Source organism: Lagopus muta, chromosome 1, assembly GCF_023343835.1.
Source record: "Lagopus muta isolate bLagMut1 chromosome 1, bLagMut1 primary, whole genome shotgun sequence".
Classification (NCBI taxonomy): domain Eukaryota; kingdom Metazoa; phylum Chordata; class Aves; order Galliformes; family Phasianidae; genus Lagopus; species Lagopus muta.
The window spans coordinates 15746601-15807548 of record NC_064433.1 but is presented as its reverse complement, the minus strand read 5'-3'; the positions used below and the strand labels follow the sequence as shown (position 1 = coordinate 15807548).

Here is a 60948-nt window from a genome sequence, read left to right as displayed (position 1 = left end):
AACTACTAAAACTGACAGGAAAAAAAAGGCAGGGAAGGGAAAATGGAGAAGGGAAGAGAGAAAAAGGAAACCATCATTGTGCTGACTCCAAGTTAACTGTTACATTCTAAGGGCATAAGCAAACACTGATGTTCACGGGACTGTCAGAGGATGTCAGCACACAGCAAACAGCACTGTTACAAGTTCCAGCACCACAAACCCTGTGGTACTGCAAGGGAGCTTGAATCACTGTTAGGCTAAAATGGTGTGCAAGCAAGAAGTGAAGGATTCCTTATATAAACAGGAATTTTGAATGTAGAATGCTTTAGTATTTTCCTAGTGTTCTGTATTTAAAGCGTACAGGTTTTAGCCTTAGCTAAGACAAAAAGTGTTGTCAGGTTAATAAGAATGAAAAGAAATAATCATAGGGAAGAGATGTAAAAACAATGAACCTTTTACCTCTTCAGCTAGGATGGATCACAGCTTAAGAATATTGATTAATGTGACTGTGGACTATAAAAGATTAGATCTAATCTGCTCATTGTTAAAATGACACTAAGTACCCCAACATAATATTTTTGATACTGCAGCTGTCAGCACCTAGAGCGTGTCTGAAGAGGTCAGCACTGAAAGAGGTTCTGTTGCATTTCATCTGCGTTAGACTGTGGTTTCCACGTCACTGTTGTGGCTTGCAGAAATAATAATATTGTTATACACAATGGAGGTGAAACATGCTAAGTATGAAACTATTCAGAATAAAAGGATCCTTCTCCGACCTGGAGTATTAGAGTTCTAGAGGAGGAGAGGTAGTAACAGTAGATATAGATGGTTACAGATGATGTAGACAGTAACAGATGATGTAGCTGGCACAATGTGAAGGACCAGCAGGACGTTAATGGTTGCAAAGCAGTGCATTTGGCTGAGTAATGCTCAGAACAGACTTTCAGGACAAATGAGCTTTACTTCAAGCCTCAGTATGAAGAATTTTACAGGTGTTTGGGTGTCCGTGGGAAGGACGGATTCCAAAGTGTAAAGAGTAATACAGTTGAGTAATACAGGATAGGTTCCTTGGAACTGTGGCAGCATGAGATACCGAGGCATATGACAAAAAAAAGATGACAACATCATGGTTTTCAAGGCAAGAGGAAAGTGTGTTGCAAGCAACAACAAACAAGATGACAAGAATACTTGTTGAAGACCATCCCAAACACATAGCTCAAGTGAAAATTACAAGGTCATTTGTTTTCAGAACACGCTCTGAGTACATTGAGTGGTTCAGAGCAGAACTCAAGTGCTCTTGTGCAAACTCAAGCATTTAGACCTGTGCTGGCTCTGAGCAAAGCAAGCCAGAGGGCTCTGTGCCATCCTCTGTGAAGCAGGGATTTTTGCCCAGGCACAGGGCTGGAAACAAATAAGAACAGATTAGCATTTTTTTCTTCTAAACTGTAGAAAATATTCAGAATCATGTCTCCAGAAAGGTCAGAGGCAAAGGAATTGCCTCGCTCTGGCCTATATTTTAAGTAGGCTTCTGGTGCTTACAGAGATGAGTGGATCTAAACCAAAAGAGGGGAGGTTTAAGTCAGATGTTAGAAGGGAATTCTTTACTCAGAGAGCAGTGAGGCCCTGGCACAGCTGCCCAGAGAATCTGTAGGTGCCCCATCCCTAGAGGTACTCAGAGCCGGGTGGGATCTAATGGGGAATCTGATCTAATGGTTGGCAATCCTGCGCATGGCAGGGGTGCTGGAACTTGATGATGTTAGAGGAACCTTCCAACCAGAGCCATCCCACGATTCTGTGATTTACAGCAATGCCATGGAGGACCTGAAGGGCAGCAAAGACTCCAGAGTTTAATCACATAGAATTATTGCCAAGTACAAGACAATTACTTCTGGTCTGGAAGGCATATCCTGATCCTGTGGGAAGTGGGAAATACACTCCATGTGTCAGGCCTGGAGGGAAGGAGAGTGAGGGCTGCCCTGCCCTGAGCTTCCTGCAGAGGGGCACTGGGGAGAGAGGTGTGGTCCCTTCCCACTGATACCCAACAGCAGATAGGAAGGATGGCTGAGAGCTGTGTCGGAGAGGTTTGGGTTGGACATCAGGAAGAACCTCTTTTCTGAGAGGGTGTTTAGACACTGGGATAGCCTTCCTGGAAACGTGGTTGGTGCCCCATGCCTGCAGTGTTCCAGAGGCATCTGGGTGATGATCTTCATGACAGGTTTATCTGAGGTTCAGCCCTGAGGTGGTCAGGCAGTTGGACTGGGTGATCTCTGTAGGTGTATTCCAACTGAACCATTCTATTTGATTCAGTGCTAAAGGAAAACACATGTGCTTACAGAGGAGAAGGCAGGGTTACACTGAGAGGTCTGTGGATTTACTCAGGCAGACGCATCACCCTTTCATTGCTTCACTGTCGCTTTGAGAGGTGTTTGATCCTCCCACAGGAAGCACAACAGCAGTAAGAGCTCGGCAGCACCTGAACCCACTTCCCAGCGTCGAGGCCTCGCAGCTTCGCGCGGGCCGAGCAGAGCGGGACCGAACCGGAATCGGGCGGCGCCGAGCCGAGCCGACCCCGCGGCCCACAGGCCCCGCCCCGCGCGGCGGAGGCCGACCCGGCGGCGCTGGCGTAGGCGCTGACGCCGCGTCCCGCCTCGGGGCCAGGCCGGGTAGCGGCGGGCGAGGGGCGCCGTTAGCTGCCGGGTCGCCCCGTGGCGGTGGCCCGCCGCAGGCCATGCGGTAGCGGAACGCGCCGCGCCCGGGCTCTCGGTGGCCATGGAGCGGCTCCCGGGCGGCCGGCGGCTCCGGCTCGCGTCCTCGCTGGGGCTGGGGCAGCGCTGCTGGGAGGTGACCTTAGACGAGGAGCGGGGGCTGCTGGCCTGGCGCGACCCGCGTCCGCCGCGCCGCGGCGCAGGTGAGTGGAGCTGCGGGAGCGGAACGCTCCTGGGCCGCGGAGGGGAGGGGGCGGCGCGGAGCACCTGCCGGGCCGGGCCGCCCGCGTCGGGGCCGGCCCGAACTCGCAGGGGTCGGCAGAGCAGCGGCTTCGGGGCGGCTCGGGACGGCGTGACCCTGAGCGCGGCCGGGTCCCGCGGCTTCCTGCCCGCGGGGGCGCTTTGTCGAGCCGAGCGATTCCTGCACGTGTCGGGGGCTTTCCCCTGTCAGGGACCAGCCGGTGTAACCCGCAGCGTCTGGGGTTCAGAGTCCAGCCGCTGAAGGCAGATGGCGGTTTAAGGAAACGCGGCCCTTCGGAGCGTGGCAGGCAGCGGAGCCTCAGGGCCGCGCCGGGCCGCCCGGGGGCAGAGCAGCTCCGGGGCTGTCGGCTGTCGCGATGCGGAGCCTAGAGCTGTCCCAGGAGCCCGGCACGTGATGCGAGCGCTGCGAGCTGTTAAGCATCTGGGAATGAGGCTCTGATAACAAAGGGAGGAACCCGACCTGCAGCTGGATGAGAAAACCTCCGGCTTGTTTAATTTCGCCCTATTGTTTCTTGTTCATACGTGGCAGCCTGCAGCTTTTGATGTTACGTTTACGTTAATCACAGTAGGACGTGACGCACTCAGGGAACTTTAAAAGTGGCTTTATTTCATCGATGTGACTTTGATACTGCTAAAAAAAACCACTTCCATGCTGGGGCTGTTTTGTTTTTTCTCAAGTAGTTATACTTGAAGCAGTTTGCTTTCTGAAAGCCTCTATGGAACAAAAGGTTTAACCTGTGTGCATTCCAGTCCTGGGAATATTTAATACAGACTATAATAGTCTATAATGTGCTAATAGAGTTGTTTGTAGATTCCCATTTGTGCGGTTTCAGTAGGACTGACTTTAAAAACTGCAGATGGGAGAGTTTATTGCCAAAACGATGTGACAGAATTGTAGGATGACTTCTGAAAATACCTGAGTACCAACGGCCTCAAGTTTTTTCCTATTTTTTAGGTGGCATTTTATCACGTTGTTTGACCTCTTGGTTTTTATAGAATTGTTACTCCCATTATTCTTATGTCCCTATTAGCATGGGGACATCAGGAAATGTTTCATGTACTCCTTCTTTTCACAGCAGCTGCTGTTGTGTGGATAACTGCTGTCATCTTCACTTTAGGGATGGAGGAACTGAGGCAGAGAAAGAGAGGAACTAAATGAGTGATAGAAGGGTTGACTAGAAGGTTGTTGGGGAAAGGTGAGGTGTAGATATCTCCAGTCCCACGCAAGTTCCCAAACTTGACTACTAAAATAGTTCTTCCCTTACCACATACTTTATTTTAATATTTCCCTGTTGTTTTCTTTTTAAATCAGAATTTATTAATTATTTGTGATGTTCAAAGAAAGAAGAGGAAAAGAGAAAGGACTGTATGAATTAGTTGTTGCAGTTTACATGACTGCAACTTGGCCATGGTTTGAATACGTTTTTTGAATACGTACTCTTCATAATGATAACATCAAACCCATACTTTGTTGTTGTCCTTTTGCTATTGGGCATATGCAGTTTGACTTAGTCTAGGTTTTTATCAGCAATATAGCTGGGAAGTGTAGTTTGATACTTTAGGTGTGCAACTAAATGAACTTAAAACTGCAAAGACAAATTAAATCTGCTGAGTTAAATGATATAAAAGGAGGTAAGAGGAACTTAGCTGAAATACGGAGTTTCAAAGCCTTTTGGGGACAATCGCTCCCACTAGGTGAAGTGGCCCCTCCTTTGTAGAAAATTTTGTTGAATTCTGTGAAGTCCTTTTAAAAATCCTTTTCTGAACTTCTTGGTTGACTGATAAGCTACAGCAAGTTCAATGGCAGCTCCTTTCTACTTTACGAAACTTGCTTTAGACTATACATGCCCAACCTACCATTTGATGGTATTGTTTCTTTTGTTAATGTTTTAATAAAAAATAAAAAGTTTCGTTACGAACATTAATTATATTACATATTTTATATGCAGCAAGAGATAATTGTTCTTTACCCAATGTGGCCCAAGCAAGCCAAAATATTGGACACCCATGCTTTACACCATGAAAGAATGCCGTGGAGCTTTAAAGCTCTATTATTACACCTCTGAAGTTTACAGGTGCTTACAAGCAAGTTTTCTTGTTTATTTGCTGAGCCAAGCTAAATATGAGCCTGTCCTGAAGCCATTTTGAGGGCGCATGTCAGAATCCTGGAAGTGGTAGAGGCAGAGTGGGACATAATAAATAAGGCCCTTTTTGGGGTGGTTTCTGAAGTGGTACTCAGCTGGAGATTATTTGGGTGGCAAGCCTGGTTACTGAGTGTGGCTGCTCTCCTGTTCTTACAGGATTTTGAGATATGTAGAATCAGAGGAGGAAAGAGAAAGTGGGAGAAGAAATAGAAATGCTTAAGTGTTCTGGAAGGACAGCTGTAATGGGTGTAGAGAAAATACAATAAATGATGTAACTTCTCTGCTTAAAGCCCTGATTAATTTGTGTGTTTTCTGAGCTTGTGCTTCAGATAGCAGTTTTATATTACTGCCATCTTTCTGTTTTTCAGCTTTAAGACCTGGGATGGCTCATTGTGTTCCCTGCAATTATATTGGAAACATGAGCATCGTGCATGATGGTATAAATAAGTTTTGTAACATGGAAGGTGGTTAGTTAGAAGCATATAATTTCAGAGGTGTAGCTTGACCAAGATTGGTATCTTTCCTCCATTTAGCGTTTAACTACGTGACTACTGTACAGAATGCCTAAATAGAGACTTAATTATATAGTAGAAGCATTCTGTATTTTTGTTGTTGAGTAGGTAGTCATTGCAGTGAAACAATCTTTAAAAATATCAAATCAGAGCTGCCTGTATTCTGTTTATTGGCTTGCACTTAGTTGTGCAAATTAAAGTGGTTTGGTACATATTTTCTCAAAGTCTTCAGACTTTTACAGGTAAGGAACGAGTGCTATTAGTTAGAAGTACTGTGGAAGTACTGAAATAAACATCTCTTCCTTACTACATCCAAATTCAGGATCATATAGGAAGCAACAGAGACTGTTGTGTTTAGGGAAAGTGTAGTTCTGTAAAATATGGGAACATCCACTGGTTTTGCATGTTTGCACAACGAAAATATTAAAAAAAAAAAAAAAAACCACTGTTAAAATGCCACTTGTGAAGGAATAAATATGAATTCAGCAATATTACTTCTAATTCTGTCACTGAGAAGGTGATAATGAAGACGTAACTTGCTTATTCAGGCTGTGGTATGTTTTTATATCCTTAACTCTTTGGTACTGTTTACCTTCCCTCGTCCTACTGGACCTTGTTTAGCAGTATCGTATTTTCAAGAGCTCTCTTCAGTGCTGAGGTTCCCATTTCCTGTTCTCTGGTTGGATTTGTATGAACTCAGAGTGAAAACCTTTATCTGAATTTCTTCAAATGCTTCTCATTCACTTCTAGCTATAAACCTTTTTTCCTAGGCATCTCTTCAAGTACACTGGAGAACGTTCTTTTTCAACCTTGAAACACTTGTACATGAGATTGAGTTGTAAATCATAAGTAGCTTATGCAAAGCTGCATTGATCAGTTGTTCTCTATTGTTCTGTTATTTCCTTGTGTTGATGGCACGTTCTGTTTTTCAAGTAATGTGATAAAACTTTATGTGCAAAATTCTGTAGGTTATGTATTGTGTGTACTTAATGGACTTTGTAAGTCTTGGCTAAGACAGGACCGTGCCTGGTTCTAAGGCATTATAAACACAGAATGAGATTGTTCTGTCACTTTCCTGTTCTGGTGGTGGTTGTTGTTATTGTAAAGTACAGGCAAGAGGGCTATAATCAAACTAGGCACTGGACTGTGTACTTTTGCTTGTTGTGTGCTCTTAACCTTCTTTTTTCGTTCTTCAAAATTCTATTCGCTCAGCCTGTTTTTTTCCTGCTTTCTCCTTAAAACAACCCCTTGAGGAAGCCTCAGGGCAAGCGTTAACAAGACCAGCGCCATTCTGGCGGTGTGGATTGTAGAGAACACTCAGTTTAATAAACACAGTACAGAGACGAAGGAGGTGGGCTTGCTTGGCACCAAGGTCTGTTCAGCATCTGCAGTGTGCTGATGCATCCCTCATCAAGGCGGCCTTCCTTCGGTTGTTTGCAGGTGGCATAGGGCTGGTAAGGGAATCTGATCCATACTTATGTCTTGGTGGTTCCACTGGCTGTGTTGAGCTGGTAGGATATGAGGAGTAACAACCCAGGCAGTTGCTTCTTCCCGTGGAACATGCATTATTCAAATATAGATGAATGGTTAATTAACCAGTACATGTTTTTCTACATGTACCTGGTTGCTTTGCTGTTGTTTTGATTGTCTGCTTATTGTATTTTCTTTAAGTTTTTCCTTAGGGGGAAAACATGCAACTTGTTAAGTAGCTTCTTGTTTTAGCAGTGAAATATGCTAGTCACAAATTTCTTGTTTTGTTTTGTTTTTTTTACTTCTGGTAATTATGCTTTGTACCCTTATGTAGAATTTTCACTTATCCTGGTCTTTATTAGATACTACTTTTTGTAGTATGTAATCAATATAATTTAACATGCCTTATGGAGAGCTTTCTTACTATTTTCTAGCCTCCAGCTGAAGGGAAGTTTAAACTTAGGACCTTAAAAAAAAAAAACCCAACCCTTAGTGTTTGTGCTGTCTGTAACAGGAAGCTGGTTTTCAGAGTGACTGAAAAAACGTCTTTTGTTTTTAATCCTTAATATTTTTTAAGTCAGGGAAGTAGTCATACTGGTAAAACTGAATGCCAGTGTACTTATGGGGTTGAGCTGATTATTTAACAGAAAACTAAATGTTGTAATCACGGTTGGTTTTTATCTTTTGGCACGCTGAGCTAGTGCATTTCATAGAGAATTTGGCCCGTGGAACACATGGTTGGCAGTGATAAATGAACAAATCTTGACTTGGGTTCTGAGCAGGTTTGCTTGCAAAGTGTTCTTTGGGGGTTGCAAACAGAGATGATATACTAAAAACCCATTCCTACAGAGAAAATGCGCTTAGCGGCCTTTAATTCCTTTATTCAGAAGGCAATCTCAGTTAGTGTTCACCTTATGGTGTGCTTTTTCTTCTTTCTTAATGTGGGGAAAAGTAGTAGGCATTTAACACTGGTGTCATTTTGGTGATACCTCAGTTTGCACTGACTCAGAATGAGCAATGAGTGGCACAGCCATCGTGCTGGGAAGATTGTTGATTGGATTATCTTTTTTCTTTGTTATTTGCCATGTCTCTACATTCAGCTGCTCTGGCTCTATTGTGTTTTGTATGCTAGAGATTGAACAAGGTGAGACATGAAAACATGAACGTCTGAGGTTGTTTGAGTTTAAGCTTAAGAAATTTGACCTGTACTTCAGCATTTTTGCACTTGAGATTCAGTCTCTTGAATCGAGATGAAAGGTTGAAAGAAGCGTATTATTTCACATGGAATTTTGCTTAGGTAGATAGTGAGGAGGACAAGGGGAAATGATTTCAAAGTAGAAGAGGAGAGATGTAGATTAGATGTTGGAGAGCATTTTCTCTGACGGGGCAGTGAGGCCCTGGCACAGCTGCCCAGAGAAGCTGTGGGTGCCCCATCCTTGGAGCAGCTCAAGGCAGGGTCGGATGGGGCCTGGTGCAGCCTGAGCTGGTGGGGAGCAGCCCTGTCTGTGGAAGAGGAGTTGGAACTGCATGGTCTTTAAGGTTCCTTCCAAATGAAGCTATTCTATGATTTTGTAACACTAAGTTATATAGTGATAGAGTTATATGTCTTCTTTTTGGCACAAAAGGACATAGGAGTCCTGGTAGGTGCCAAGTTGAACACAAGGCTGCAGTGTGCCCTTGCTGCTGAGGAGGCTAATGGTGTTCTTGGCTGCGTTAGGCAAAGTACAGTAGCAGATTGAGGAGGTCATCCTTTCTCTGTGCTCAGAATTGGTGAGGCCACGCTTGGTGTGCTGTGCCTAGTACATGGATGTACTGGAAAGTCCAACACAGGGCCGCCAAGGTGACGTGGGACCCGGAGAGCCTGTCCTTTGAGGGGAGAGGCTGAGAAAGCTGGGCTTGGCCAGCGTGGAGAAAAGGAGTCTCACAGGGAATTCATCAATGTCTATAAATACCTGAGGAGAAGGTACAAAGAAAATAGAGCCAGGCTTTTTTTAGAGGCCTGGTGCCAGGACAAGAGGTCATGGGCTGGAACATAGGAGGTGCTGTCTAAACATGAGGCAGCACTTCAGCGCTGTGTGGGTGGCTGAGCACTGGCACAGCTGCCCAGGGGCTGTGAAGTCTCCTCCTTGGAGATCTCCAGAAGCTGCCCGGCTGTGGCCTTTGGCACTCTGCTCTGGGGGTCCCTGCTGGGGTGGGTTTGGGCAGAGGAACGCAGAGGGCACTGCCAGCCTCAGCCATGCTGTGATTTGTACTGATACAAATTCTTGAGCTCTATTCAAACACAAAAGCTTAGTTTTCGTAAGTAGGGAATTTCTGAATAACTTGTTTGTATGTGAGAGAGCTTTGCGTCTTTCTGGCCCTCTACAACTGCTGTATTAAGGAGTGTGTGCTTTTGACTATACTGTAGATTGGTGAATTCTGTCAGAGCAGTGGAGCTACTGAAGGGCATTATTGACATAGCTGGTGTTTATAGAAGTTTCTGAAAGATTCTCTCTGATCCCACAGATTCACAGAGGGGAGGTGAGATCAGGCTGGTTTGTTGTTGTTGTTTGTTCTGGGGTTTTTTTGTTTGTTTTTCTCCCTCATGTTTTTGTTCAGTAATGTGTTTTTCAGGGATACGTAATTCTTCTGCACATATTAAACTGAAGTACTAATTCTAAGTGGGTTTTTCTCTTGCCACACCTGTGAAGAGATTTGCTAGAAAAGCAGGACTTCCACAGTCGTTCTCAGGAGAATATATCTGAAGATCAAGGAGAGCTTAGTAGAGCTGATTTCAGGGTCCAAAGTTGTTAATATAAGTTAGGTATTTTGTGCATTTTAGCACAAAAAGCATGCTCCAAATAAATGCTTCCTGTCATACTGATTTGGAAGTGGTTTTCATAGGACCATGGAATCTTGGAATTGCTCAGGTTGGAAAAGATCATCAAGTCCAACCTCAACCTACCCATGCTATCCTAACTCCCCACTAATAAATCATGTCCCTGAGTGCCACATCCAAACTGTTTTTAAATGCATCCAGGGATGGTGACTCAAACAGTTCCCCAAGGAGCCTATTTCCGTGCTTAACAACCCTTTCTGTAAACTTTTTCCTGATATCCAACCTAAACCTTCCCTGGCACAACTTAAGGCCATTTCCCCTCATCTTGTCACCAGTGAGAAGAGACCAACACCACTCTCGCTGCCATCACCTTTCAGGTATTTGAAGAGAGCAGTAAGGTCTTCCTTCAGCTTCCTTTTCCCCAGACTAAACAACCTCATTCCTTCAGTCGCTCCTTGCAGGGTGTATTCTCCTAGCTCTTCAGAAGAACATCTCTTGATCTGTTTGCTATTTGTGTGTTTGACAAGCTTTCACTTTTTCCTCTTTTTTTTTTTTAATACAGAAAATGCCTAATAGAACAATAACTTCTGTTGCTACTCCTATCATAGAAGCTAAACAGTATCCAATATATCATGCTTGCGTAATTTCTGGCTGTCAATAGAGTATGACAGCATACAACAATTGAGAAGAGCTGCTGGCAGAAGGAGGGAAAAAAAAGCGACTCAATTAGTAGCAAATGAGCTGTTGTCACCACTGTGAAGAGGTCATGAAAAATCTTTCATTTTACATTCCTTACTATCAACATGGCACTTCTTCAAATTAGCAAGAATTATAGGAAATGTAGAGTACAGTAACAAAACTATTGCTCCTTTTTGTCTAATATCTCTTACTTTCTCATATAGCAATATATAGATATGTAGTTGTAAGAGAATTATAATATTATTTATGAGTTGCAGATGACACCAAGCTGGCAGGAAATGTCAATGTGCTTGAGGGTAGGGAGGGTCTGCAGTGATCTGGAAAGGCTGGATTGAGGCCAGTGAGATGAGGTTCAACAAGATCAAGTGCCAGGTTCTGCGCTTTGGCCACAACAACCCCAAACAACACCACAGGCTTGGGACAGGGTGGCTGGAAGACTGTGTGGAAGAAATGGACCTGAAGGTGTGGTTGATGCTTGTCTGAACATGAGCCAGCAGTGTGCCTAGGTGACTAAGAAGGCCAAAGGCATCCTGGCTTGTATCAGAAATAGTGTTGCCAGCAGGAGCAGGGAAGTGATCATCCCTCTGTACTCAGCTCTAGTGAGGTTGCAGCTTGAATACTGTGTTCAGTTTTGGGCCCCTCACTACAGGAAAGACACCAAGGCTCTGGAGTGTGTCCAGAGAAGGGCAGTTGAGCTGTGAGGAGTCTGGAACACAAGCCTTAAGAACAGCTGGGGTAATTGGGATTATTTAGTCTGGAGAAGAAGACGCTCAGGGTGACTTTATAGCTCTCTCCAACTACCTGAAGGGAGGCTATGGTGATGTGGGGGTCAGCGTCTTCTCCCATGTAACTTGCAGTAGGCCTCAAGTTGCAACAGGGGTGATTCAGGTTGGATGTTTTCTTAACATCTCGAAAAAAGTGGTCAGATGCTGGTACAGGCAGCTGGGGAGGTGATGGTGTCACTGTCCCTGGAACTGCTCAAGAAACATTTAGATGTGGCACTAAGGAACATGGTTTAGTGTGGAATATTAGTGATAAGTGAGCAGTTTGACTGGATGATCTTGGTGGTCTTTTCCAACCTTAGTGATTTTATGCTTCTGTATACATTTGTACGCGTGCTGCTTGCTTGTACATAAATACACAGAATTTTCGGTTCCATTTCAGTTTTTTTTTTTTTTTTTAAGTCAAGATAAAGGCTGGGAAGTTTGAAAGTGCTAATGAAAATGAGACTAACTTCTCTGTTTGACAGGACTCATGAAGACTGAGAATGTGTTGAGAGCGTCAGAGAGGGGGGGAAATGTTGTGGGTGGAGAAAATTATTTCATAATGTAAGAAAAAGAGGTCTTTAGAAGCACTGTCTTTCAGAATTAATGTTGATGAAAGGGAAATACATTCAGCAGTACATAAACATAACATTTAGAATTTGCTTCTTAGGAGATCTGAAAGTTTTAAAGTCTATTGGGATTTAAAAATGTAAGAATTCATATGAATGCCCTTCTTTTGTAAGCCGTCTACTTACTGGAGAGTGGCAAATAGCCTTTATAGTCTTTGCCACTAGATTTAGTTGCATGTCCTTTGAAATAACCTGTGCTGTTCATTGACACATATCTGGGTTAGGGGTCATTGAAGGGGCAATTTCTTTGCTCTGAAAGCAGCATTACTGGATTTTGGCTTCATGTGAAAAACGTTTTTATGCTCAGAATATCTACCTTTCACAGAAATTGTAGTCATTTTAAATATTAATGAAGGTAATGCATAGGTGATTATGGATGGTGTGCTTGGAGTAAATGCAAGAGAAAATTGGAAATATTCAGCAGGTTTCTACTTACATTCTTGACTGTGTTTAAGAATGAGTTGCTTTAAATGTATTACTGTATCGTGTATAGAAATAATCATTCTGGTGCTGTTTTAAGGTGTACATGTGTAAAACCTTGTGTTCATACAGATAACTGTTTTGTACCAACCTCTGAGATCATTGCTGTAGAAGAAACTGAACTGAACAAGAAACAGCGTAGTACTGGCAAATGGCAAAAAATGGCAAAGCCCCATGCTTTCACAGGTAAGGCACGTAGAGGCTCGGGAGGCACACAGTGATTATTTTGTTGGAGATATCATAGGGCAGACAGGAAAGGAATCTTCAGAATGAATATTATTTTTAACAGAAAAGATGTATATAAGATATCTTTCAGCATGCATTTGTATTTTCTTTGAAAAATTAAACCCTTCTTTTAGGAGCTCATGTCATTTGAGTTACGTCGTGAAGTGCTAGCTAATGTTGTATTTCTGCTGCTGGATGGATCTGCAGTAGAACAGTCGCTTTATACTGCTTCACCAGGAAGTCAGAAGGCTGAAAAAAATGACCCCTACATGTTTGGGTTGTTTTGTTTGTTTGTTTTCTTTTTAATTATCCCTAATTGTCAGAATGTGTGCGTATAAATGTTGTTTGTGCTACTGACTGTGATTTTGAAGTGCCAAGAAAATGTTCAGACTGTTTTGGGGAAACAGTGCTGCAAAGCAGGGACAAATGGGATTGCTCACATAACAAAGGTTGATCTTATAGAGTGCTTTCTTCACATTCAGTCCTTCAGTATTACTGTTTGGTGGTACTGTAGATGGAAAAGTAAGAACACTTATGTTCTCATCAACCTAGTTCAAAATACACAACAAGATTTAAACTTTTTTTCTATTATTACAATTTTTTTTTTAAACTACTTTTTCTCAAGTTTCAGCTTTATGAAATTAAATTCACCCTGTTCTGTTGGTTACATGGGACCTGATACAAGTATATCCCAAACCCTTGTAAGCTTATGACCGTTTATATCAGGTAGATAATGCAGGCTTGAATATAGCTTAAAAAATCAGTGTATGCTTAGTGAACTTATGTACGTCTTCTGTATCAGTTTATGGAGAATGAATTGCATTTGGTAGTTGAGTACCTGCTATGAGGTGAGGTGAGGACCTAGAGCGGATATTTTCACTTATTTTTGCAGTTTTACCTTTTATGCTTTCATTTGCAGAAATGTGTACTGAGGGTTAATTACCGCTTCTTCAGAAAGGCAGATGTTTCCGAGGGGTGTTTGAAATGCATTTCCCATTTTGCAGAACAGTCTCATTGTGTTTCCCCTTATTTATGTATTTCTCTTTATTAGTTTATTACGTGAAAAAAGCCCGAAATCACCGCTGGCGGTGCAGAGACGTGACGTTTTGGTGTGCTGATGAGTACTTGTGTAACCAGTGGATACAGGCACTGAAAGAATTACTTGAAATGCAGAGTAAGTTCAACTGAAGCACCAACATTGGCAGCACAATTTTATGAATGTGTGTCAATTAAGATTATTTTGAGATCTCTGGTATCTTTTTGAGCTCTTGAGGCTAGCTTCTGCTTATGAAGTAAGTGAGGTGGGAATTGAAATGTCTCACTTCTCTTGTCATTACTTTGCATCATGTGTGTTTTCTAAGCTGTACTAAATGTGTATTTTACTCTCAGTCGGGACTAAAATGTCTTGCACCTTTTCCCTGGATATAATTTTCTCTTTTTTGCAAAATAGAGGCACATTGGAAACTTAGCAGAGATTTTAAAAGATTCTGAGAAGGAGCAAGTTTAAAATTGGAAATTTGTGGTACTCTGGAGATCCAAGGGCAAGTATTATAGTAATTGTTACACTTGTGGGTGACTTTTTCTGCTTTGCGTATCCACTCTTTGTATTTACCAGTGTGTGAGGGCTGCTCCAAAAGTAATGTCTCCTATTTTATTATGTTGGCCCACAGTGTCATAGGCAGATGTTGGTGGCAGTAGAAGTTGAATCTCCCCACCAGCATCCTGTTACATGTTGTTGCTGTGTGAGAGGTGGCAGCAGAGGGGCAGTCTGACAAAATGACATCCGACATCGAAGTGCATATGAATCAAAGGTGTGTCAAGGAATTCCTCTGTGCAAAAAAAAAAAAAAAAAAAAGACCCACCTGCTGACATTCATCTGCACTTGCTGACCATTTGTGGAGACTGACAAGGAGATGTGAGCACAGTGAAGCAGAGGGTGGTGTGTGTCAGCAGTGGTGATTGTGCCTGACCAATGTGCTGGCCTTCCATGATGGAGTGAAGGCTTTGGTGGATGGGGGAAGGGCGGTGGATGTCATCTGCCTGGACTTCTGCAAAGCCTTTGACATGATCCCTCACCACATCCTTCTCTCTAAATTGGAAAGGTGTGGATTTGAAGGATGGACTGTTAGATGGATTAGGAGTTGGCTGGCTGGATGCAGCTAGAGGGTTGTGTTCAGTGGTTCGGTGTCAGGGAGGAGGCCTGTCACAAGAGGCGTCCCTCGGGTCGGTCCTGGGACCAGTGCTCTTCAACATCTTCATCAGTGTCACAGACAATGGCATCGAATGCACCCTCAGCAAGTCTGCAGATGACACCAAGCTGAGCAATGCAGTCGATACATTGGAAGGAAGGGAAGCCATCCAGAGAGACCTGGACAGGCTGGAGAAGTGGGCCCGTGAAAACCTAATGAGGTTCAATAAGGCCAAGTGCAGGGTGCAGTAACTTAGGTCGGGGCAATCCCAGGTATTTATACAGACTGGGGGATGAGCCCCTTGAGAGCAGCCCTGCAGGGAAGGACTTGGGGGTCCTGGTGGACGAGAAGCTGGACATGAGCCAGCAGTGTGCACTTGCAGCCCGGAAGGCCAACTGTGTTGTGGGCTGCATTAAAAAAGGGGTGGGCAGCAGGGAGAGGGATGTGATCATCCCCCTCTACTCGGCTGTTGTGATGCCCCACCTGCAGTACTGTGTGCAGGCCTGGGGCCCCCAGTACAAGACAGATGCAGAGAATGAGTCCAGAGGTGGGCAACTAAGATGATCAGAGGGCTGGAGCATCTCTCCTGTGAGGAAAGGTTGAAGGAACTGGGATTGTTGAGCTTAGAGAAAAGAAGGCTCTGGGGAGACTCTTTGTGGCCTTCCAGTGCTTGAAGGGAGCATATAAACAGGAGAGGGAGTGGCTGCTTATGAGGGTGGATAGTGATAGGACAAGGGGGAGTGGTTTTAAACTGAGACAAGGGAGGTTTACGTTAGGTATTAGAAGGAAGTTTTTCACACAAAGAGTGGTGACGCACTGGAACAGGTTGCCCAAGGAGGTTGTGGATGCCCCATGCCTGGAGGCATTCAAGGCCAGGCTGGATGTGGCTCTGGGCAGCCTGGTCTGCTGGTTGGTGACCCTGCACATAGCAGGGGGATTGAAACTAGGTGATCGTTGTGGTCCTTTTCAACCCAGGCCATTCTGTGATTCTGCATGGGCATGCAGATTTTTGAGTGTGACATACATGCTCTTGTTTGTCAGTGATGAAAATGCATAGTTAATGGTGGTTCCTGCATTGAAAAAATGTTCTGTAGGTGAGAATTTGCTCTATCCAATAGTGTTATTGTGCTCCTTGTATCTGTTCTAATAAATAAATAGGAGGCATTACTTTCAGGATAATATATTTAGCTTTTGTGGAAAGAGTTCTGAGTAATAATTTCTAAAACTCTTGGGCATTTACTTTATGGAAGGCTAGGTATAGTTTAGAAGGAATTACCTGTGTCAATATCTGTCAGGAAATAGTAAGAAGGAAATAACTCCACAGCAGAAGGCAAGCCAAGGGTAACAGTAGTACAGCCTCAGCTGTGTCTGAGCAGGATAAAGGATAGCAACAGGGTCCTATCTACAGTCTAGACAACGCAAAGTGATGCTGACTATCCAGGGGGCCAGGCAGGAGCAACAGAAGGTGGGTGGAGGCAGGACTGGAGGAAAGATAACTACAGTATAGGTCTGAGTTCCATTTGAAAACCAGAGCCAGAGAAGAGACTGGAGACAGGTACAGCTAAAATATGATTCAGGTAAGGACTTAAGGCTTAGAGACCAAAAATAGATATTTAACAAAAAATGTTTGTTTGCATAGGCATTGAGTGTGTGCCTCTTACTACTGATTTTCTTTACCGTACGGTACGTGTGGGGCCTGGCTTCCAATAAAGTCATTTAAGAAATGGATTTTTTGTGCCTACTAAATTGGATCTGAGAGACATATGGCCTGGGCAGTTATCTCCAAATGTTTTTTCTGTTGGTAACTTTCTTAAAAGGTGACATTCTCAGAAAAGATGGTGCTTTGGGCCTTTGGTAACTTTAAACCATCCAAACAAGTCTAGCTTTGTTTAGCTGGATTTATTATGTAAGTGTATGGGCCTAATACTTGTTTATTCCATTAAAATAAAAATTTAGAACATATTTAGAATGTTGTCTGAGGAAGTGGAAATGTTCTAATAGATAACTGTGTTCTATACCAGAGTGCAGACCAAAACAGTTGCTTGTGTATATTAATCCATATGGAGGAAAGCGACAAGGGAAGAGGATTTATGAACAGAAAGTTGCTCCACTTTTCAGTTTGGCTTCTATTTCTACTGATGTTGTCGGTGAGTAAAGAATGTTTTAGTACCTTGATAAACATTATATAGATTTTGAAGCATCTCTGTGTAGTTTAGTTCTTTCCTTTATTTATTTTTTTAAGTTATGGTACTACTGAATTTCTCCATTTATTAAATACTTTTTCAGTTTTACTGTTTAAAAACAATTGTTCACTTGCACAGTTTTTAGTGAAATTTTTTTTTACATTTACCCTATTTTTCAATTCTTTCTTTGGCATAAAATTATTTGAAGCACGGCTTATGGGCGAGTTGATTTTATGTCATACTGGCAGTACAGTTATCCTTATTAATAAATTAATAACAATTTTAACAAATGCATATACCTTTTTATAACAATATTTTGTAACATTAATTTTTAAGTGTGTATTTTTTCATTTCTTCATAGTAACTGAACATGCTAACCATGCTAAGGAGAACTTATTTGAAGTTAATATTAATAAATATGATGGGTAAGTAACTTCATTTGGTGTTGTGGTTTTTTTTAAGTTAGCTGATATGTATGTGTTCTCGTCTCTAACTTAAAATAGCATTAATTGATTATATGTTTTTTGCAACAAATCAAAGATCCAGGATGTGTTCTTTTCCACAGTAGGATGTGCGCTTTTAGGAGTGTCAAAGGAAAACTGCACCGTTTCAGTAAACGTGTTCAACACATAATATATTCAAATGAAATATAATGGTGTTTGCATGAGGCTGTTGTGCAGATCAATGTAAGATTACTTTTGCTGGTCCAGAACCTGAGCATTCTGTGGCAGCCTGGAAGGTATCATGAATTGTTTTGTAGTGCAGATGACTTTGACACATACATGAGTCCAAAAAATTGCTTTAGTGGCATCTTGGCAATGTGTAAAACCACTCTTGTCAAGTGCAGATAACTGCCGGGTTATTCAGCTTTACATTTTTCACCTGTATTTCTTCTGTTTGTGAAGTTACTGGTTCAGAAGAAGACCCAGCTGAACAGTAAAATTGCATTCTGTTATTATGTCTGCTATAGAAGCAAAATATTTTAGTAAATAAACTGTCATTCTAGTTCTGTTTCATGACATGAAGTGAATTATGTAGTGATATAATAATGAAAATGTGTGCAGAACCTGTGTAAATAAACTCATATCTACAGTATTTTAAAGTTATGTCTTCCTATGCTTGGAGGCAGGTGCTTTTAAGCTGGTAAATTACAAAAATAAAAAATCTCCTGTCTCTTCAGAGTATTCTTGCAAATCTGTATGCATGGTTGTAAATCAAGTAAGTGCATAATGTTGGCAAATTGTTACAGTTAAAAACTACATTTGCAAATTGAGTTCCTTGACTTTAAAGCAAGATCCTAGACTTGCTTTAAAATGAACAGGTGTTTTTTGTTTTGTTTTTTTGTAGTACTGACAGTTTCCTCAATTTTGCAAACATTCAAAGAAAGTAACTTAGAAGTTAGTATTCTTAACTATTTCATTAGAATTAAGTATATGAAGTATATAATACTGAAGGTTGATGCAGTTTCAGTACAGAATGGGGAAGAAAATTAAGCAAGTCAATATGTAGAATTGGTTATTGTAAGAAGAGGTTCCCAAAATGATTATCGTTCTGGCCTGCAGGGTCAGCAGCTACCTAACTAGTCTACTGTCATGTGAGATTTAGAATCTGTAGCTGATCTTGTTAGTTTAAAGGGGAGGACTCCATCTCTACTGCAATGTTATAGTCTTTATAGATTTAGTCTAGTAAAGTACTTAGTAGTTCAGCATGAAAGTTCTAACACTTTATATTGATGTAAATTACTATTGATGTGAACTATGTGTTGTTGCTAGCTGTGCATGTTATGTTTCTCATTAAGTTCATTTACCATTTCATCAGAGAAGTAAAAGTGAATATTTTTTAGGAAGTACAGGAGAACAAGTTATTAACCAAATTTTGGGACTTCTAAGGAAAGAAGGAAGGCTGTAAGTGGTGTTGTAATATCAACTGTGGAAGACAAGCAGAGGGAACCCTTGCTTCTCTGAAAAGATTGTTAACTCTCTGAGTTAAAAACAAACAAGCAAAACCCCACAAAAACAAACTACTGAATCTTACCATGCAGTATCTGTATTGAACTGCAATAGTTGCATGTTCTAAGTTTAGGAATAAGAGCAGAATCTGAAAGAATAAGATGTTGAGGTGTTTAGTTCCAGACAGAGGCGGTTCTACTATCTTGGTCTATATAGCAAAATTAAAAGGAGAATGAGTCTTCCCTGTTCCAAAGCTAATCTCTAAATACAATCTCCTCCTGGCAACTTGCTTTTACAACGAATGTCACTGAGTGTAGTGGTACTTGAAACACTTTTTTCACATATTCAAACAATGCCTAGTGTGTACTTCAAGGATTTCTGAATCTCTCTTTGATAGTTCCGCTTTAAATCTTGTGGTGGGGATTGCTTTTACTTTCTTCAATGTGATTGAGATAAAAAATTGCCCAAAGTAGCGCATGTTCTTACAATCTCTTGACTCTTCCATTCCCAGACTAGGCCTCAATGGCAGCCTGGGAACTGCAGCCGTGTTTCTAAGCCTGGCTTTTGATCATCATGTACAAGTATGTTTCCGTGGTGAACAATGACATTAGGAAGCAATTCTTCTACTCATGCTACTTTTTAAACAGCAGATCATGCGGTTAACTGAAAACTAAAATAAATAAATAAATCATCATGTAAATGTGTTTTTGTCTTCAAGTTCAGTAGACTCTTCTCACATACAGGAAAAGCCTTTTTGGATTCCTGCATCCAATGGTTGTTCACCTGTCCTTGCAGATCACTTCTATTAAGTGACTTTTCCTTCATTGAGTGTTTAGATTCTTTATTCAGTCTCTTCAGATTCTCTATTTAGAAAAGATGTACTTGAATTTTTTGGAACTAGATAGAGATTCCTAATGATAATTGCTTCCTTGCCTTCTCAGTGTCTATGCTTAAACCTTTTATGTGTGTTTTCTGTTTGTTCTTCCCATCTCTTCTAATACAGATTTCCTGCAGTGAGTGTACTATTCTAATAGCTCAGTGGTAGTCTGGCTTCCCCTTGAAGATGATTACTTAAAGTACCATTCATGCATTAACACAGTACAGGTTCTTGTACGTTGTTATGTAGAACGTAACTGTTTTACATGCTGTAATACTGTGCAGATAATGACTGTGTGTGGAATGAACCTGATATGGGTAAGGATGATACTGGAACAAGCCCATGTAAAATTGTTTCATTTTTTCTAGTTTTTGAATTAGTTCAGAGAGTTTGAGGTTGGAAGAGACCATAGATCATTTAAAACTCATTTGTCTCATGGGCTTGCTACTCATGTCCTTTGGCATATCTACCTGAGTCACTCTGAAAGTAATGCCTGCTATTTATTTCCATGGAAACTACAACAACTACAAAGACCACACTAACTGTCAGCTACAAAACACTGTTTTTCAACATGGTCACCATTATAATCTGTGTTTTCACCAGTAATGCCTGCATGAAAAGAAAAAAAAAGCTTCAAGGATGTCCCTAGTGTGGCTTGTTTTCACTGCTGTCACCACTGCTGAAACATATCACTCCACTCACTGTGCCAACATACACTGTTTGTTCTCTACAAATAATCAGCAAGCATAGATGAATGTCAGTGGGTGTCATTTTCTGCACACAGAGGAATTCAGTGACACACCTTTACTTCACATGCACTTCTGTGTCACACACCATTCTGTAAGACTGCTTCTCTGCTGCCATTTGTCACACAGCTGCAAAACGTAGTGGTATATTGGGGGGAAGGTTCAAACCTATTGCCGTACCATCAACATCTGCCTTCTGAGGTCATGGGCCAGCACAACAAAATAGGGAACATTAATTGCAGATCAGTCCTTACAGCTTACTGGTATCATCTTAACAAGTGAAGTGCTATTCCATTAGAAAAATAAATCCAAAATGGAAGAAGCACGCCAAGAAGGTCTCTCTTAGAGTAGTCCTCCATGGGTACCTTCATACGTGTGCCTCGCACATTGATGACCTGATGCTTGCAATGAGTTTGATCACGCTAATTTTGTGTATGTGATTTATTTCTTTTCAACTGTCAATATTTACCCTCGATAGGAATACAGGTTCCTATTATTCTGTCATCACTAAGCCTGCACGTACTGTGTGTTACATAAAGAACACTACCAGCACGGCATAGACCTTAAATTCACGTGGAAACTTTTGCCTACTTCCTCTTAGAGGCTACTCAGAAAGATGAGACAGGTTTCTGAAGCTGAGAAGTAAAGTAGCTAAGTTTTGAAAAGATATTTTCATTATGAAAAGGAAAAACAAAAATCCTTTTCTCCCTTCTCTCAGTCTCTTAGGTCTTGACTTAGAGCTGGACAGTGTATTTATAAGACTATCTTCTCCATTCGTGAAATAAAAAATGACTGGTTTCTCAGGATTCCCTCATGCTGAAAAAACAGCAATAAGTAAATGTAAATCATCAGTTCTTAAATGTAAATCAGCTAACTTGTCCAGTGGGATATGTGCTCATTCTGCAATATCTGTTGCTGACTGTGGAAGAGTAAGTGTTAGTTTCTGCATTGGAAATAATTGCTGTGGAAAACAGAAAATGTTCCGATTCATGTATGCGTAACTTTTGATTCGTCTCATCTCTATTCAAAGTGTATTTGAACTGCAGTCTCTGGAACTCCAAAATCATAAACATTCTTTAACCAGAGTGGGCGTTTTATAAATGTGCATGAAATGTATATTGCTGTAAAATAGTTTTTTATTTCCTAGTGTTTGCTTGGGTGTGAACTCTGCTGAGCTTAACTTTTGAAGATCTGTGTAGCTGCGGTACCATCTCTGACTTGAATTAATTTTGTAAACCAAAGCTTTGCTTCTGGTAACATTTAGAGCTCCACATTGTTACCAGTGGTTATTTAGATATACGTGACTTCTGTCTGTCTGGGCTAGCAGCATGGTCAAAAGAGCATGCAAGCATGTGCTTTTCTGTTTCTGACCTTCACGTAATGTGTGCCCCTATTAAATGTGCAGTGTTAAATCACTTCTGTCTGCATCTATAAATACTAACTTTCCCTTCTTGTAATTTATAAATACTAACTTACCTTTTCCTTTTTTTTGTGAAAACCTAATTGCCATTTTGCTTACTTCAGAAGCTATATGTACAGTCTTGTTCAATGTTTTCATTGTATTATTATTTTCCACTGATATCTTTCTGTCTGCATACAGCAATAGAGGATAGAGAGGGCTTTTTAGGTTGCATTCCAATATTTTCCAAGCATTACAGAACTGTCTAGGTGCATTTATGGTTGTGTAGCTTGATTTTTTTTTTTCTGCATTTTGTTTAATGCCAAGTTGACTGTGGGCTATTATAGTCTGTAGAAGTGGATGAGGAGAAGACAATTTTGATGTGCATTGCATGCCCTAAGTAGAACATTTGCCGTGTTGTTTATTGACTGTTAGTGTGCATTCTAATTTGTGTTTCCTGGCAGTGTTGTTTGTGTTGGTGGGGACGGCATGTTCAGTGAAGTGATGCATGGTCTCATTGGAAGAATGCAGAAGGACTCTGGCATAGACCAAAATAATCCCAAAGCACCGTTAGTCCAGTGCAATATAAGGATTGGCATAATTCCTGCTGGTAAGAAAGGGTTAACTTTCAGATTACTTCTTTGGTTTCTATCTGAAATTTTTTCTTATTCATAACTTCTCAAAATTAGAGCTAAGCTTGAGAAACAAGCAATAGTATTACATAAAAGCACCAAAATGAAGTCTTATATGGGTAGTTCTAGAGAAATTTATTGTTTCTTCCTTTCTCTTTTAATTTATGTCTTATGTTAATACATGATAAGATGTGATAGTAATGCTTTCGGTCATCTGAACACATTAATGAGTGAACTTTATTGAACAGAGACTTACCTGGAGAAAAATAGTTTCTGAGTTGCTCGTGCTCCACAGGGTTAGTTAGAATTGCTGTGAGAGCCTCATGGTGTTCTGATAGCAGTTTGATTCTGTTTTGTTGTGTTGTTTGTTTTTTTTTTACCACCTTGGTTGTTATTACAGAAAGCATTCAGCAACTGTAGCTGAGGAACAAACAGTCCCCAGGTTCCAGAGTTACACTTTCTGCCCTGGCTATTTTTGAAGAGGTGCAAGGTGCTGTAACTTCACAGTTCAACCATATTTTCAGGCAATCCTGACTACTGTTGTTGAAAGGCATTTGTAAAAACTCTCATTATTCACTTTTTTGATGGTAACTTCTTCATTGATCACAGTAAGCTTTGGATCAATTTTACTGTTAAATGAGTGGCCCACATGTTATCTCACTCCTCCACTTTGCAGGATACCTTCAAAAGGATACATGCATGACAGTGCCACCCAAAATTATATTCATTCTTGCAGCTGTTCAGTGGCATCTGCAAGTTGAAGGACTGTATGAAAAGGCAATGCACTTTTCAGTGCCGTTGGTATGCTGTTCTCTTTTGCTTGCCAGACACTTGAGATTTGAATTAAAGAACTGAGATGTGAAATAAATATTATGAGCGTCTGACTAGAACTAAAACACAGACTTTATGAGAAAATTTAACATCAGCAATAAAAATACATCAGGTGAAATAGAATATTTCTACCCTTAGGTGACTTTTTTATGTGCCTCGTATCTTTGTGAAGAATGCATCTAAATCTAAATGTCTGCACTGTTGCTTGAAAGAAGGTTAACTTATATTAGCAGTACAATCAGGATTAGTTACCTGCAGGTTGTAATGTGAATATAGCTTTATATTATTTCATTCCTGCTAGCTAACACGTTAAAAGTTCTGTGTGGGACTTACTATATATAGGCATACTGTGATCTTATTTGTTGAACCTTAGTATTAAAATCAGATGTAAATTAAAGCAGTAGAATGTGAAGTGCTCCACCCTTCATCTCCCTTACTTAGTTTTGCTTATTCGATAAGAGTTTTTGCTTACATGATTTGGTTTCAGAAAAATTTGGTTCTTGGTGATATTACTGACAGTAAGTAGACATTTAGGAAAAAAAAAGAGAACATTATTATTGAAAGCTATTTCTTTGCCCATGGGAAAAGGAAATGAACTAGAAGCATCATGAAACTGAAAGATTAACCTTGCTTTTTCAGCAGTTTCTTCATGCGTTTTTTCCTGTTGCAACCAAAATGTATGAGCTTCACTGAGGATTTAGCATTGCTAACGTGTATCAAGTTATTTTCTTCTCTGATGTGCTTTAGTGAATATTGTTGTGTTGTAGCTGTTTGCTGTTTGAATGCATACTATATGCTGTGTTGCTCCCAAGCTAACATGAGGTATGGCCTTGTAATCAGTGCTAAGGCTTAAACATTTTCAAGTCATTATTCTTTACAGTGGTGTATAAGGAAGCTTGAAGTTCTGTTAATTAGCTTTTGGATTTTAGAAGCACTGAAGATGATTCTTGTCTTGATCTGTTTGTATCTTGTGCAATACTTAAAATGCTTTAGTTAATGAAAATACAAGAAGATTGTTATAGGAATTTGGTCTGTTTATCAAACTCATTGAACAAATCTTCACCCTTTCATAACATACATAGCTATTGTAGAGACCTGAAATTGTGTATGAAATAACCAGGGCTGTGCAATGCAGTGTGCTTGGGAAGGCAGCATGACTTTTTTTTTTTTTTTTTGCAGCTTCTGCTGGAAGTTTTAGTGAAGCTGTCTTCAGTGCTGCTTATGTGACTGCTGGCAGGCAGTGTGCTTTGCTTGATGTGATGGAGCTCTGAGCATGTATTGACTCCAGCAGATCCCTTGATTCCCAAAGAAAGTAGAGTTTGTTGCCAGATAATTGAAATGCTTAAAAAGAGGTAGTTGTATTTTTGGGGTTTTGTTTTGTTTTTCCAGCTAAACTGACAGTCCTAAAATAAAAAGTGAAAAGGGGTAATGCAGAGCAAATCATAAATAGAGGAAGGCTTTATCCATAGTGCTTTTTCAGTTCATTACAACCAACGTTTTGTTAAAACCTTAAGAACGAGCATGTCAGTGGATGTTGAAGGTGACCATTACCCAGAGATTAAGTTCTAAAGTCTAGTTTATTTTGTGTGGTTTATTCAGTGTTGACAGGAGCCTGGGGTAAGGTGACAGCATCTCTGTGGGTTTGCTGTATTAACATGGCATATTGCTGTGCTTTTGTTGTGTAGAGACTGTATTGAAGCTAGCACTCAATTCAGCAGACTTGATCTTAGTTCAGAGACTGGCAATTAATTGAAGGTTTGAAACTGCAAATGCAACAAATATTAAAGTCTTTCAATGCAAAAATCTCTGATTTTTTTTGAGGAATTAGCTTTATTTCATAGGCAGAATCCCATTCTCCGTTAACTTCTTAAAATTTAATAGTTCTTGTAAGGCATTTCTTTCTGAAAAAAGTCTTTGCTTGGCCCTTTCAGGATAGCTGGCAGTAGACTGTTCTGATTCCTTTATGTGTCTTTTGTTTAAGAAAAATAAAGCTGTTTTATGATTTCTTGTGTATTTTTATGAAATAACTTGTATTTTAGTTTACATGAATAAAGGCTTCTATTCAAATATCTTCTTTAATTTCAAAATTTCTATATTAGTTGCAGCCATTTTTTAAATCTGCCAGTTGACTGTATTTCCTGTTGAAAGTACTCAGAAGTTGTAGCAACCAGACAGTTCTGCACCGTAGGGTGGTAACTAAAAGGCAGTGCACCTACAGCAACTTCTCTTTACTTACTATTTCCTGCCAGTGCCAGCTAGCCTTAAAGTAAATTCAGCTGTGGTTTTTCAGTATATCCAGAGTGATTGATAGTATGCCTACATAAAACTTAAAACCAGAGAGAACCTTTTATATTTTAAATGTGACATTGAGGTTTTGTCCAGATGTTCTACTTTTAAAATTATACGCTCTAGAGTAAGCCAGAGTGATTCTTTTTTTTTTTTTTTTTTTAACTAAACCTGGCATAGAAGAAGGAGACAAAGCCATCAACTGCTGTTGGAAGCTCCTCTAGTAAAAAAAAGATCAGATTAAATGCCTTTGTGAGCTCAGCAGGTAAAAAAAATCTTGCTGCACTCTGTGTTATGGCATAATATTAATGTGGTTTCACTCCTTACGGAAGCTGATGGCCTACCCTGGGAGCAGAGGAAGAATCTTCCAAGTGCTAGGGAGCATTGTATAACATGCAGAAACAAAGTCTTAATTGCTGTCATAATTGAAGCTTCTTGCATATCCAGTTTCTTCTTGTTTTGCCTTCAGTCAGGGGTATGACCTAATGTCTGGGATTAAAGCGTATGTGCTGAATGTAATCAGCATATTGATGTGTAACTGTGCAAAGTAATGCTAAAAACTGCTAAAAAAGGCTTCTTGCATGAAAAATGATGGGGGATTCATTCACAAGTTTCTAAAGGAGATAGAAATGAAATCATGGAGTGTGACTGGATCCCTATACTACAGTCCTCTGGGCTGTGAAAATTTTTTTAAAGATTCCAGTGTATCCACAGCCTTCCCTGTTATAATGTTTGTAATATTTAATGGTCTTTGCAGTTTAGTTAGCATCTCATTTCAAGGTTGAATACATTCAATTTGGAAGCTGAAGTCCAGTGTTTTATGTTGCACCTTTATAATTCTAAATCAGTTATACTTGTGGAAATGACAGAGCTAAATACTACATTGAACATGGGACTGCTGTGAGGACTAGTCAGATGAGATAAATTTCAGCTTTTAAATTTGTCATTGTTGTTATTTTTGTTGTGCTGTGGTATTTAACGTCTGCTGAAGTGGTTATCTACCAAAAATGAAACGTACAGACAAAAAAATGTCCCAGATCCTTTGGTGGTGTTTCTGTTTAAGCCAGCCTGTTGTTCCAGAGGTGTGAAATTGTTTTCTTGGTTTCTGAATGCCCAGATCATTTATGTCTCCCAACAACAGTAACTTTGCTTACTTTTGAACATGTTGGGTCCTCGTCATTTGCAAATCACTTCCCAGAAAAGTCACCTTCTAGGTATTTCAAAACACCAGGCCACTCAACCAGGAATATGCAGCTACTCTGCTGTTAAAGTGACTCACTTAAGATTTTGTTATTAGGCTGACTTAAGAAAAATTAACAGGAACCACACTAAAGCTGTTACTCTGTTTATTTGCAGTGTAACATTCTGTTACCATGCTAATTTTTCTTTGAGAATCCTGCAAGTGCTGTATAAGTGCCTTCCTCAGGACCAGTTTGTGTGGGCTTCTGGCACGAAGCAATGAGTGCTTCTGTTTTGTTATTAAATTCATTACTTACCCTAGGGTCAGCATCTGACTGTTGCTTCTGTCATCTGCTTAGTTTAGTACTGTAGTCACAGTCTTCTGGTTCTTTGGGATTTCTTCACATTTCTGTCAATGAAAGTGCAGAAATGAATAGTCATTGCCCCAACAGTGTGTTTTGTTTTGAGCAAATTAGTGGTAACTTAGTAGTCTTGATTATTTTTTCAAAAGATTAGTTTGAATACTTTGTTTTTCTCTCATTTATTTTGGCTGTTAATTGTTGATTTTTATCCATAGAATCTTATGGCACGAATTCTTCCATACAACAAGTAAGAATGCCATGTTTTTACTCATCACTGTGGTAGTTTCTGTGACTGATCTAAAGCTTGTTAAGTGGTATCTGAGCACCTTGAAGGAGGGAAGATTTAGGTCGGATGTCAGGGGGAAATTCTTTACAGAGAGAGTGGTGAGGTGCTGGAACAGGCTGCCCAGAGATGTGGTGGGTGCTCCATCCCTGGAGGTGTTCAAGGCCAGGTTGGATGGGGCCCTGGGCAGCCTGGTCTAGTGTTAAATGTGGAGGTTGGCAGCTCTGCCTTGGTGGGGAGTGTTGGAGCTTGATGATCTTCGAGGTCCTTTCCGACCCAGGCCATTCTTTGATTCACTGGTCTGGACAATTTGTCTACTCACAACTGTTCAATAATATTTTCATGTGCACACAGTGGGAAATGGCTATCTGGTTACAAATCTGGTTGACTACTGCATCTTCTGTAATGCAGACCCTTACTTTCTACCAAAAATGTTTTATGGAGAGTATGAGTTACTAGCTGTCTTACCTAAATAAATATATATTAGTCACTTCTTCTTTACAGTTAAATAAAAGTTAACTTGATTCATTTTTATGTCATTACTATGTTAAATGTTTTAAATTTGTAGAAGGATAGAACGTAGAAGAATTTGCCTAGATAACAGTTGTGTGGTTATATAAACCCCCCTAATAAATCCTCTGGGGAAAATGATATCATACATGATATGTGGTAAAGATTCAAAGCAATTAGACCCATTTTGTCGTTGACCAGCTAAGCTAAGGCCAAAGAGTTGTTCTGCCCTCTGCACCCCATTCTCAGTAGGTTCTTAGCATTAAAATGTTCAGGATGAGAACTTCCTTTAGCTGAGATACTTTAGGTATTTAGTCTGGGATTCAGCTGTTTACGTATGGTGGCGTGGTGCCCTTGGAAATGTACTGGTCCCCTATGTCTAGTGTACTACAGGAGCAGTTGGAAGCCAAGCAGAGTCATCTGTAGCACTTCAACACTGGTGGCTGCTGTTGTTTAGGTAACAGGATTAATCTCCTTAGAAGTTAAAAAGTGAAATCGATTCTCAGATCTTGATCGTTATGCTTGACTGTCTGCATGTTTGGTGGACGCCTAAATTCATGTTATAATCGGGGGGTGCCTAAACACTACAGTCAGAGGAGCCTGTCAATCTTGTGTTGTAACTGGCAGTATTTTGCATTCTTATTTTCTGGGCCTTCAAATGGTTCAAGGTGCTGAATGGGACTTCAGGCTAATCCTCGTAGCAGAATACAGCTTGAAGAAAGTTGAAAGGCTGGATAGGTATGGCTAGGTTGAGGTTGGACTTGATGATCTTGAAGGTCTTTTCCAACCTGAGCAGTTCTATGATTCAAAGTACTAGGCGTGTACATTTAGCAGAATGAGAACGGGTCATTTCTTCTTGTGGCTGTTTTTCACGTTTGTTTGAATCTTTTAAAAAGTAATGAGTTTTATTTTTTGCCTAAGTGGAATTAATGAGTATACATAACAATATGAGGTGCAAGTAACATTTTCTGTGTACCTTATCTAATGTGATACTGAAAGAAATTGGAGTTGTTTCCTCTTCAAATACATATGCTTGCAATGGAATGCTTGCAGCATTGCAAACCTCCATCTTTGAGGAAGGATATCTGAATCACAGTGTTTCTTTTGTTCTGCAGCTCTGCTTTTTTTTAACTGGCTCCTGCAGCTGCTCCTTTCTCGCTGTGGCTGCCTTCTGCATAATATTTGCTCGATAGAAGCTTCTTCTGTGCACTTAAGTGGTAGGGGAAATGATGTCCGTTAACTGAGAAATGAGTCAGAGGCAGAAGGATTTTTTTGGTGTTCCTGTTCATGATGGTACATGTTCTCATTGCTTTCAAAGCGAGAAAGAACCATAAGTGAATTTTTAGACAGTGGGCATTCTTCCATTTCTAAGTTTCTATTTTAGTTCAATTTAGAAATCAAGTGCTCTCTATCTGGTTGTGAATCAGTAGCAAATCTAAGATCAGATATGTAAACAAAGTAAGTTTTTGTTTTTCTGTTCCCAGCCTTCCCTTTCAGGGAATTCCTTTTGAGGAAAGGCAGTAGAGAAACCACAAGATAGACTTGGAGTCAGTTGCTGTAACAAATTATATGCATTAGTATATCTGACACTGACTTCCAAGTGCTTGCTGCAGAATAGAATTCAGAATTCTCCAGTCAGCTCTTAGATAGTTCTTATAGAGCTTGAGAGAGTGTTGTGTAGCTCTAAATGGCAGCTAATAATACTGAGTGGGCATACTGAGTGAGGAGTGGCCTGAAGTAGTTAGAAAAAACAGAATGCAGGTGAAACCTAAATCTTATATTTTTATGCTTTTAGATATTTTGCTGAAGACTGTAAAAGCATATTTCTGCCTAGTTTGCTCTCCTATCAGTAAATCAACTCCTGAAAGCAAATACTAACTTTCAAACAATCAAACAACACACAACTTTGTGTTTTTAAGATGCAGTGGAGGAAGGAGGGGATGTTGACAGCCTGGGACTTAGAGCATTCCCCCAGAAAGTGGGAGACTGGTATCTCTTCTTGAGATCAGCATACGCCTTCCTTCACCCCCTTCCATAACTAATGCAAAAGCTTGTAACAACATCCTTAATTTTCTGATTTTCCTTCACTAACTGCTATACATTGATTTCATACATATTGGAGAGCCTTTGTACAAGAGCAAATAGGTTCTATTTTCTGCAGGAGGAAAGTTACTGTTCCAATATAAATCATAATTTTTGTATAATGTATTTACATCATTCCATAAAATACAAACAGGCAGGCTGCAATAACACAAAGCTTTGTGTTTGGAGGACCATATCAATAGTGCTTGCTTTGAAAGGATATAAAGTAATCTCTTGGTCTTCATTTTTCAGGCTCAACAGATTGCGTATGCTATTCAACTGTTGGTATTTCTGATCCAGTAACGTCAGCTCTTCATATTATTATAGGTGAGTGATCACACTTCACTGTTTGAAAATATTGTCATGCTCTCTGGCACGATATTAAAACAGCAGAAGAATAGAATAAGCAGTGTAAATTATTGGATGATCGATCTCTCTTATAGAAAGCTATCATGAGTAGCATGTACGTTTTAGAAAACACTATTCGTGTAAGTAATCTTGTGCAATTTAATACTTTCATGCCAGGTTACAAGTGTGACTTCTGTTCGATTGGAATTGCTTATAATTGCTGCTTTGTAATCTGAAAATCATATATTTGAGAAGAAGGTAGGGAGGAAGACAACTATTTGTCTATAAATGCTTGTTTGGTACGTTCCCATCAGTAAGTGGAGATACTGACACTGCCACTCTCAAAGTCCTCAAGTAATAGGGTCCCTGAATTGTGTTGGGATTTAAGGAGGAGGAGATGGCTTGTGCATTCACTGTGTTGTGACTAGTGATGTCAGTCCCATCTGCCACATACTGAAGAATCATAGTCGTGTAGTTCTTTATTTTTCGTTTGAGAAATTGTACAAGATAGTTAAATCCATGTTGTATAAGGATGGGATTTCCAGGTGATTGTTACTTCACCTGCTTACTGATGGCATAACAGTTGCAAGCTTAGGAGCTGTTGTTGCAAAGACTTACACTTGTGCTTCTCTGCTTACTTATGATTAAAACTGTTCAGCACATCTGGAGTTTACCACCACTTGACTAGGATTGAAAAGCTGTTTCCAATATGTACTTAGTATATCACAATATTTTAACTGGGCATGTCAGTATAGGTATTTAAATTTCTATGTATGTTTCTTAATTACGTGGAAAGGACTTCACAGTAATCTGTGCTGAAAGGGTGAGAGACAATGGGCATAGAGTTAAACAGCATACAGTCAGACTTTTTAAAATAAGTAAAATACAAGGCAAAAGAAAATCACATTAAACCACTCCCAAAGCTTCCATTACACAGACGTCCAGAGTCCTCTTGTTACTATGAAATACAGGATCTAGTATTCGGTAGATGTACAGATGCAGCTTTGACCTCTTGTATGATACACCCTCCCACTCCTACATAGCATGAGTGAAGTCATCTTTATGTATTTCTAGAATACTGGCCATTTTTTTCACTTAGTACTAAATGGTTTTTAAATATTGAAAGACATCAGTCCTCCAAAAATATTTTCTCCTTGTGCAAATATTAAAAAAACTGTAAATGATGTGTATAAATATAGGTTACATTTTTTTTTAATTGTACAAGTCTGTAACATTAAAGCTATTATGACATTTGCATCTTGGAACAAAAGAAGCCTTAATAGAACCTTGCACTTTTCTAGGTGACTGTCAGCCTTTAGATGTCTCATCTGTGCATCATAACAACACGTTTTTGAAGTATGCTGTGTCATTGTTGGGTTATGGTTTTTATGGAGACGTTTTGAAAGACAGTGAAAAGAAGCGGTGGATGGGTCCGATGAGATATGACTATTCAGGTAACTTGAATAATTATTATGTTCTTATGTAAGCATATTGGAGCAGTTGATGCCCCTTCCTTGAACCAAGCTTCTCTGTACCTTGTAAACGTAAGGAACTTGATTTTAAATTTCTTATGATGTCAATTATGTTGAATCATGTTGTCTCAGAAGGCCAACCATATTCTGGGCTGCGTTGAAAGAGGAGTGGCCAGCTGGGTGAGGAAGGTGATTGTCCCTTCTGCTTTTTCATTGTGAGGCCCTACCTGGAGTGCTGCATCCAGGCCTGGGACTGTAGATGCAGAGCCGTTGGAGCAGGCCCAGAGGAGGCCCCAAGGATGCTCAGAGAAATGAAGCACCTTTCCAAGAAGAAAGCCCATGGGATTTGAGCTTCTTTGTGCTGGGGGAGAGAAGGCTCCAGGGAGATAAGCCCTCAGTGGGGCTTTCTAGTGCTTAAAAGGAGTTTATAAACAAGACGGAGACCAACTTTTTGCATGGTCTCTTAATGACAGGAAAAGGAGGAATGGTTTTTTAAGTAAAAGAGATTTAGATTATATATCAGGAGAAAATTTTGGACTTGGAGGATGTTTAGGCACTGAAACAAGTTGCCCAAAGAAGTTGTGGATATCGCATTTCTTGTGGCATTCAAGGCCAGGTTGGATGGGGTTCCAGGCAACCTGGTGTGGTGGGAGGCATCCCTGCCACGGCAGAGGGTTGGAACTAAATGATCTTCGAGTTTCCTTGCAGCCCAAGCTGTTCTATGATACTGTGGTCTGCAAAACTGTGTAACTTGAGGAATAACGTTAAGAGTTTGCTTATTAAAGTATGAATTTGACAAAACAGCACAGTTAGCAGATTAACTTGTACCTAATACTTTCATATTTTATGATCTTATAAAGAAACAAAATTTTGAACTGTCATGAATTATGTTGAAAGCAACCCTAACTAAAATTTGAGTATCTTCTTTAGTAGTAAAATTGCTAGCACTTCAGCACTGTTCTATATCATTCATAGAATTGTGTTGATACGTGTTGCCTAGTGATTGCTGCCCAAAATTAATATGTTTTTGGTGTTAATCATTTTGACTTTCTTAGCTGGAAAGAGGCTCTCTTCTATTCTGTACATTCAGTTCACGAATTGCTTGTATTTTTCAGTTTTATGGATGGAGCTGAGTGATTTAGCCCAGGTAACTAATATTTGGGCAAATCTTATGCTACTGGAAAGTATTTGTTGCCTTTTTTGATTTACGATATGACTAAAATTTTCTGTTTTCTTCTGAAGACATCAGTCAAAGTAAGAGCCCCTCATGGAAACGTTGAAGTCTTTGTGGGGGAGAGGAGAATATGTCCTCTTCCAGTCTAAGACATCAGAACATAAAAAGCTGCGAGGTTGGGGAGAAAAGCTATTTTTGGTGGTCCTTAGAGAAGGAAGGAGAACAATCAAAGGATGTAAGCAGAGATGTTTGCAATGTGGCTTTGTAAAGGCTTAATGCTGCTTAATACCTCTTTTATGTAGGCTTCAAGACTTTTCTTTCTCATCATTACTATGAAGGAACAATTTCCTTTCAACCAGCAAAACACACACTGGGATCTCCACGAGATAAAGATAGCTGCAGAACAGGGTAGGCTACTGTTTATCTCTGGATACTCTTTGAAAATGTCTGTATGTAAACTGAGGTTACGGCAGTGTTGCTATTTGATATCAAAACTCTTGCTCTGAAGAGATGTGCTTTTTTTAAAAAAAAAGTTGTTTCCTCATTGAAGGGAATACCGTATTTTTTTCAGGTTAGAAAAGAAAGTAATTTTTTTGTTAGTGTCCTCCCACTCCCGGTTTTAGATTAAACAAAGCTTAACAGCATGCTGTTAAAATGATACTGAGGGCACTATACTTTGTTACTGCTAATAAATGCCGACTCTGGATGCCTCATAGCTTCTGAAAATGGTAATAATTACTCAGAAATTCTCAAATGTTCACACTGTAATTCGAACTAACAATTTTATAAATTGTTTCAGTCTCATGACAACAACTTGTGAGGATAGGTCATTTAATGAACTGCTATCTATTTAGTCTTTTTTTTTGTAGAATATTACCCTCTGTTAATTTAGTGTGATATTCTTCAGTTGTTTATTCAGTCAGGGGGCCTAACTAAATCTTCTCACTTCCTTTCTCTTTGCTTTCTCCTGCTTCAAGTTACGTGTTATTATTTATTATTCTTGATATATGATTGCAGCTAACAGAGATATAGCAGTTGTCACAGTAGCTAACAGCACATCAGGGTACAGAGGAGTCAGAAACTGTGAAAGTACGTGGAATACAGTACCTGGTCTCTGGGAACTAGCTAGAGCTACAGTTCTGACACGAGGTGCCTTGATGCTAGCAGTGCTCCAGATGGAGAAAACTGGCATCCAGGTCTCAGTATGGAAAAGTGCCTGATGTGTCTCCCTGAACCTGGGTTTATGGGCAACAGTGGCCTCACCAGTAAAAAAAGGTTTTGGTAAAACACTGAATTGCCATCAGAGTATAGAGGTGAGCAAGCTATCTAGCAACTGAGAAGATTAACGTGAGATTGAAAATATCTTTCCAGAGGCAGGAGCCCAAATCCTTCAATGCAAGGAATGAATGAAGTGTGTGATAGTCACTGAAGACTGCTTCCTACAGGAGACAGAGGAAACCACCTGCAAAACTGACTGATGTTTTTTTATGACTAAAGAACATTCTTTATAAAACATAAATTTTGTGGAGGAGTGGCACCCATCTGTCAAGTTGGAGCAACCTCTGCAAACAGAATGGCTAGCCTTGTAAAGAGGGTCAGATTATAGGTATGAAGAGGCTTTCTATAACTTGGAAAGAAAAAAAGGCCATAATAGGTACTGAGAAAGTGTACAGAAACTACATTGAGAGTGAGAGCTTCCCCCCTGTCATACCAACCTGACTGAGTGTCTATTTCAAGTGCCTCAGCACAATTGCTGAGTGCATAATTGCAGAGCTAGTGTCTCTTTGAAGTTGCATAGAAAGGGTAAGACTGCCCATGTGAGTACTGTATGCATGTGAACTCTTTGGACTTGAGGCAGTCTTATCTAGTGGGTGACAGCCTTGCCTACAGCAGGTGGTTTGGAAATGGATGGACCTTAAAGTCCCTTCTGACCCAAGCTGTTCCATGCCTTTAGACACCTGGAGGAAATGAAGATGGGGATGTGGTGGTTGATGGTAGTCTTGGCAGCAGTGACTGTGAGCTTACAAAGGTTAAAATCCCCAGAGAAACAAGCAAGGCAAAATGTTGAATTACAGCCTTGAATTTCAGAAGAACAGATGTTGGTTTATTCAGGAATCTTGGCAAGATCCCATGCAACATTGGAGGACAAAGAGGTCTAGAAGAGTTCATTGGTTTTTAAGGATGTATGTAGTACATGAACAGAGCATTCTGTTCATATGCAGAAACTTGAGTAAATATGCAAAAAGAGCAGTGTGATAATCCAAGATCTTTCTTGGCCAAAACCGAAATGTAACTGAGAAGTAAACAGAAGATAGAGGTGGAATGGGTTGCCTCAGAGGAGCGCAGAACACATTGGCTCAACGTGTGGGGATGCCACTGGGAAAGCCAGAGTGTGGGTAGAGTTGAAATGAGTGAGGGATATGAAGAGCGTTATGTCGTAAAAGGGGTTATTTATGGATGTTGATCATAAAAGATGGAGGGAAATGTGGACCTACTGCTTAGCAGTGCAGCAGACCTACTGACAGAAGATAGGGGAAATGCCTCCTTTGCCTGTGGATGAGAGAGAAACAGTGGGTGTTAAATATCTTAATTTTAGCAAGGCCTTTAATAGTGTTTTCTGTGGTATTCTTAAAATTAAGTCAGTGAGGTGTATAGTACATTAGGAGATAGGTGTAAAACTGGTTAGGCTATACGGAAATGTTTCGAGTGCTGTGTCCAACAGATAGCTAATCACTAATGGTGTGCCTCAGAAAACAATTGTGAGGCCAGTACTGTGCAGCACCTTTATTTAAGACTGAGATGGTGGTACAGAGTGAGCTGACAGTGGTTATATGGATGGTAGCAGGTTGGGAGGAGTGGTCAGTGTGTTGAATGTCAGGGCTGCTGTTGAGGTGCATCTTGGCAGCTTGAAGAAATGGTTGACAGGAACACTGTGAAGTCCAGGAGAAGGAGTGGGAACCTGGAGTTAGGTTGTTATTTCTTACCTCTGATAATCTTCAGCAATGTATTTAAGTACCTGTAGGGTCTCCAGGACTATAGTGATTTGTGCCACATCAAGGCTGTTGGTGCCATGCTCCATCTTATAGAGGGGGAAGTTCTTACAGTTATTAGGTAAAGCACAGAAATGAATATGTTTGTTTTCAGGCACTGAATAGCATTTCTGTTTTCAGATGTTATGTTTGCAAGGAAAGTGAGCAACAGCTGGCAGAACAACGCAAGAAGTGTGGATTCAAACATGAAGGTAACTTACCATAAAAAGTAAAATGATGGAGTATTGTGGAACTTACTGTTTTTCTGTGTATATCAGCTCAGGTGTGTTTGTTGCTACAGGTTGCTAGAATGATGTTTCTTTTAAGGTTAAAAAAAAAGATAAATGAAAAGCATGTTAAGGCATCTCTTCCACCCAAGCCTCAGACAATTCTGGTGGAATTGTATTAATTACTTACTTATTTTGATGTGTTGGGCTTCCTTACGAAAGATATGTTCAGTGAGCTGGGACTTTGTCTTGCTTTTGTGAGTAGAATTTGAGTGATAAACTGTGAGTCAGTATGGAAAGAAGTTCAGTGAGAGAACTTCTGGAATAGATGAGAATTCAGCTTAGTGTTTGTTTACGCACAAGTCACAAGTTCTTTAAGTTGCTAAATACATGTGAGACAGTGAATATGGAAAATACTAGCCTAGCTAGCAAATTTAAGTATTTCTAAGTAAATGGAGGAATAAATCTAATTTAAATGAGATTTTTCTCATCTTTCTCTCATTGTTATACATATATATATTGTGTAACATATATGTTACCTCATATATATCCTCTTCTCCTCGTTCAGGCCATGTTTACACTTTCATATGGGCACACCTTTTCCTTTGTTTTGTTAAAGCAACAATTTACACTCTGGATGCTATGCAGTAGTCTTCCTATCTCTTTATGCCTAATTACTGCCTCCTAGTAGGAAGCACTGGCATTGATGCACTTCTAACTTTGCAGAAAGAAAATATGGAACTTCAATTGGCTGACTTTAGCCTCTGGTCTCAGTTTGTCTTCTTGAATATCCGCTCTCAAACATCCTTTACTTTGAGGGCTTATTTATCCTTTCTTTTTTTTCTTGCAGAGCCCAGTGCATAATATTATAATTTTCTTAACACAACAGTTGGTTCTTATGACCTAGTTTGTCTTGTAATCGCAATTACTTTGCACAGTTTCTGTGTGTGGTTCTAGCCATTTGTTTGCAAAGAGCATCATCGTGCTGTAGAGCTTCACTGATAGCCTGTAAGCCTGTATAACTGAATCAAAGCATAAATAAATGACTTCACATAATATCGTTTTAGGATTTAAATGTGATACCAGGATTCTTTTCAGTAAGAAAATCTCATGAGTAGGAGGAAATAATTGTAGTTAGAAGTTGCCTTTTTTCTTCTTTTTTTTTTTTTTTTTTTTTTTGTTCATGATTTTTGTTCTTAATAGCTTTGATCCAGCAAAGGAGCAAGGGCTGAAGAAAGTGAAATGCATATATTAGTGAACAACTGACTGCTTTAGTCTGCTTAGCATGAGACATGCAAATGATTTTGTAGGACATTGTCCTAGATTTTACTTTCAGCAGCTGCTTTTCTTTGCTGTGTAGTCTCTTCTCCATGTAGTACTGGTAAGTGAACAGGAACAATTTGTTACTCCTGATTTGCACTAAGAAGGATTTCAAACTACCACTTTGTGTAAGCTTTTACTTGTGAGATGTATTGGCTAACTCTTTCATTTGCATACTTGGTTTGTGTACAGTTCAGATGAGTTTAGAAGGATGCTTGCATTGACCATCGCTTAACATTTCATTACAGTTGCGATAAAGTCTGTGTGTATGTGCTGAGCAAATTTTCAGTGCTAGCACTTCAGGCTGATTTCAGCAACTGGCAGTATGTGTACACCATAGGCAGTTGAAATGAGTGCCATTTACCTTCTTCCTTGTTTATGATTGCCCTACTGTATAAAAGATAGCCTAGGTATGTTGCGATACTACAGGAGGCACTCTGCAGAATGGTTAGGAGAACAGCTGGTTATTTAAGATGTGATAAATACCCAGATTTTGTTGTTACTGAGCAGGTAAGCTTCTTTAGAGAGTGACATGCTTCAATTTTTACTGAACAGTGCTTTTCCACCAGGTAAAAATGTATGTAGGCATTCTACCCTCTACTGAGACTTGATTACAGTGAGCTTACTTAAAAAGTTAATACATCTAGATGCATTCAGGACCAAGTTATTAATACTTCTCAGATAAACAGCTAAAAGTTGCATCATTAAAGGAGGGGTTTTTTTTGTTTTGTTTTGTTTTTTTCTGTTTTGTTGCTTCTATATCAAGAGAATGTCTGTTTTTCTTTTAAAGTAAGTGCTTGTAAAGCTCTGGACACAGATGACTGATAAGCATTGTGTGTGAAGTAAAATTCAGTATTAGCATTAGTTGAGATTCTGAAGTGATTAATATGGTCTGTTACATCTATTACAGTTTGTGGACTTTCAGATTCAGGAACATTCTTCCCCCCTCAGTGTGCAGGTACCCAGATGAAGCCAGGAAACAACACTGAACATGTTTTCCTATGCAGATATAGACATGGACGCAGCACAGTTGTGGCTGGACACAGAGAGATCAATGCAGACAGGATGTCAGTATCTTCATAGATACTGACCACACAGGACATGAGCACTGTAACCATCCCAATCCTGCTTTCTCTCCTCATCAGGATTGAAGTTTGCTAATAGAACATACACATCCCTTACTGTCTTGATTCACAGTGATGCCTGTATTCAGGGATCCCTCAAATATTAGCGTGTACTTTAAGTCTCTCTACTATCAGTGCCCAGATCCTGGGTCTTTTGCCTAGTTTGCAACAAAACCTACAGATACTCTTAGTTACCAAACTGTGATCTCTGTAAGGGGGGGGGGGGGGGGGGGCGGAGGGTCCTTCACACTCTGGCACATCCAGAATCCAGACCCCAAGCACTGTTAGCTAGCTTCCAGCTCTGACTGTGAGTTTATACAAATTAAGTTCTGGTTAGTGTGACTTGAAGTTTTCAGCAGGTGACATGCACATCAGGGAGGTTTCTGCTCAGTTCATGCTCATGCTCAAGTGACGCCCTGCTATCTCTCCATGCTTGTCCTTCCTTAATCCACTTCTTCCCTTTCTCCAGCCTTTTCTTCTCCCAAATAAACAGCTGTTTCTAGCTGAATTTCACTGTTTGCAGTTTTGCTACATCAGTGCCCCGGATTGATATTACTGATTGTACCAGTATTGCATAGGTCATCTGATTAAGTAGATGCTGTTGGCTTTTCAAGGTTCATCTCCCCTAAAGGTGGACTCCCTCAGTTCTCTCTACAGTCCTTCCAGTAAATCCCTTTACCACCTGTGAAATTCAGACATTCTACGTGATGCAGTCTGTAACTTTTCTCACTTTTGCACACTGAGAACTGTTGGGTCGCACAATACCTCATGTTTCCAGTAGTTTCTTACATTCTGTTTGGCTGCCTTAGTTTCAGAACAGTCTCATCATTTGCCTGCAGCCTGAACAAAGTCATTCTGTAGTTTGATTTATGTCTTTCTTTTCTCTTAAAATACACATTTTAAAGCTAATTTAAATGATTTCTCTCTGTAATGTCCTTTTTGAAAGCACGTAAAAAATGATCAGCAGTAAAGCAAACACAACTGATACTAAAACCACTCTGGCAAATGATGCAAAAATGTTGAATCTAACAGAGCTGCATTTCTTTTATTACTGATTTGTTTATCAGAACATATGGAGGATAGTCTAAATGGAAAAAATACGAAGTTGTTTTTAGTTTGCTTTGAGACTTCTCATATTGTCATATCACAGTCCTACTCTGGTTTTCCTGGTGTTGAATTTTTCTAAGTACTAAAAAAGGGGGAATGGCAAGAAGTTTCAAAGAATTTTTTAAAATAATTAAAAAGAAAAGTTCAAGAAGCTCATCTTTGCTCTTTCAACTTCTCCATCTACATTAATTTTTTTCCTTCTTCTGGTGTATAAAGCTTTGAAGAGGTCAATTCAAAATAAGTGTGTTATAGAATTAGGTCCACCATTTACCTAGGCAGAGGTGGTAATGACTCTGTAAAGTAAATGTAACAGATGAGATGCTGAGATTTAAGAACTAAGGTAGTAAAGAATAATGGAAATTGTAGGACATGAAATGTCTATATACAAATCATCCATCGTCTCAATAATGAACCACCTTGAATAATTAATTATAAATTAACCCCAACATGAGCAACTGAATAATATTAGATTTCTAAGTTGCTATTAATTATTTAATGTGGCTCAAAAACTGCCTGGCTGTGGTTGGATGATCAAATTGGTTAAACAGACTTTCATAAACAAAGTTTATCTTGTTTGTTTGTCCCTTAATTTTTACCCCCATCATCTACAGTGGCACTTGGACTACAGTTTTCAAACTGTGCATCTCCACAGACTATTCTAGATCATTAGTTCTGTGGAGTTTTTCATTTGATGTATCTGAGCCCACTTATATTTGGAGATGAAGCATAATGGTATAGCTGCTTTATGGCTTTTTTTTTATTATTGTAGTAAGGAAGGCAATCATGTTTAATGTAAAAATGCAAAGGCTTTTCTGATCTATTTTTATCCTCATACAAGAAGCGGTGCCAGTATAAACAATTTTCATTCCAGAAATTTCCTCTGCTTCCTGTTAGTATCTACTTCATCACACATTTAAAGTCAGTTTAGGTCTAATAGAACAGTTTTATATTACTGAAAACTCTTTTTTCTTCCCAGCAGTCCCTGAATATTTTTGCAGTATCTTTGTTACTGCTGTTCATCTGCAGACATGTTTTTTAGGAGTTCCTAACAGGCTGCTGATCTGCTGCATGCTGGTCCTTCCTGCCTCCAGAGTCATCTTCTCTCTTTTGATCTTTTTTTTTGTTTTAGTTTGGTTTTGTTTGTTTTTCAATATAGTTTGTGGCATTGAGGCTGACAGAGGAGTGGGTTGGAAAGCAGACACTAAGCCACTGTCTCTGCATCATTGCTTGCTTAAGAATAACATGTTGAACAGTAAGAATAAAATTTTTTAACCCCTGAATTTTTTAACCTGCAAGAGTTACAACCTGCCTGTGTCTTTTCCTTGCCTGAAACTTAGTGATTTTACCTCCAGAACATTGATCCTGAATTTGATATGTTATCTCAGAAATGGTAAGCAGCACTAGCAGCACTATGATGGTGTGTGCAGGAGGGAAGCAACTTCTTCTGTTAATATATGAGATCTAGGAGTCTCTTTTTTGGTTAGATATGTATTGGCAGTGCATAAACGTGCCTAGTAAAATATTGTACAATGCCAATAAAGATTGCTTCTTACTGTTCTTATGTGTAGATCAAGTAATATCCGATATCCATGTGTTTATCGATATGTTTCAGAAGATGAAGAAGAATGGAAGGTTATTAAAGGAAAATTTCTAGCCATCAATGTAGTAAACATGAGCTGTGCCTGTCCACGAAGTCCAAAAGGTCTTTCACCAGCAGCTCATTTAGCAGATGGTTCAGCTGACCTCATTCTAGTTCGTAAATGCTCCAGATTTGATTTTCTGCGTTATCTTGTCAGACATACAAACCAACATGACCAGGTATGTATTCCCTTTGGCAGTGAACTCTCCAGAATAAGTTTTAAGGTGTGAATGCTTATATTTATACATGACAAAAAAGAATACCTACAAAATATATTAAAAAAAAAAAAAAAAAAAAGCTTATGCATTTTGTATGACTTAATCTGAATATGTGTACTATCACAAAAATCACATAAGCTAAACCAAGTCTTGGGCCGTAGCATTCTAACCAAATTCCACTTATGCTAATTGAATTCTGTCTTATAACATTTTCCATATATTTAATATTTGGATGATATTTAAACTCTTTTGGCTGCCAAGGCACACTGCTGACTCAGATTCAACTTGCCATCAACCAGAACCCCGCATTGTTTTCTGTGGGACTGCTCTCCTTCTTCTTGGCTCCCAGTCTGTACATATATTCAGGATTAACCCTGTCCTGGGTGCAGAACTTGGCACTTGCTCCTGTTAAACTTCATATAGTTGGTGATTGATCAACCCTCTAATCTGTCAAGACCTCAGTGCAGTACTTCTCTATCCTTGAAAGAGTCGAAGTTCTTCCTAACTTAGTATGCATTTGAATCTTGAAATCAGATTATTTATATATATTAAAAAAAATCAAATAGAACTGGTCTCAAACTGATCCTACTTATTTCTATCTGAAATTATTTTATTTTGTTGGTGTTTAATATCTCTCTTTACTCTTGTTTTCCTCTACACCCACTTCTGTAATGTAATCTGGAGTTCTTTGATCAAGGCAGTGCTTTGCGTTTCTCAGCTGCATTCTGAATCACTGAGGTAAGGCCCAGTGAATTTCTACAAGACCAAGTGCTGGGTCTCGTACTTTGGCCACAACAACCCCAGGCAGTGCTACAGGCTTGCTAGAGGCAGAGTGGCTGGAAGACTGTGTGGAAGAGAGAGACCCAAGAGTGTTTGTTGACACTTGGCTAAACATGAGCCAGCAGTGTGCCCAGGTGACCAAGAAGGCCAATGGCAAATAGTGTTGCCAGCAGGAGCAGGGAGGTGATCAACTTCCTGTACTCAACTCTAGTGCGGCTGCTGCTTGAGTACTGTTTTCAGTTTTGGGTCCCTCACTACAAGGAAGACATTGAGGGCCTGGATTGTGTCCAGAGAACAGTAATGGAGCTGTGAGGGGTCTGGAGCACAAGCCTTCTGGGGAGTGGCTATGGATATTGGAATTGTTCAATCTGAAGAGGAGGCTCACAGGAGATCTTATTGCTCTCTACAGCTGACTGAAAGGAGGTTATGGTGAGCTGGGGGTCAGCTCTGGTGTAGCTAGAAGGAATGGCCTCAAGTTGATCCACGGGAGGTTCAGGTTGGCTATTAGGAAAAATTTCTTCTCAGGAAGAGTGGTGAGGTATTGGAACAGGGAGGTGATGGAGTCACCATCTGTGGAGATGTTCAAGAAACATGGAGATGTGGCATTGAGGGACATGGTTTAATGAGGGAAATATTGGTGGTAGGTACATGATTGGGCTAGATAATCTTGGATGTCTTTTGCAACGTTGCTTATTCTGTGATTATCCTCATTATTCTATGATAAGGCTCAGAAAAGCTCATCTTTAGAGTTGTAGTTGAACAGTTCCTAAGGATGTTACAGGGATCCAAGCCAAACCTTTTTGACTTAGATTCCACGTTATAATCTATTTTTATAGGATTTTTTTATAGTTCTTATATCCCCTTCTAATCTCAGAACCTTTTACCTCATTATCCAAAAAGTGGCTGTTTGCTGCTACTTGAAGAACACCGTTGGAAAGTAAGATTCCAGTTTTGCTTTTCGTTTTAAAAAGCTGCACAAATCAGAAAAGATAAGTCATTCAATGCCTCAGGTAATCTTCTCTAAAAAAATTGGAAATGACAGACTTCCTTGAATGCAGAATACTACATGCTGAGTTGCTTTACGCATCAAGTATATTTAAATAATTGTAATTGCCTTTTCTGGTTATTTTTTCTTTGTAGTTTGACTTCTCATTTGTAGATGTTTATCGGGTGAAGAGTTTTCAATTTACATCAAAGCTTTCAGAAGACAATGAAAGCAGTGTCACAGACATAGGAAAGAAACGTTTTGGCCAATTTTGCAGAGATCATCCAGCCTGCTGCTGCAGTATTGCTAATAGCACTTGGAACTGTGATGGAGAAACTCTGGATAGTTCAGCAATTGAAGTGAGGTGAGCATCAATTTTTCCCTGTGTGTACCATAAAAGGTATTGAGCCTTTTCATTGATTTATTTGTGCTCCTAAAGATATTTTCAAGGCACATCCCCACATAGCATATTTGAGTGTTTTGATAATAAACTTAATTTGTCTTTGGTTTTGCTGTTTTGGTCCTTTCCAGTAAATAGTTCAACCATCTCTCATAAATGATCTATCATAAATGATAGCTACGAGAGATGGTTTAGTAGCTTGTGGCACTGATAGGAATGGGAGGGTGGTTGGACTGGATGATCTTGCAGGTCGTTTCCAACCTTGTGATTCTGTGATCTCTTTGAGAGAAGGAGAGAGAACCCAACCCCCGAAGTCCTGCCTACTTCTCACCTAACATCTTGGTATTACAAAATATGGCACATGCTCAGTATTCCTGTATGTTTTTTTTATGTCTGATAAGCCCAGTATTGTCTTAAGCCTTAGCAGATGGAGAAAGCAGTTTGTAGTTCTGCAGATAATCAAATTAGAAGACAAGAGTATCTTGTTTTGAAGTGCTTTTTTTTTGTATGGTTTGTGTGTTTTTCTGTTTCAGATCAAAGAGAAGCAAAAATACAAAACGAAATATTTGTATTTAAGTTTCTTTGGTGTATACAGTGTATATTGTATAAGGTCAGCTTCTCTTGATGTCCCATGGAACTTAATGTGTGGAATAAATCACTAGCAGGATTGATGGAAGGGTGAAAGCAACCAGCCTTCTCTGCAGGGAAATGAAGGCTGTTTTTGTAGTCTGAAGTTAGGAACTTTTGCTCAAGTGCCCAAGATTCACAGATCATTAGAACTAAATATACATTATCATTTCTTCCTTTTTTGTTGTTTTTAAAGTATGATTAATTGACTTCCATCTTTTTCAGGGTTCACTGCCAGTTAATGAAACTGTTTGCAAGGGGAATTGAGGAAAACAGTAAAGATGAAGCTGCCTACAGCCACAGTAGCATTGAACAATTACTATAAGTACTGTTCCTCCGATGAGGAGAAGAAAAAAATAAATGCTCAAGGAAATTGAGTATATGTGCATTTTAGTCAAATTGACAAGTATTTTAAAGTTTTAGGATTTTTTTTGTGATAGTTTCAGTATAATTTTAGATTTTTATTTCACTTTTTTTTTTTTTACATTGTAGTCATTAAAATATGTCTTGGAGTAATGTAATCTAAGTTATGTTAGAGAAGAGAGAATTGGCGTATGTGTATGTATTCACAACAACTGAAAAATACTGTGCTTTTCTAGAGAGCTGATTTAGCAGTTGTGTTGCAATAATATGTAATTGTTATAAAACGTTGAACTTTATATTGCCATCAAACCAAGATACAAAGACAAGATATTTTCAGTATCTGAGAGAATGTGTTCTGCTGGGAGTGTGAAGTATTGCATGTGGCTTAAGTGCTGGACAACAGTGTTGTCCTTGGCATATTTTTTTTTTTAATCTTTCCTTTGTAGTTCTGACAATACCTTGCAACTTATCAATGCAATTCAGATACACATTCCTGGCTTTAAGTAATAACAATAACAGTCTAGAAATATTTTTAAAAACAAAAGCACATCTGTAGACAGATCATAACTTCTATATATTCTATTTATAAGTGCTTCCTTGCATGCTGCTGTTTGGGATTATAAAGCATCTAATGACTGTTTGGATTATACCAAATACTGTGTACTGCATTGGAATGTCTTGCAAGCAACTCACAGGGATGTGTGATACCAGGAAAGCATAGGCAGGGGAAAATAAAAATATCTTATAAAACACCAGCAAATTTTACATTTCTAAAAATGGTTAAAATTAACATATGAAAAGCTTTCCTCTTCAGTACGGGATTCTTTGAATATTCTATGAGATATGTTAAAATGTCTTTGCAAAGTAAGATGTTGGAATATTAAGTTCGAAAATATTATTTGATGATTGAATGTCTTTTAAACAATGTTTTATTTAACTAAATAGGAAGCAGAGCAATGTGTGATGTGAAGTCAAAGGAAGAAACTGGCATCTGATAAATCACAAATCACTGTGCTTATTTTTACAGCAAGTACCTTAGACTATCAAGTACGACTATGGAGCGATTATTTAAGTTATACTTGAATTTATGTATTGTGGCTCACACACATCCAGTGTGTAGTCTTGGGGCAAAATTTTCCTCTTGTCAAGCAGGTTACTTCCTGTTTGGTAAGGATCAGAACTTAACCTCCATTTGTTAATGCTTACTGCATCTCAGATTTTTTGTGTGTGTGTTTGAACAGCTAATTATTCTCTGTTCATGTATATTTATTGGTATTTCTGTCATTCAGCTTCTACTGGTTTCGTGTATATTTGCTCTGTGTAAGCCATGGTGATCGGTCAGTTTATTTCTGAAGCACTTGAAGTTTCTTTTATATGGCTGATTTATTTTCTTTTCTGCTGAAACATTCCAATTTCCTGTAATATCAGAAGTTGTGCTATATTGTTGCTACAAGTATTATTCATACCATTGCGTATGACAGAAAACCAAAAAGATTTGTCAGTGATAATTACTTAAGTACAGTCATACAAAGTTTAGGATCTGTTTTTCATTATATAAAATGTCAGGGAGATACTTGAATACTTTTCCAAAAGTAGTACTGTTTACTTCTCTCAATAATGTACTGAGTCTGAAAAACATTGGGTAAATCAACTTTTCAACATTTGTAATACGAAAATGTTAAATATGCTGTATATTTTTAAAGCCATGTTTAGCAAGGGAAATGGTACATTTGAATAAAGAACCCTATTGAAAATGAGATGATGCAGTCATACAAATGCAGATACCTTCTGAAAGTATAAGTTGTTTAAAAAGTGCTAAAGCTTGGTCTATGCTGAATATTGTAAAAGAACTGAGATTTCAAATTACTGTAATTCTTGGCCAGGGTATGACAGTGTAAACTCCACTCACCAACAGATGAAGTGTTACAGCTATCCAGATCAATTTCTCATTTGTGAGAACAGCAGAAATGCTAACCAGCTTTTTTCCATTAGTTTGCTAGTAAGACTGTTACTTAAAAAATGGTAGATGAATCTGGTTGTGATGTTGAAGTGCTTTGAGTACTTGTAATGTCTGAAACTGTGCCTGGTGTTTCCAAAAAAAGGCCACTGGGAAGGCCTCCATTCTGAAGGAGAACTGCCAGAAAAGAAGGAGGAAAAGATCATTCAGTAGTATCGTAATGAAGTGTTAATGCCGAAGGTATTGCAACATATTAAATATCTTAGAAAATAGGGAAGCTGCATAGTTGAATTGAATAATTCTATTTGTAGCATATTGTATTAGCGAAGGTGAGCTGTACGACATCCAGTTCATTTTTAAGAAGAGAGCTGTGTAAGTAGTATATGCTTTCATTTTAATTCTAGTATTTTTCCCTGAATGTAGTCTCGGAATGAAAATCATGTATGGGAAAACCAAGTTTGATTCCCTGTTTTGTTTTTTATTTCCCAATCTTGCTGGCTTCAAGATTAGAAAATGTGCTCTGTTTTATGAGGCTAAAGGAATTCACTGGAAAAAAAAATAATAATAAAATGATGTTGTACAGCAATACTGTGGTTTTCTTCTTTTTACAAATTGATGTGAAAGAAAATATCTGTTGAGAGATTTTTGCCTTTCGTAGAAAATGCACGCGCTGTACTGGATGTGGGTAGGTTAAAGCAGCAGAGAAGTAATTTGTAAGCTTTCATTAGCACTGACCACTACTTTATAGGCAGCGTGAGTGCAGGCAGTACTGAGAGTGAAGAAAAGCAGCTCCCAAGGCTGGATTGCCCCTAGAACTATTAATCCTATTAAGAGAAAGTAAAGATCGAAGGGGAAGGAAAATCTTGGTTGTAAGTATTTGGAGTTATTGGCTTTGGAAAATTGCAAACTACAAAATGTCAAAGACAACTGCCATTGTAAGAAGCATGGACTACGTATTATACTAAATTAATACCTACTATATGCCAAAAAGGTGCTTTTCAGACTTTAATTGCAGAAATTATTGATACAGTACACTTCCTACTAAGAAGTAAAACACATTCTTCGTATGTGAATGGTGGGCACATAAGAGTAGGCTTTTCAGCACTTCACAGATTTCACTTCTGAAGTTATGCAGCAAGTCAGTGTTTGCAAGAATGTCACCATACCACTCTTGTATTTGTGAGCACAAAGATGTTATGTATCTAGAATCAGAAATTTCTCCCAACATTTGTCTTGCAGTTTCCTTGCTGAACTCCTGCCTTAATAGGTATGATAGGATTTTATCTTTCTCATCAGTCACATTGCTTATTTCAAATTTTTAGCAGATTGTTAAGTACATTCAATAGATTCTAGCTGGTGTTTAATTTCTAGCAAATGAATTCTGTCCACAATGTAGCAGCAGTTTCCTCAGGCATGTCTCACCCACTGATGTGCATGCAGCATGCATCTTGCCAGGGCTTATGCATATTCTCAATTAACATGTGACTAGTCCCATTGCTTTAAAGGAGGTGGGGCATTTGGTCTGTTTTTAGTCCTGTCAGATGCTCTGCTATGGGAGGATTAACATTTTTTTCTGTGAATTCACTTTCACAGAATCACAGAATCACCCAGGTTGGAAGGGACCCCAAGGATCATGTAGTTCCAACCCCCCTGCCTAGCAGGGCCACCAAACATACACATTCAGATCAGGTTGCCCAGGACCCCGTCCAACCTGGCCTTAAACACGTCCAAGGACGGGGCATCCACAACCTCCCTGGGCAGCCCGTTCCAGGGCCTAACCACTCTCCTAGTAAAGAACTTCCCCCTAACATCCAACCTAAATCTTCCCTCCTTCAACTTAAAACCATTTCCCCTAGTCCTGCTGTTGTCAGCCCTTTTGAAGAGTTTACTCCCCTCCTGGGTGTAGGTTCCCTTCAGGTATTGATAGGCTGCAATGAGGTCACCCCGCAGCCTTCTCTTCTCCAGGCTGAACAAGCCCAACTCCCTCAGCCTGTCCTCATAGGGGAGGTGCTCCAGCCCCCTGATCATCTTAGTCGCCCTCCTCTGGACCCTTTCCAAAATCTCCATGTCTTTCTTGTACTGAGGGCTCCACACCTGGACACAGTACTCCAGGTGGGGCCTCACAAGAGCCGAGTAGAGAGGGACAATCACCTCCCTGTCCCTGCTGGCCACCCCTCTCCTGATGGAGCCCAGGATCCCATTTGCCTTTCGAGCTGCCAGAGCGCACTGCTGGCTCATATTCAGTCTCTCGTCCATCAGGACCCCCAGGTCCTTCTCTGCCGAGCTGCTCTCAAGGACCACTCCTCCCAGCCTGTACAGGTGCCTGGGGTTCTTCCGGCCCAAATGCAAAACCCTGCACTTTGCCGTGTTGAACCTCATCAGGTTCACCCGAGCCCAGCCCTCCAGCCTGTCGAGGTCCCTCTGAATGGCATCCCTTCCTTCCACCGTATCAACCGCACCACTCAGCTTGGTGTCGCAGCAAACTTGCTGAGGGTGCACTCAATTCCCTCATCGATGTCATTAATAAAGATGTTAAAGAGCACCGGTCCCAAGACAGACCCTTGGGGGACACCACTTGTTACCGGCCTCCACCTGGACATAGAGCCATTGACCACCACCCTCTGTCTGCGGCCTTTCAACCAATTGCTTATCCATCGGGTCGTCCACCCATCAAATCCACTTCCCTCCAATTTGGAGATGAGGATGTGGTGGGGGACCATGTCAAAGGCCCTGCTCAGGTCCAGGTAAATGACATCGGTCGCCTTCCCTTCGTCCACCAATGCCGTCACTCCATCATAGAAGGCCACAAGATTAGTTAGGCATGACCTTCCTTTGGTGAAGCCGTGCTGGCTGTCCATGCTGACTTTCCCGCTGTTTATAAATAGTTCCTAGCAAGCATGTATTGACTTGCCAGCAAGAGGTTGTCTTCAGAAGGTGTTTGCTTCTTTAAGACTCTTGCATGAGAAGAGCTTGCTTCTGTTTCACCTAAGGTGTGGGGTTGATTTGTTTGGTTTTCTTTTGGTAATAAAAGATTTTCATAATGTATAACAAGGTGAAAAAAAAATAAGAAATAACGGATAATCCATAAAGGAAAAGTACTGAAGGAATAAGAGAGGTGATGCAAATTTAAATTAAAAAAAAAAAAAAAAAGGGGAGAGGGACCAATCCTGCAAAGGATGAAAAAGAAAATGCAAAAAAGTTTGTAGAAGAAAAATACAAAATACAGATATGGCAAGGTCTTTAGGGTTGTTTTTTTTTTTCTGGAAAGCATTGCCTGGTCATTTGTACTTCAACTGCAGAGAGAAGTGGGCAATAAAGGCCTGGATAGATTACCAGAAGCTGAATATTTATGACTGGCAGACAGAATAAAAGGTTTATTGCTCTTGAGAAGACATAATCCTGAAAAGTTGTACTCTATATTTGCAAACTTCAGCAGAAGAGGAGCATCTCAAAGAGAGGTGCTAAAGGACGACTGTAAAAGCAACTCCGTGTAGCAATGTGTAGTAATCTGAAATGGCTGATGAGTTTAATCTGCTGAATATTTATTTTTCATGTTAATATTTAGCAACTTTATTTTAGGAAAGGGGGGCACTGGGCAGCAAGCAAGGAGGGGAGCTGTGTTAGCACGGCAGTGATGCTGAGGTTAAAGATGCAGGACAGCAACTTGCACAGCTAAGGGGCTGATCCATAAACTGTAATTTCTGTGGGCAAAGTTCCCACAGAAAATGACTGCATACATAAAGCCCTGTGTTATTCCTGAGTATTTATGTAAGCTGTTCTTAAAAGCATTCAGTGATGGGAGTTCTGTGAAGTAGCTTAGCTGTTAGAACAGATTGGTTAAAGATTTTTGTAGCTAAAAATCTTCGGTTACTTGCTTAACTGAAGTAGCGTTACTGCACTGTTCTGAAGTACTGTTACTGTAAGCTGGTTCTGCTCAGAGTGGACATAGGGACTTGTTCCTTCCAAGGGAGTTCCCATGCATATGTTGCCGTGCTCCCTCTCAGTCTGCTGTTCTCTGCTTAGCCAGGATTAATATGCAGACAGAGCAGGAAAAGAACGATGTTTGAGCAGAATAGCAATATCAAGAAAAAAGGCTTGAAGCTGATTTCTATTTACCACCAAAGAAGTGACTGTAGAAAGGCAGAACTGGCAGGCTCACTCTGGAAAAGCAACACGTATCTGCATAGTTTTCAATCAAAGTCGGTACTGTTAGTTCCTAGAGATCATGTCTTCATAGAATGCTGTCAGAAGCTGTGATGGATGTATTTAGGACAGGTATCTCCCCTTAGCAATACCTATCAAAGAAAGAACTACTCTGAGAGTTGCAAGGCCCAGCCTAAGAAGAATCAACCCAATAAAACATCTCTCAGGTGCTTCTCTTTTTCATTTTGTCTTGTAATGCTGGGCATTACAACCAACACCCTGCTGTTGGTTTAGGTGCAAGTTCCTATCAGATTTTCAGAAAATCCTCTGGTCATTGGTAGTGGGGACCAGGAAGGAGTAAACATGGGCATATTCGCTCTCTGGAATGGCAGATTGTGCTGTTTGTTCTTTCCTCTGTGCGTAGGCAAAGCTTTGGGCTAACAGAAGAATATGTATTTTTTCCTAGATAGAAGTTTGTACAGATTCAGTGGAGGAAAGCCAGGCAGGGAGGAAGCAGAAAGCAGACACCTGCTGCCGTCTGTGCTGAGGGATCTGTCCCCAGGCTCTGAATGGGAGCAGCAGGCAGGGGCTGTGCTTCATTTTAAGTCCTCCCATGAGTGGCATAGAGCAGAAGGGGGGGGGTGAGACGACCACACATCGAAAGAAGGGGGGCTGTGCACACTCAGCAGTCCATTCTCATCCTCACAGTCAACGAAAATGTTGCCTACACCTCTAAATTGCTCAAGTTTTGGGACGCAAGGGCATTGCTGGCTGTTGTGGCTCCATGTGCTGGACCAGGTAAACCTTGCTGGTCTTGGATAAATTCAGTAACGCTGCTGCAAAATCACACAGCAGGACTTTGTTAGCAAAGTGGATTGTGCTCAGTTTTATCACCTGAATTTAAAGAGGGTAAAGCAGATGAAAAGGTTTGCTGGCAGCCCATCCTGAACTGACAGTCTGGTTTGGTGCATCTGATGTTAGAAATGCAAGGAGGATAGGACACTATCGGTACTATTGGAGATTTCTACAGAGATTTCCAATGTCCAGCTTCTAACTATTGCTGAGACATAGTTGACGGCTAAGGAAATTAATGCTATACCATTTTAAAAGCACAGATCTTTGTACTTTGACTGCTTTTCAGTCCCATCTCTCAGTGATGATAGCCAAAGCTTCCTGGACCTCCTTGCTCTCTTAAGTGGAAAGCATTGACTGGAATGCACTACAGTTACTGTGTTTTTAATGCTTCCCCTGATGCTACTCAGGTGGGCTTAGGTCTCCACTGGGAAGCACACAAAATCTCAATGACTTCTGGAATGTCCCCCACAAGAGGAGTGGAGGAGCAGCACTGAACTCTGTTCTCTGGTGACAGTAAGGGCCTGATGGAATGGCATGGAGCAGTGTCAGGGGTGGGCGTTAGGAAAAGGCTCTTCATTGAGAGGTCTTCACAAATTTGTGTGGTGATCAACCAGCAGCTGCGTGAAGATTAGCAAGAGCAAGAACCTGATTCTGCACCCAGGATGAGGTCAACCCTGGACAAACGTACAAGCTGGGAGATGAGGGGCTGGAGAGCAGCCCTGCAGAAAGGGATTTGGGGGTTCTGGTTGACAGCAAGTTGAATCTGAGTCGGCAGTGTGCCCTGGCAGCCCAAAGGGCCAACCGTACCCTGGGCTGCAGCAGCCCAGCACTGCCAGCAGGCAAGAGGAGCGCTTGTCCTGCTCTGCTCTGCACTGCGCGGCCTCATCTCCTGCACTGGGTGCAGTGTGGGTGCCACAGCTTCAGAGGGACATAAAGCTATTAGACAGCATCCAGAGGAAGGATATGAAGATGGGGAAGGGTCTGGAGGGCAGGGTGTGTGAGGAGCGGCTGAGCTCCCTGTGTTTGCTCAGCCCAGAGCTGAGGAGCCGAGGGAAGGCCTGATGGCGGCTGCAGCTCCTCAAAGGGAGCAGAGGAGCAGCGCTGAGCTGTGCTCTGTGTGACAGCGACAGGGCCCGAGGGAACGGCATGGAGCTGCGTCAGGGGAGGGGCAGCTGGGGGTGAGGGAAAGGGTCTGCACCAGGGGGCGGTGGGCACAGCACTGGATATATATGGGTGGTGTACACAGAACAGGCTGCGCAGGGCAGTGGGCACAGCACTGAGCTGCTGGAGTTCAAGGAATGTTTGAGTAACACTTTCAGACACAGGGCTTGAATTTTTGGTGGTCCTGTGTGGAGCCAGGAGTTGGACTCAGTGATCCTTGTGGGTCCTTTCTGACCTGGGATATTCTATGACTTCTACTGACATCAAACTGATGTCTTACAACCAGGTTTGGCCCATGTGCAGGTGAAATCAGAAGACCTATATCATGAAATGACGTTGCCATTGTCTCTGGGATAAGACCACAGGCATTTTAGCAGGAGTGTTGATAACCATGTGGTTTTCTTACTTGTTGACTATGAACTGCCAAGCTACAGAGCTGCAGGGGTTGAGCGGAGCTACCTGACTGAAGGCGATACCCACACACCAAGGAGAGAGCGAGGGCCTGGGACAAGTGCATTGGCACTGCACATCTTGTGGCAGCTCTTGGCCAGCTGCCTAAGAGTTGTCCAGTTGTAGGTGGTTATGCTGTGCCAAGAAGATTTTAAGGTCCTGACACAAGTCCCAGGTCTTTAGAGTATGGCAAGCCTGCTCTCATGAGTGATGGCCTTAGGACTTGAGCCATCATCCCTTGTTTAGAACATAGCTAATGCAGTTTGTCTGGAGATACACTGTGCACTAGGCATGGTGACTCCTACTTAAAGCTCTCTGCAGCCTCCTGCTTGTTCTTTTGCCCTTCTCTCATGAGTATCAACCTCTACCAACAGACTGATGAACAGGAGGAAGATTGTCACAAAGGGTGGCTGAGTGGTGACATAGCTGGCCAAAGGCTGCATATCTCCTCTTTGGAGATCTCCAGAAGCCACCTGACCGTAGCCCTGGACACCCTGCTCTGGGTCACTCTGCTGGGGCTGGACAGAGGGACCCAGAAGTCCCCTGCTGTGTTGTGGTTCTGTGAGAGATTACCTCACTGAGACCTGCTGTAGAGGTGAGCAGGGTCTACATGATGTGTAAAGTTAAGATGGAGAAGCAGCATGGTGTTGTTTGGGCTTATGCCATATGCCTGGTGGCATGGATATGGCATGTAGGGGACTCCTGACGTCTTGCTGTGAACATGAATGGAGCTCGCAGGCCTGAGGCAACTGGCAGCAGAGGCTGCAGAGAAACCATCATCTCCAAAAAAAATCTCACATTCATGAATGTATTAAGACCTGTAAATAACATCAGATATTTCACTGCAACCTCATTTTCCTCGTTTCAGACACCTGTCAAAGTCTTGTTTTTCAGCATTCACTGGCATTGCTTACACAGTGGTGTCAGTACAGAAAGGCTCACCAGCACTGAGGGGCTCTTAAACAGCTGTATGTGAAACAGTGCTTCAAATGTTGCTAACTGGCCTGTGCTGGTGTGCAGCCTCAATTAAAAAAAAAAAGAAAAAAAGCTTAGTGCATGCTGAGTTTGAAAATAACACATCTAGAGAAGACTGCACACACACGAGATTTGCCTATGGGTAGAAGCCGATTATTTTGCATACAAATACAGCGGGATGGAGACAGCATAGATAACTCTGCCTGTTGTTTTCTGGTGCCTATGTTGTTTGAATCTCTGAACCTGCAGTCCAAAGTCAGCATCTTGGACATATTGCCACTGACTTCCAACGAGGAAAGAAATATGTCTGTTTTGTTTGTAGAGCCTTTGTATCACAAATCAGAGTTTCCAATCCAGGAAAGGAAAATATTGTCTTTCAGCAATCTATCAGGCAGTGCCTTTGCATGCAGTTATATACATGTCACTTTTTTTCTCCACACTCTAAGCTGAAGTGGAGAGGTCTAGTGTTTAAATCACGTTATGACACTGAACTTTCTAGTCCATTGTTTAATAATTCTATGTGTTACTGTAAATACTTAGTTATCTGCCTTACTGCGGTAACTGCTGTTCAGTGTTTTCAGTTCAACAGTCCTCCAGCTCCCTCTACTGAAAATTATTTCTCTTGAAAATAGCTGCATTTCAACATGCAGCATTCATTTTTAAGGTAGTCTGGCAAATCTATTTCCTGTGGGTTCTCTCCTGGTGAGATCTGCAGTAACGTGCTTCAGTTCAAGTTTCCTGTTTTTTCACAGTGGCAATTTCTACTTTAATTTGCTTTGCAGGATTCATCGTGTTCTAACAGAGATAGATGCTGCAGTGTTGCTTTTTTGTCCTTATAATTGAATAATTTGGACAGTGTCTTCATTAAAAAAAGAATGTGAAAGAAAAGGGAAAATATAACAGTTAAGGTCTGGGATCCTTGAATTCCTGTTGAGCTACCAACTTTTTAAGCCCATGATTTCTCTGCAATATAAGACTGTTGATCATACAAATAAATGTGTCTTAAAGTTTCTTCTCCCTCGGCTCTTAGATCTAGTTCTTGGTGAATAAGGATTCACTGTGCTTCTCTGTGCTAAGGAAGAATGTCAGCTGCAGCATAAACAATGAAAATAAGCGTCCACATACGTTAAGATGGTAGAGTCTACAAGAACAAATCCAGAAAACAACCACCTCACTCTGTCCTGTATTGTCAGTAAGTGGTGCACTGGAGGCTGAGGCATGACTCAGTAGGTTGGTGCTGCTTCTCCTCCCCATCTCAGTCCTTAGTTCCAAGCTCAGTCCATTTGATCCTTTATGACATATCAGCATTTCTAGGTGCTCTGTTCTACCCTAGCTTTTCCCTTTGCTCACCAGCACACCCAGGCATACATGCCATCACCTCTCCCAGTTTCTTCCTCCTTCTCTTCCTCACTGCTATCCTTTCACTATTCACATTGCTTTCTTTTACCATTTCCTTTCCAAGCTGAGCAGTGGATTCTGCAGTACTATCCTTTGATCTCCCTTGGTTGGCCTTTGATATTCCCTGGGTCTGGCTGCTCAGTGCTTGAGTGATGGAGACCATCGAGCTCTAGTCTGTGTGAGTTCTCTTCTGGAACTTTTCTGCTTGATTCTGTGAACCTGGGGGTCCTGGCAGACAATAGTTTGGCCATGAGTCAGCAGTGTGACCTTGTGGCCAAGAAAGCCAACGGCATCCTGGGGTGCATTAAAAAGAACATGGCAAGCAGGTTAAGGGAGGTAATCATCCCCCTCTTCTTTGCCTTGGTGAGGCCATGTTTAGACTACTGTGCCCAGTTCTGGGCTCCTCAGTTCGAAAAAGACAGAGATCTCCTAGAGGGAGTCCAGCAGAGGGCCACCAAGATGATAAAGGGCCTGGAGCATCTCCCATATGTGGAAAGTCTGAGTAACCTGAGTATGTTTAGCATGGGTAAAAGAAGAGGGGATCTGATGAATGTTTATAAATATCTAAAGGGAGGTAGGAGGCAAGTGGATAAGGCCAGGCTCTTCTCAGTGCTTGGCCATTAGGAGCAGTGGCCTAAAACTTGAACACAGGAAATTCCATACTAATATGCAGTAGAACTTCTTTATGGTAAGGGTGATGGAACACAGGAACAGACTGCCAGAGAAGTTGTGGAGTTTCCTTCTACGGAGATATTCAAGGTTCATCTGGACCTGTGTGACCTATTGTAGGGTACCCGCTTCAGCAAGGTTGTACTCGATGATCTCCTGACGTCCCTTCAACCCCTGTGATTCTGCAATTCTGTGACTTCTATATCACCAAGAAGTTGTTTGGCGCCTGGACGCAGCCTTGGGCATCCAGGAGCTTTATGTTAGGGCATATTCAGGCCATACTGCTCAGCTCTGGATTTCTGGCTCTTTGAGTGCTTTCTGTCTATTTGAAAATTCTTCAAAATTGCTTTTATTAAGGGAAAATATTGATGTATCACAAATGAATGACAACAGCAATGTGAAATTCTTATTCATTGTTTGAAATTCAGTTACCAATAGGCGCACACTCACAAAAGAAGCATTTAAATACTGCGTATCACTGACGAGGGTTCATACAGCACCATCACAGCAATCCGCTGCCTTGCTCAGACTTTTCTAAAAGACCGTTAAAATACACCGTGCCGCTGTGAGCAGTGAGCTTCTCGTACTTATTTCTACATTAAAAGGGGTCTCCAAGGAAACAGAAGTACTGTGTGGCACTGCTAAGATGTTTGTTCCCTCTTTTAACCTTCCAACAGCCATCTTTATCAGAAGCCTCAAAAAAAGTAATGATTTCTTTAGCGTGTACAGGTATGGACGATAGGAATGTCAATATTCATGCCCTACATATTTTCTCCTGTATAGCAGAGCGATGATATATGTGTAAAAGCAATTTTGCAGAAAATAGGATAGAACGATTTCAGTGCAAATGTTCTTAGCATTTATTGCTATGAGCTGGCTTGTTTACAATGGGATCCATAATCCAAACAACACTTGATTGAAGTGCATCCTAATGTTTGTAACTGGATTTCATCAGAAACTATAAGCTGCAGAAAGGAAAATGCCTGTTTCTATAGCCAAAAGGGTTGTGTGTTCTGTGCTGGCTGTGGTCGTCTTTTAAATTCAGGAGTATTAAGATCCCTGGGGCTGTCAGTGGAAAATGATGAGAGAGAACACGGCACTATCAAAAAGGTGACAGGAGAGGTACCAATCCCTCTGCCCTTGGGAGAGATGATACAGAATGGGGAATGATATAAAACAGAGCAGCTCAAGCCAAAAGCCAGGCCTGTGTCTATTTGTGTAGTCTGGAGAAGAGGAGGCTCAGGAGAGACCTTATCACTCTCTACAATGACCTGAAAGGAGGCTGTATCAAGGTGGGTGTCAGCCTCTTCTCCCAGGTAGTAGTGATAGGATGAGAGAGAATGGCTGTGAGTTGCACCAGGGGAGGTTCATGTGGATATTAGGAATTAGGAACAAATTCTTCCCAGAAGGAGCGGTGAGGCAGCGGAGTTGCTGACTCTGGGGGTGTTCAAGAACCGTGTGGATGTGCTTCAGTGGGCAGTATTAGTAGTAGATGGTTGGTCGGGCTGACCTTAGAGGTCTTTTCCAACCTTAATGATTCTATGATCCAATTATTCTGTGATCCCAGCCTGTACTGAAGGCTCCATCAGCAGCACATTGATTACTAAATCCAAACCAGCTGCCTTTGGCTTGTGGCCATTCCACTTGAACAACCTCATGTCGCATTTTGAAAGTCAGCAGAGCTCCTGGAGTTTGGCAAAAGCACAGCAATGCTGAGGGCGAAGAAGCCACAGGGGAAAACCTTCTGCTCTGCTCTGCCAATATATGTGCTTAACTCAGGCACATCTCAGCACGCGTTTCACCAGAACTGTGAGCAGGCATTGTGCCTGCGGTACTACCTTTTTTGTCTACTTTAATATACTCTGTACCTGATGAACCAGACTAATAAAGCATGAGGTTCATTTCCAGATGAGTGTTGAATAAGGAAAATTTGCATTTTCTAGTGAATACACAAGCTCATCTAAACAGCAAGGAGAAGACAGTCTATTGACATTATGTAAAGGAGGCATATCGGTTTAAAGGGTTCTGTTTGCTTAGAAGAGTGTGAAGGAGACTATTTAATTACCTGTCTGGGGTTGACAAAGATAAACACCCTGCTATTATTCTATGTATTTGCTTGTAACTCAATTAAGGGTGTGTACTTAATTGTATCACCAATAAGGAGAAATAAACGTGGAGGTGTTTGAAAGCTGGAGGAAATGAGACGTCCCTCAAGAAACATGAAAGGTCAGGAAGTAGAGAAGGCAGGGAAGCATAAAATTATGGCATTGGTATTCAGCGAAGATCAGAAGTGAAGGGCTGTGTTATCTGAATTCCCAATTGTAAGGTTGAATTGAGGAGTTAACAGAAAAAGTGCGGACTTACAAAGCAGAGCGGCACTGCGCGGCAGCATGAGCTGAATCAAACACTTCTGGCTCCTCTGGCAGTGTGAAGGGGAGCTTATGTTCTCTGGTTATTTCCGTTACATTGAATCTTCCCTGACATGTCTGTGATATATGCTGTCCTCTGCGTACAACGCTTTTCTTGAATGATAGCAGGTAATGCACGGCACTAAATGATTGGCCTATTTCATTTACTGCTTTCCCGTATTAATCTTGCCATTAAAAATTACAGAAACAGCAAAGGAGATTAATTTAAGGTGTTTATTTATTTATTTATTTAAAACCATTGCAGGGGGCTTTCTGATCATCTCCCTACACATCCTTTTCAATCTACCGATCCTTCAGCTGCACGCTGCCCTGCAGCCCCAGAACAGGACAGGCAGCGCTGTGCCCACAGCTGTCTGATGGGGGCAGGCTTTCAGAGGCCAGAAACCAGGTGACTTTATGCTTTCTTTAATCCATTTCTGCAGAATGCATGTCCAGAGAAGGGAGGCTGTGAAGGTTCTGGAGCACAGGTGTGATGGGGAGCGGCTGGGTCAGAGGGAATTGGGATGGGTCAGTATGGAGAAGAGGAGGCTCAGGGAAGGCCTTATCACTCTCTACAGCTGCCTGAAAGGTGGTTGTGGTGACATGGGGGATGGCTTCTGCTCCCAGGTAACAGCGATATGATGAGAGGAAATGGCTTTAAGTTGTGCCGGAGGAGGTTCAGGTTGCGTGTTAGGAAACATTTATTCTCAGCAAGAGTGGTGAGGCACTGGCACAGGCTGCCCAGGGAGGTGGTGGAGTCACCATCCCTGGAGGTGTTCAAGAAAAGGGTGGATGTCACATTGGGTGACATGGTCTAGAGTAGTCACAGACGTGGGTTGACTGTTGCACTAGATGATCTTATTGGTCTTTCCAACCTTCATGATTCTGTGATTCTGTAATAAGTATTCTCATTGCAGCAAATTTGAGAGGGACAGAAGGCAGCCAGGGGACATCAGTGGGCCACGTCACATTGGAGATGGTGCTTCTGGGTCAGTACAGTGCCAGAGATGTGGGGAGAAGGAGCGTCCATGCTTTTTGTCTGTCACTACAATGTCTCCTTCTAATCCTCCTTTTGACCTACTTGACATTATAAACATGTTCTTTACATCCTCTGGAGACTTCCCTGACTGCAATTTATCATTGCAGTGGTTTGATTAAATTTAATTTTGAACTTTCTATATTTTTTAAATTACCTCAGCTCTTTGAGAGGAAACTACTTCTTTATAAGTCAGTCTGACAGCTGATTGTTTTGAGTTTTTTTTACAGTATCTGACATTGCTGACACCACTGTTCTTATTATAAATATCTGCCACATTAGTTTAAAGCTGTGATTAAAGCTGCTCTGCATTCTGCTGGCAAGGCAGCCGGACCCGCACAACTTACGATAATAACCACACACTCCTTCCTGCGAAGAGTGCTGCTTCTGTAGCTGTGTCCGACAAATGCTGCCTTTTAAGAATGAGTGCTCAGCTATAAGTGACATTTTTCTGGATTTCTTTTAGAAAAGTAAGTTATTTATTTGCCTGGTATTTTAACTAAAGTACACTATCATCCTTAGGGAACAATTTTGTTTTTCAGCACCGGAGCAATTACTTTCAGCCATATCAAGTGCCTGATGTTTAAAAGTCTGTTATGGTTTCTTGGATTTGAGAATCACTGTCTCTAAAGGACTCCTGAACTAACTTCTCTGTGGTTCTCACCTGCACAGCCTCAGAAGCACGTCACCACTTATCTCTCAACACTTTTGGGAAAATGCACATCCAGCTGGGGTCTGATATATTCAGTTGAAGTGGGAGATGAACACAAATGGTCATGATGCCATCATTTAGGCAGCAGGACCTTGTTTGGAAAAGCTGTTGTACAGGACAATAACTGAAAAGGAGCTCTCTGGGGTTTTGGTCTAAGGGTCAAGTTGATGGCTGGTG

General features: G+C 40.8%; 1 protein-coding gene across 2 annotated transcripts; it reads left to right on the top strand.

Annotated features, from left to right (window-relative positions):
• Nucleotides 1-2604: 2604 nt before the first annotated feature.
• Nucleotides 2605-47550, top strand: CERK (ceramide kinase). Of its 2 annotated transcripts, none has more exons than XM_048945175.1 (13): nucleotides 2605-2887; nucleotides 12534-12647; nucleotides 13738-13860; nucleotides 16897-17022; nucleotides 17420-17483; nucleotides 22494-22639; nucleotides 30447-30521; nucleotides 31844-31996; nucleotides 33491-33596; nucleotides 36359-36429; nucleotides 41611-41813; nucleotides 43773-43981; nucleotides 44870-47550. In XM_048945175.1, exons 1-13 carry the CDS (start codon nucleotides 2749-2751, stop codon nucleotides 44967-44969), a joined length of 1629 nt encoding a protein of 542 aa, XP_048801132.1. In that variant the 5' UTR covers nucleotides 2605-2748; the 3' UTR covers nucleotides 44970-47550. The 2 variants fall into 2 exon arrangements, with proteins under 2 accessions (XP_048801132.1, XP_048801123.1); XM_048945166.1 differs by having other exon boundaries at nucleotides 2606-2887; nucleotides 41608-41813.
• The last annotated feature ends 13398 nt before the right edge of the window (nucleotides 47551-60948 follow it).

Bases quoted from the DNA above. Each gene is read 5' to 3' on its own strand.
- CERK (XM_048945166.1), top strand. From the start codon at position 2,749: ATGGAGCGGCTCCCGGGCGGCCGGCGGCTCCGGCTCGCGTCCTCGCTG. The intron at 22,640-30,446 runs GTAAGAAAGGGT...TTCATTTTTCAG, and splicing joins GATTGGCATAATTCCTGCTG to GCTCAACAGATTGCGTATGC. The intron at 36,430-41,607 runs GTAACTTACCAT...GATATGTTTCAG, and splicing joins GTGTGGATTCAAACATGAAG to AAGATGAAGAAGAATGGAAG.